Genomic DNA, 72,089 nt, shown 5'->3' with positions numbered 1-72,089 from the left:
TCTCATATAGGAGCAGGTCTGTGTCTCATATAGGAGCAGGTCTGTGTCTCATATAGGAGCATGTATGTGTCTCATAGGAGCAGGTCTGTGTCTCATAGGACACATTTGACCACCTTTCACTTGGACGTCAGGAACAACTCTGTTTCACCTATGAAAGCCTATTGGCCCATTTAGGAATGATTGAACGGCGACTGTGCCATATTTGTCTAGCGTGTTGACAACATTGGGCACATATATTGTGTGAGGTTTGGCATTGGCACTATATTGTAATAGATTTTGCATAAAGAATTGATTGATTGAAGTATTTATTAACAGTTGGCATAATTACAGTGCATTACAGTTCAAGCTTTGGTCCTGGGAGGACCTCCCGGCGCTCCCGCAAAATTCACTGTCAAAATATGGGGGTAAACAGCTTGGTGAATCGGGCCCATTGACTTTTCACTATAGTGATACATGTATACACACACACACACACACACACACACACACTCACACACACACACACACATGTGCGCACACACAGACACACTGATACTGACAGAAGCCTCTCCAATTAGACAGCTTTAATTACAGTGGTGACAGCATACAGCCAGCACTCACATTGGATCTGATCAAGACTCAGAGGAGTCTGGGACTCTGGCCAGTCAAACAGACGAGGGGGAAAAACAGTGAGGGGAGGGAGGCCGAGGGATGGGACTAACAGAGATTCGTTTAGAGTTAGTGTTATTTACAAAACCAAAATATTCCCCAATAAACACGAGCCCGATGTTTCTGTTTGGGTCTGCTGTTGATTAGCCGTCCTGGGATCCATGTGTTGTTGATGCGAGCTGACAGGCCCACAAAATGAAGCCAGAGTGAGACACGGAGTCGTCTCCAACATGGATCTCAGGATGCACAGCATGGGTCAGAGTGGCTCCAACATGGATCTCAGGATGCACACTGGGACAGAGTGGCTCCAACATGGATCCCAGGATGCACACTGGGACAGAGTGGCTCCAACATGGATCCCAGGATGCACACTGGGACAGAGTGGCTCCAACATGGATCCCAGGATGCACACTGGGTCAGAGTGGCTCCAACATGGATCCCAGGATGCCCACTGGGACACAGTGGCTCCAACATGGATCCCAGGATGCACACTGGGACAGAGTGGCTCCAACATGGATCTCAGGATGCACAGCATGGGACAGAGTGGCTCCAACATGGATCCCAGGATTCACACTGGGACACAGTGGCTCCAGCATGGATCCCAGGATGCACACTGGGACAGATTGGCTCCAACATGGATCTTAGAGTTCACGTAGGCTATACTCTAAGCAGCCTGCTGTGGCGTCAGTCGGCTATCTATGACATGTCAGTGATGACAGAATCCAACTTTGAGCATGGTTTCAGGATTATTAAATTCAAAAACAGCAAAAATAGAAGATCAGCAAGCTCAAGCAAGTTCCTGCATAACGTTCGGGTAGATGACGACAACGTTAAACTCACTTTGCCACCCGATTTGCCACTCACTTTGTGCATGTGTAAACCCTCTATTGGTCCCACAGTTTAGATTAGCTCCGGACACACAGACAGATACATGCTACACAGTACAGCTCCGGACACACAGTACAGACAGACTGATCCTCTTACAAACTCTCTCCTGCAGGAAGGAAGGACGGAATGGAGCTGGTAATAATAATAAAAGACAAGTGAACTTGTTCATCTCAAGGTAGTTAACTTCCACAGATGTCGATAAAATATTTGAATATTTAATTATACTATATATCTCGGCTGTCTGGCAGAAACCAGCCAACTCCAAAAAAGAATCCATCAAATTATTCATTTTTATATCCGGTTACAAGATCAATGCAAACAAATCAGCTCTTCTATCGTTAAACAAGGCAATGATAGATACCCAAATACACACTACAATCCAACCATAGTACATTATTTTAGATATTTAGGCATTGACATATATGCAAATTTAGAAACAATAATATCAAAAAACTACAAACGACTGCATAACGCAATCAAAGACGACTATTATAAATGGGGTAAATAAAATCTTTCAATAGCAAGCCGTATCTCAATTGTGCGGATGAATACACTACCTAAAGTAAATTTCTATGTGAGTATGTTACACTTAGAAATACCCCACGGGTTTTGGGACAAGATAAAAACATCAGTATCAAAATTAATTTGGAACAAAAAGAAACCAAGAATAAAAACATCCATATTAGAACATAGTAAGGAGTGTGGAGGACAAAATTTACCCAATTTTGAACTGTATTACATATATTTTACACTTCGTCCTTTGCAGCATTGGTTTTCAGACGAAGGCCAGACGCCTTGGGTTCAAATAGAAAAAGATATTGTGTCACCATTTTAGCTGAAAGATATCTTGCTCTGTAACCTGACTGAAGAATACTGTATAGAAAGTTTTGGTCCTATTATTGCTCATGCCGTCCGAACATGGAAACGTACAGAAAACATACTTAAATGGGAAAACCCATGGCACAAGAATACGCCAATATTTAGGAACAATCATTTACTCATAGGCCAAAGACCCATTATATTCCATCAATGGCAAAGGTGTGGCATTAACATACTTCCGGACATGATGAGCAATGATGGATTTATGTCATTCCAAGAACTCAAATCCAAGTATAATCTGCCTGGCTCCTCCTTTTTCTTTTATCTACAGTTACGCACTGCAATGCGTACATATGGAGTGCCTTGGAACAATAACTTTCCCAAACAATCAGTTATCGAAATGATTACCTCAGATATTAGCAAAGGTTTTGTTTCTCACGTATATGGAGAATTACAAAAAGTGTCAAATAACTTTATGGGAATTACCACAATATGGAATATAGACCTGAAAGATCATGGACATGTGGACTGGAGGAGAGTGTGGAACAACATTACTATAACCTCTGGTAATTATAACCATCAGATGATGCACTATAAACTAATACACAGATTCTATTTAACTCCAAGAAAACTCTGTCAACTCCAATTAGTACCAAACCCTGTATGCACTTTGTGCCCATTGAGAACTGTGGGCAAATATATATGCATATGTTCTGGGAGTGTCCCAGGGTCAAGACATTCTGGTCTCGGGTAGCTAGGACCTTATCTGAAATATTTGCAATCGAGGTACTTGTCTTCCTCAGATTTTGTTATTAAATGATGACTCCACACTCTCACTACCAGTCATTCAAAAAAAAGTATTATTTGCTGGAACTACTGCTGCAAAAAATCTCCTTGTGTCTAGATGGAAACCTCCTCATAGTCTTTTTGTAAAAAAAAAAAAGGAAAATACCATTTCTGAATGTATTAGGGTTGGAAATATCAATTGCGAGAGCCAATGGAGCAAAAAGGCAGTCTATTGAAGCACTTACAGAGGCTGTAGAAAAGGTCAAAGCACAACTATAATGCCATATTTTACATGTATGTATGTATGTATGTATGTATGTATGTATGTCTACTTTTCAATCTTATTTGTAAGTCTACCAGCCAAATTTGACATTGTAAAATGTCAAACTAACTGATGAAATGTCTTTTCTTGTTGCAATGATAATTGGAACCTTGGGGAGGGTGGGGCGATGGGGGATTTGTAATGAAAATGAAAAATGCTTAATAAAAACTATATATATATATATATATATATATTCATTTTTCAGGAAATGAATAAAATAGAAAACCTTATATTTTTAAAACAAAGCAATACTGCCTCATCAAAGTTGGTATTGTGACTTTATATATTGTCAGATACTTGTATGAGGGGGGTAAAGGGGGGAGATGTTGAACTCCAGGCAGTACTACTGGTCAACCACTAGTGGTCCTACCAGACCAGACCACAAGATCCAAAATGTCTCAAAACTAAAAGTTAACATATTGGACCTTTAGGCCCTCATTTATCAATCGAGTGTAAAATCTGCCACAAATTCGAGTGCAGGTTTCGTAGTACACCCACGTCTCCACGGCATTTATAAAGTGATCGCAAACAGCTGATCCTTCCTTAATTTCGTTCTCACGTTAATAAATGTCACGGCTGAATTTGATCTGGCACGCCCTAAGAAATCAAGCCTTGCCCTCGTTTTTGCGACCTGAACCACTGCTATACGATCTGGAAACCATGGTTACCGTGCCTTTCTGCCCGCCTCACCCCCCTCTCTCATACACACACACACACACACACACACACACACACACAGACGCACACAAGCTGCACGCACACGCAACTTGCAAGCCCAACTAACTGGTGTGTTGTTAAATAAATAAACAACGAACACCTGCATGAATTAAATAAAGTTGTAGGCCTACCCTGTCTGTTCCCTCTCACCTCGCTTGCCTTGCTGTCATGTCCACGCACGCACGCACCTACATGACACATTAAATAAAGCTGTCTGTTTCTCCTCTCGCTTCGTTTCCCTTGCTGCCCGCCTCACCCCCCGCACACATATCGCAATTTTTCACTGTGTGTTGTTAGTTGTATATTAAATCATTAAAGTATTTTTAATTTAATATACAACAAGATATATTAGTGAACGAAAACCTGAACCTGTGAACCATAATTAAATAACAAATAGGCACACACACGCTGCTGTTTTGCAGGTGCTCCTCCTGTCCAGTGTGTCTGTCTGTCTGTCTGTCTGTCTGTCTGTCTCTCTCTATCACAGTGGTCCGTCCGTGACCAACTGACCATGCACGTTCCGACGTTCGACAGTCTACAGTATTTAGATTGCCTCGCAGACGTTAGTCACTGCAGTGGCCGCCGGCCGGGCTGTCAACTGTCATATGAATGTGCAGCAAAAACCGTATATAGCCTCATGTGGCTGGTGGTTGCTTGGCTGGGTAATATACCGATATCTCCGATGCAGTTCCCACTTGCGCTGGGAGCCTGGCACGGTACATTTGGCATTGAGCGACGCGTCGGGTTTATTATATTGCACATACCGTAAGAAAGACATCGGCCTTCATGCTGTAGATTAGGCTACAGTAGGCTATACCACGTTGGGACTGCTGCACTATACTCTCCAACGTCCCGTCATGGAAATATTTCAGCACAGACAGCCCAAATCCTCGCATGTATGCGCTCATGCAAAACACTGTTTAAATGGCTTAAGCATCTCTTGCAACATTGTTTTTAATTGCGCGATTTTATCTCCTACTAATTTCATATGACACATGTATTCCTTAACATTTTTATTTATTTATTTTTTACATGTAGCCCATATACATTATACATACCTTTTATATAAACATTTTAGGAGTGAATACATATATGTTTAGATGCCTGTGACAGCCTCTCAGCAGTTCAGACAAGGCTGCTCCGCTTGTGTAAAACAGAAAAACAGCGTAGGCCAGCTGAAGAGTAGACGTGACTATTTGTCCTACTCAAGTTCAATTTCAAGCTTTGCCGGAAATGTTAAATGCCGAAAATGTCGGTAATTTCGGCGTGCGCCCATATTTTGGCGTACGCACGGTTGATAAATGAGGGCCTTAAATCCTATACGTTTCTGACCTCTAGCTGTCTATTCTAGGTCCTTTTTCCCTCTACACTAAGATAGCAGAGCTACAAGCTACAAGGGTAGGGGAGCGGGTCATCTTCTTTCAGTGTTACAGAGACAGGGGGGTAGGGGAGGGGGTCATCTTCTTTCAGTGTTACAGAGACAGGGGGGTAGGGGAGGGGGTCATCTTCTTTCAGTGTTACAGAGACAGGGGGGGTAGGGGAGGGGGTCATCTTCTTTCAGTGTTACAGAGACAGGGGGGTAGGGGAGGGGGTCATCTTCTTTCAGTGTTACAGAGACAGGGGGTTAGGGGAGGGGGTCATCTTCTTTCAGTGTTACAGAGACAGGGGGGGTAGAGTAGGGGGTCATCTTCTTTCAGTGTTACAGAGACAGGGGGGTAGGGGAGGGGGTCATCTTCTTTCAGTGTTACAGAGACAGGGGGGGTAGGGGAGGGGGTCATCTTCTTTCAGTGTTACAGAGACAGGGGGGTAGGGGAGGGGGTCATCTTCTTTCAGTGTTACAGAGACAGGGGGTTAGGGGAGGGGGTCATCTTCTTTCAGTGTGACAGAGACAGGGGGGGTAGAGTAGGGGGTCATCTTCTTTCAGTGTTACAGAGACAGGGGGGGTAGGGGAGGGGGTCATCTTCTTTCAGTGTTACAGAGACAGGGGGGTAGGGGAGGGGGTCATCTTCTTTCAGTGTTACAGAGACAGGGGGGGTAGGGGAGGGGGTCATCTTCTTTCAGTGTTACAGAGACAGAGGGGGTAGGGGAGGGGGTCATCTTCTTTCAGTGTTACAGAGACAGGGGGTTAGGGGAGGGGGTCATCTTCTTTCAGTGTTACAGAGACAGGGGGTAGGGGAGGGGGTCATCTTCTTTCAGTGTTACAGAGACAGGGGGGTAGGGGAGGGGGTCATCTTCTTTCAGTGTTACAGAGACAGGGGGGGGTAGAGTAGGGGGTCATCTTCTTTCAGTGTTACAGAGACAGGGGGGTTATAGGGGAGGGGGTCATCTTCTTTCAGTGTTACAGAGACAGGGGGGGTAGGGGAGGGGGTCATCTTCTTTCAGTGTTACAGAGACAGGGGGGGGGTAGAGTAGGGGGTCATCTTCTTTCAGTGTTACAGAGACAGGGGGGGTAGGGGAGGGGGTCATCTTCTTTCAGTGTTACAGAGACAGGGGGGGTAGGGGAGGGGGTCATCTTCTTTCAGTGTTACAGAGACAGGGGGGGTAGGGGAGGGGGTCATCTTCTTTCAGTGTTACAGAGACAGGGGGGGTAGGGGAGGGGGTCATCTTCTTTCAGTGTTACAGAGACAGGGGGTTAGGGGAGGGGGTCATCTTCTTTCAGTGTTACAGAGACAGGGGTTAGGGGAGGGGGTCATCTTCTTTCAGTGTTACAAAGACAGGGGAGTAGGGGAGGGGGTCATCTTCTTTCAGTGTTACAGAGACAGGGGGGGGTAGGGGAGGGGGTCATCTTCTTTCAGTGTTACAGAGACAGGGGGGGTAGGGGAGGGGGTCATCTTCTTTCAGTGTTACAGAGACAGGGGGGTAGGGGAGGGGGTCATCTTCTTTCAGTGTTACAAAGACAGGGGGGTAGGGGAGGGGGTCATCTTCTTTCAGTGTTACAAAGACAGGGGAGTAGGGGAGGGGGTCATCTTCTTTCAGTGTTACAGAGACAGGGGGGGGTAGGGGAGGGGGTCATCTTCTTTCAGTGTTACAGAGACAGGGGGGGTAGGGGAGGGGGTCATCTTCTTTCAGTGTTACAGAGACAGGGGGGGTAGGGGAGGGGGTCATCTTCTTTCAGTGTTACAGAGACAGGGGGGGTAGAGTAGGGGGTCATCTTCTTTCAGTGTTACAGAGACAGGGGGGGTAGGGGAGGGGGTCATCTTCTTTCAGTGTTACAGAGACAGGGGGGGTAGGGGAGGGGGTCATCTTCTTTCAGTGTTACAGAGACAGGGGGGGTAGGGGAGGGGGTCATCTTCTTTCAGTGTTACAGAGACAGGGGGGGTAGAGGAGGGGGTCATCTTCTTTCAGTGTTACAGAGACAGGGGGGGTAGGGGAGGGGGTCATCTTCTTTCAGTGTTACAGAGACAGGGGGGGTAGGGGAGGGGGTCATCTTCTTTCAGTGTTACAGAGACAGGGGGGGTAGAGTAGGGGGTCATCTTCTTTCAGTGTTACAGAGACAGGGGGTTAGGGGAGGGGGTCATCTTCTTTCAGTGTTACAGAGACAGGGGGGGTAGGGGAGGGGGTCATCTTCTTTCAGTGTTACAGAGACAGGGGGTTAGGGGAGGGGGTCATCTTCTTTCAGTGTTACAGAGACAGGGGGGGGTAGAGTAGGGGGTCATCTTCTTTCAGTGTTACAGAGACAGGGGGGTTAGGGGAGGGGGTCATCTTCTTTCAGTGTTACAGAGACAGGGGGGGTAGAGGAGGGGGTCATCTTCTTTCAGTGTTACAGAGACAGGGTGGTAGGGGAGGGGGTCATCTTCTTTCAGTGTTACAGAGACAGGGGGGTAGGGGAGGGGGTCATCTTCTTTCAGTGTTACAGAGACAGGGGGGTAGGGGAGGGGGTCATCTTCTTTCAGTGTTACAGAGACAGGGGGGGTAGGGGAGGGGGTCATCTTCTTTCAGTGTTACAGAGACAGGGGGGTTAGGGGAGGGGGTCATCTTCTTTCAGTGTTACAGAGACAGGGGGGTTAGGGGAGGGGGTCATCTTCTTTCAGTGTTACAGAGACAGGGGGGGTAGGGGAGGGGGTCATCTTCTTTCAGTGTTACAGAGACAGGGGGGGTAGGGGAGGGGGTCATCTTCTTTCAGTGTTACAGAGACAGGGGGTTAGGGGAGGGGGTCATCTTCTTTCAGTGTTACAGAGACAGGGGGGGTAGGGGAGGGGGTCATCTTCTTTCAGTGTTACAGAGACAGGGGGGGTAGGGGAGGGGGTCATCTTCTTTCAGTGTTACAGAGACAGGGGGGGTAGGGGAGGGGGTCATCTTCTTTCAGTGTTACAGAGACAGGGGGGGCAGGGGAGGGGGTCATCTTCTTTCAGTGTTACAGAGACAGGGGGGTAGGGGAGGGGGTCATCTTCTTTCAGTGTTACAGAGACAGGGGGGGTAGGGGAGGGGGTCATCTTCTTTCAGTGTTACAGAGACAGGGGGGTAGGGGAGGGGGTCATCTTCTTTCAGTGTTACAGAGACAGGGGGGTAGGGGAGGGGGTCATCTTCTTTCAGTGTTACAGAGACAGGGGGGGTAGAGGAGGGGGTCATCTTCTTTCTTCCATGTTTTTTTACAGGCTCCATGTGTCCCAGAATAAATCCCACAAGCCTTCCCTAAAGAGCCACACCGTGATTAATGAGCCAGCGCTTCTACACACACCTGCACCGAACGAAGGCAGAGAGGATACTGGACTGTTCGTATGCATGTGTGTGTGTGTGTGTGTGTGTGTGTGTGTGTGTGTGTGTGTGTGTGTGTGTGTGTGTGTGTGTGTGTGTGTGTGTGTGTGTGTGTGCGTGCATAGGGGGGAAAGAAAGAAAGAAAGAAAGGCAGTGGTGTGGATATAGCAGAGAGTGACAGGTCCATTTGGTGGTTCTGGTTGGATGGGCATGGGGCCTGGCAGGCAGCGATATCCGTCCCGGAGCGCTCGTGTACGAACTAAGCAGCCAGTAAAGTGCTTCGCTTTGCTCTGCAGTACCTCTCCCAGAACCTCCAGAGGATGGGAGCTGCTGCAGGCTCCATTTCACACCCGCGCACGCACACGCACACACACAGTGTTCATTTAACTCAGAGAGTCTATACAAATGGAGCCAAATTAACCCTTTGATACAGGTTTGCAACATTGAGAGTGAGACTGTACAAAAATCTTGCAAAGGGAAATTAGGTAAAAGAATGGACGAATCAAAAATGAGGATTTTGCTGTGAACACAGACATGCATATATACTGTATGTGTGCATATATACTGTATACGTGGTATAGCAGAGTGTCTCAGAGCCTCTGTCAGAAGAGAAGCCAAATATCTTCCTGCAGCCAAGGGAGAATTCCCCTCTAGGCTAGCGGATGCCGGATATGATGTTGGCTTTCCACACGTGCACACAAATATGTATGTGAAGTATATGCTGCCACATTTCTTCTAATCATGCACCCGTACTCTACTCTATCAGCACTGTCTGGAATATCTGGAAATGTTTGTTCATGTTTTTCACTGTAGGCCTATACTGTTTCCCTTGTTCTTTCCATCTATCTCTAGTTCTCTACTCATCTTCCCTTTCCTGAAAAACACACAGATGATGATGACGCTTTGGATACAAAGAAAAGCCATTTCTCCCACTTCTACACCCTGTAAACATGTGATCATGTGTCATGTGACAATACAGTTGAAGTCAATTAAAGACAAAGTCGAAGCATCAACACAGCCCTGTGCCAGACGGAACACACCACAGCCAAGAGAAAGCAGGGAAAGGGAAAATGGGGTTTGTCCAAGTTGGCATACACGTGTGTGTGCGCGTGTGTGTGTGTGTGTGTGTGTGTGTGTGTGTGTGTGTGTGTGTGTGTGTGTGTGTGTGTGTGTGTGCGTGTGTTGCGCTGACCTTCCCAGCGTTCACATGGAAATAAAAACTCTTAAATGGCCATTTAACTCATAGGAAAATACCACAGTATATTCCTGTAATCACAGGTATTTCCTTCTCACTAAATCATTCGCTCAATGATGGAAATACAACTGCTTGACATCAAATCCACCTCTAGTGCATGCGTGTGTGTGTGTGTGTGTGTGTGTGTGTGTGTGTGTGTGTGTGTGTGTGTGTATTCTATGTACTCATAGATACAGAAAGAAGTGCTCTCCATTATGTTTCCTGCACCGAGCACAGAGAAAGAAAATCAGCGCGCAGTATTTTTTCATTTCGAACGCAGACAATGGTGGCTCACGCTCAGTCACCATGAGTAAAGTAAGAACTTATAAGACTGAATAAATAAATCATATAGCCCAGAAATCAGTCACGGGCAGGGCAAGGGTATAGGTGTGACAGGAAAAGAAGACATTTTGATAGAAAACAGCCAACATTCTGAGCGAGTGCTCGGCTGGCGCAGAGGTGAAGGACCTGCTGCCCACCACCAGTCTATAGGCCTAGGGTTCCAATCCACTGTGGTGCATGTGGCTTGGTTCTGGCGTAGCATTTACACCCCTGGTTCTCAAAGTGGAACCACTGGTTCCATCATAACACAATAGGCTCTGTGCACACAGAATAACTCTTCCTACTTCCTTCACAACAGGTGTTACCGATGATATAATTCCCAGAAGTCTTTTTTTTTCCCGCCACTACCGATGATACTAACACTGTGCTACACCAGTGGGTCTCAAAATGTCCTTGAGTGGGGTTCAAAATGGCCCCATATAGCCTAGGGGTGTGTAACTCTGAGTGTACAAATGGTACACTCTCAAAGACCTAGCAAGTGATTTTCACCCCCTTGCGGGTCCATTTGATTCATTTGTGAGTTTGTAGATCGCCTATTTTTTTATATTTTTGAATAGCACTGCATGGATGAAGATGATGGCACATATATTTAATGCCTGAGAAAAGAAGAGTGACGGATGAGGAATGTTTTTGATCTCTGTCCGAGATGGGGCCAAACACATCAGGGGACCCCCCCCCCCCCCCCCCCCAAACACCCCCCCCCCGCACGCCCCCTCCACCATCCTCCCCTCCCCTTCCTCTCTCCATCCTGTGACCGCTCGCTGGGACGTCCCCTGGGCACGGAGCTACCGGGAGAGGTCAGTTTACACACACACACACACACAATCTACAGACATCTACTTATCATACATCTGTGTGTGTGTGTGTGTGTGTGTGTGTGTGTGTGTGTGTGTGTGTGTCCAACTCCTTTCTACTGTGACAAGGTCTGCCAGAGTTCAGCACTGAGGCCGGCTGCCAGAGACAACACGCACGCACGCACGTGCGCACACACGCACGCACGCACGCACGCATGCATGCACGCACGCACGCACGCACGCATGCACGCATGCACGCACGCTAAATAAAGTTGTAGGACAGGTGGACCTTGGAGGAGAAACAGACAGAATGTGTAGCAGTTTGTTGCTACTAGGGAATGTTCACATCCACATCCATCCTATCTAGGGAATGTTCACATCCACATCCATCCTATCTAGGGAATGTTCACATCCACATCCATCCTAGAATTCTGGCCGTTGTGTCACTATTAGAAAGAGAATGTGACGTCACGCCATTGAAAGTTAACAGCTATAAAAGAATATATTAATCTGAAGACGGTGCCACCTGCCCATTGAACTCCATCCAATGGTTCCTCAAGCTATAATATGGAAGAAATATTTAAACTATTGCAAAAGTTTCAAAAATGTTCACAAATAGATAAACCAGGACCTTTTCATAGAGCTGGTATGATAAGAAGGCTTGGCTGACAGCATGCAGTCACTCCAAATAATTATTTTGCTATCAGACAGCAGGGTCAGAGCCAGCATGGATCAAGACTGGAGTGAATGATTTAAGGCACTTTCCCAAAAGAAAAAGCAGAAAAACACAGCCTCAATCCACATGGAAAATGCAGTGAAATTACCCATGTTTGGCAATGCCATGTTTATTTTTTTTATTTTTTGTAAAGCCTTCAATTGAATGTGATGATACCTATAGTGCATGTTTTCATTTTTATTTATATTATATTTTGATATTTTTAACCATTGAATGGTTCCTCAAGCTATAATATGGAAGACATATTGGGGAGTAAAACAACAAAACAGGACATTGTTTTGCCCAGAGATGGCCTGAGATGGTTTACTACTACACAACAGCTAGTGTCCCTACAGTGTCCCTACTGTCCAACAGCAGACAGACCAGTCCAGTCCAGTCAAGTCCAGTGCCCACATCATCTCTTTAATTCCAAAAGAAGATTTGGACTTGAACTTGAACTTAAAGACAGTATAGCAAACTCACACATATAGGCTAATTGAAATGACCAAGAGCCACATACAGTTACTATACTGGTCTTATCACAACTCACTACTTTCAACAACCACACACTGTAGATTCATGAATCATATCAGCCTTCAATTCCAAAGCAGTGCCACCCAGTCATTGGGTCCCAAAACGACAGCAATAGAGAAACAGTCTGAATCACAATGCAATACAAGCCGCAGTAGCAAAGAAAAACAAACAAGGTTCCTACCTTAAGCTGTCTTCTATACTTGACTTCCTGCGTCGTGCAAGACTGTAAGCGATGGCCCCATGGAACCCATGATGGAGCGATAGAGCCCCCGACCGACAACCCGTCCGCAGTAGTGTCTTCGGTCCTCCATCCATACATCTGGCGACGGCTAAACCAGTACATTCCTCCGCTGCTGGGAGCTCCCTCCCTCCCGGTGTCAATGGCAGTGACCAACCAGCATTGATGTTCTCACTCACCCTTGGTAGCCCACCATAGTACCGATGCTTGTTGGCAACATGTTCATCTTGGTTGATGTTTAGTACTGCACCAGGCAGCATTCAGGTGTACTACAGTGGCCTTGGACTTCTTTAGAGCAGGCATTAATAATAATAATATAGGCTGTGCTCTACAGCTTTGCTGCACTGTATATTTGCATATACAGTTCATTGTGATATCTGCATTTGATGCATCCTAAGTATCGGGAGCAGTGGGCCATACGGGGGCAGTTGGAGGTTGACCGGAGCCGGGCTGAGAACCAGGGAGGGCCCTTTTCTGTTTCCCAGCCAGGTGGCCTCCGCTATGGTCGCCACGCAGCAGTATATAGGAGAACGGACTTGAGTTGATATGGTGGGGGAGGTTGGACTTCCACACGCTGGTCATGCCATTCAGAGCCCTCCATGCAGGTGAATAAGGGCTCATTTCAAGGTTGTTTTAACCCATGGTGACCTGCCGCCTATAAGGACTATGATGAGAGGATGGGGTCGAGGCTTTCCCACTGCAAGGAAGGAAGAAAGAAAGTAAAAAAAAAAGGAAGCTGCATGGTCACTATGAGCTTGGTTGTTTCTAAACACTGGTCGGTCACTGCACACTTTGAGCTACTTGAAGGGGAAACAAATACATATAATAGTATGTTTCTCATCTCTATAGGCTGGCTACATCTGAGTAGACTATGAACATGTATTTTGTCCTCTTACTGGTGAATTTTTAACACTTTTATTAAAAAAACACATTTAAAGTAAACCACAACAGTCTTCACAGGCGCAGCCACGCGCATAAACACACAGCAACACGCGCGCGCGCGCGCACACACACACACACACAGTACACACACACAGCTCAATACGAGTTCACACAAAATAAAATAATGCTTCACAAAGTAAAATAATAAAACAACTCAGTCTCAGCTCTAAACTAAATGTTAGTGCTAAAGCAGCTAACTTATTTTAGGTTGCTAATCAATGCTAACTCGAACTCACCGGGGGAATAAACTCAGAAAATGCATTTTCTCTTTCACTTAATTGCTGCCACACGTCTTCATTTTTTGCCGTTTTCACTGGCCAGTGCGCACCCAACTTCCACGTGGTTTAACGTTGTAAATATTGTAAATTTCACTCTTTTACGTTCAAATATAGACCGTCACCACCGGAGGAATATGTATCAATCACCTCACCTGTCTGTTTATCTCGCGCAGTGCCAGCTGCCTGACTGTAGCCTCTGCAGGGCCGTGCAGAGAGCACTGAGGGGGAAGGGGCTCAAAGTAAACCCCAGAAAGGGGCACATGTGCGCGCACGCACGCACGCACACACACTCTCTCTCTCTCACACACACACACACACACACACACACACACACACACAGTGTGAAGGGTTTTTGCACGTGCCTGCCTTCACGTTTGGGTTTGGGTCATGATGTGAATCAGCCATGTATGTAATTGTGAACGCTCTCTGGTGGATTCTGGAGCAGAGGGGTAGGCCTACACAGAGGAGCAGCCTATATAGGCCTAGGCTACGGCAGTGGTTCTCAAACATTTTCATGTCATGTACCCCCAAATTGATATCATTACTGTCAGAAACCTCTTATCTCCATAGTTAACCTTATTTGTATGTTTTGTAAATGAATGAATGATCCCCTAGGCCTATACTTGATCATACAGTGTCACACAAGTATCAAACATTGCAGATCGGCAAGCTTGTTCTGAGCTTGTCGACAGTTTTGGATATGAGGTTTCCATCCTACAGAAACAACAAGATAGGCCTATTTGGCTGCATTTGTCAGGTTTTTTGAAAATGTTTCAATAATGATTTAGCTGTTTTTGTCCAAATCCTTTAACAGTTTTAAAGTGAATAGCCTACATTGCTCCGCATATTATTGCCAGGGAGATCCCCTGGGCCCCCAGAGAGTCCCCGGACCTCACGTGGAGAACCACTGAACTACACAGGCTGTGAGTCACATGTGAAGAGCTCTGGTTGGTTCTGGAGCTGAGAGGGAACACAGAGAGAACTGAACTATACATCACCAAGCATCAACACGCTGCCCTGTGCCAGACTGCACGCACCACAGCCAAGAGAAAGCAGGAAAAAGGAAAAGGAAAATGGGGTTTGTCCAAGTTGGCAAAATAAGCGTGTGTGTGTGTGTGTGTGTGTGTGTGTGTGTGTGTGTGTGTGTGTGTGTGTGTGTGTGTGCTGGGTCGCTGCATGGCGTGGAAAAATATTGAATAAAATACATAAACTTAACACACACACATTATAGGCTAAATTGTAAATATTGTAGTGGCTTGCTATGGCTTCAGCCAATAGGAGTGACTGTGGGGTGGGACTTCCGGGGCTGGGAAGGGAAGTGACGTGTTGTTATTTGCATAGACATATAAAGGTACAGAAGCCTCTTCCGGCTCTGGGGCGTCTGTAGTATCTGAACAGATGGCAACTACGAGCAACATAAGGAAAAAACAGCCCGGCGGTCCACCGAGAGGCGGGATGGAAGATGGACCAAACAGGACGGATAACACGGAAACGACTGACATGACAATCACGAATGATATGAAGATCCTCAGAGAATGTGGCTGTGGGTGGGCCAAAGTAACAACCTACCGGGGCCTGCGAACTCATCAGGGGAAGATGAAATGCGGCGGCGGCCGCAACCAGATGCAAGCTTGCACTGCAGAAGCAGATCAGACAAGGAGGAATCATAGCCAGGTTGAGCACCACAGTGCTATTGATCCAACCATTGCAACTGGTGAGAGAGAGGAGGTCCAGCCTTCCCAGCATGAGGTGCAGCAACAACCGCACAGCCCACAGCACAACGAAACGCCAAGCAGCGAACCCACAAGAGTCGCACCAGAGAAGCTAATCCGGAAAGCCAAAGTCAAGTGGCCAAAAGCCAATGACAAAGAATCCTGGAGCAGCTTCGATGATAATCTATGCACCACCCTCCAAAGTACGCTAAGAGGCAGCGTAACCTCCAAACTGAACATCATGGGACACATCATCTACGAGGAAGGCAAAGAGCGATTTGGAGAAATGCCCCAGAGGAGGATTATTCCCAAACAGATCGGGAGACGGGAGAGGGAAATCCTCCAGCTCGTAAAGGAACGACGCCTCCTACGGAAACAATGGAGAAAAGCCAATGACCAGGATAAAGACGGCTTGAAGAACCTGTGGAACCAGATCAAAGTAAAACTCGCACACCTGAGGAGAGCTGAAAGGATCAGGAAACGCAGAAGCCGCAAGGAGAAAGCAAGGGCTAGCTTCTCCCGGGACCCCTTCAAGTATGCCCGAGGCCTGCTGGAGGAAAAGAAGAATGGGACACTGCAGACCAGTGAACAGGAGTTGGAGGAATACATCACAGTTCAGCTCAGCGACAGCCAAAAGAACAACCCCCTCGGATCACCAGGCCATGTACCTCAGCCACCTGAGCCTTCCTTGCAGTTTGACACCACTCCCCCGAAATGGGCTGAGGTCAAGCAGGTGGTTGAGCGAGCGAGAGCTGCATCAGCACCCGGCCCGAATGGAGTACCATACAGGGTGTTCAAAAGCTGTCCTGGACTCCTGAAACTGTTATGGAAGCTGATGGGTGTTGCCTGGAAAACCCAAGCCATGCCATCAGCGTGGAGCAGGGCAATCACGACCTTTATCCCAAAGGAGAAAGACTCTCATAACATCAGCCAGTTCAGAGGCATAGCCCTGCTCAACGTGGAAGGGAAGATTTTCTTCACTGTGGTGGCAAAGCGCATGACCAACTACCTTCTGGCAAACAATTACATCGACACTAGTTGTCAGAAGGCAGGCGTCCCAGGTTTCCCTGGCTGCGTGGAGCACTCTGCTATGATCTGGGAGCAAATCCAGACAGCCAAGCGCAACAAAGCAGACCTACACGTGGTTTGGTTGGATCTTGCAAACGCCTATGGGTCGGTTCCCCACCAACTCATCAGCTTTGCACTGAACTTCTTCCATGTTCCACCCTGCATCCAGAGCCTCGTAGTGAACTACTTTAACAACTTCCAAGTCTGCTACACAACTCAGGAGGTCTCAACTGGTTGGCACCAGCTAGAGAAGGGGATAGCTATGGGTTGCTCCATTTCTCCAATCCTTTTCACAATAGCCTTTGAGATCATCCTGATTGGTGGAAGACAGATGGTCCGAGGAGTCCGTTCCCAATCAGGTCAGCGACTCCCGGCCCTACGGAGCTACATGGATGACGTCACCACTCTCCTCCAGACAGCAGTGTGCACCTCCAGACTCCTGAAAAGACTCGGGGAGCTTCTAGCATGGGCCCGGATGAAAATAAAACCTACCAAGTCACGCAGCCTCTCCATCCGGAAAGGAGTCAGGAATGACAACATCACATTCTCAGTGGATGGTGAGGAAATCCCACGTGTGGTTGATGAACCTGTGCGGAGCCTTGGAAGGCTTTACACTGCAGACCTGTCTGACAAGCACATGGCTGCCTCAGTCACATCTCAGCTCTTGGACGGCCTGAACAAAATTGACCAAAGCTTTCTCCCAGGGAAACTCAAGGTCTGGTGTTACCAGTTCACCCTATTCCATCGTTTGATGTGGCCCCTGAAGTTGTGTGATATCACCTCCACAACTGTCCTCACGCTGGATTCAAAAGCCAACAATTACATCCGTAAGTGGCTGGGCCTTCCCAGATGCCTTTCCAACACAGCTCTGTTTGGAAGAACCACCCTGAAGCTGCCACTGAAATCCATCAGCCTGGGCTACAAACAGGAGAAGGTGAGGCTTGTGTTCGAGCTGAGAGACTCACCTGATCCAACTGTCCGCAATGCCCAGGTCCAAGTCCGCACTGGACGTAAATGGAATGCTATGCAGACAGTAGACCAGGCCATTGGCCGACTGAAACATCAGGAAATGGTAGGACAAGTGCAGTCTGGCAGGGCTGGTTTTGGCTGGGGAACAGCACCCACAAAGTGGTCCAAAGCCTCAAAGAAGGAAAGGAAAGACCTTGTGGTTTCAGAAGTGGTGAAAATGGAAGAGGAGAGCTATATGATCAAGGCTGTGGGCCAACAGCAACAAGGGAGATGGACCAATTGGGAGGCCGTAGTCAACAGGGTCATTACATGGGCAGACATGTGGAGAATACCCCAAGCGAGGCTGAGTTTCCTCATCAGGGCCACATACGACACCCTTCCCAGTCCCTGGAATCTGCATGTGTGGTACGGGACAGAGGTGACCTGCAAGCTCTGTGACACCCAGAACGCAAGCTTGCATCACATCCTTTCTGGCTGTAAGGTGGCTTTGACGCAGGGCCGATATGGATGGCGCCACGATCGTGTTCTGCGGAAGCTAGCTGAAATCCTGGAAGTACGCAGAATAGAAGCAAATGGCGCCAGTTCACGAACAGCAGAGCGGTCGATCCAGTTTGTCCAGCAAGGCGGCAAGCCGCGGAGCATCACCAAGAGCCCACAGTCCCTCCTGTCAGCTGGAAGCGAGTGGAACATGAGGGCTGACCTAGACCGGCAGTTGAAGTTCCCGCAAGAGATCACCACAACCGCTCTACGACCAGACATCGTGTTGTGGTCCACCTCTACTAAGACAGTCATCATGGTAGAGCTGACAGTTCCTTGGGAGGAGGGAATGGAGGCTGCCTTTGAAAGAAAAAGGGACAAATATTCAGAGCTGGCAAGTGAGTGCTCACAAGCAGGGTGGAGAGCCTTCACATACCCAGTGGAAGTCGGGTGTAGAGGCTACACTGGAGCATCCACCCAGAGGCTACTAAAGTCCCTTGGGATCAAAGGCTCCAAGCTGAAGAATGCCCTGAAAGTCCTGGCAGAGGAGGCAGAACAAGGAAGTTTCTGGTTATGGCTCAGGAGAAACGACAAATCGTGGGGAAAACAAGGAGCGTAGACAGGGGGCAGTAGGGAACCTTTCCTGCTGCTATATTCCACCACCTTGAGATGCTGTGGTATGCGGTCAGCCCACGCCTGACTCAGGGAGATGGACGTCCCTGCCATGCATAGTCCCTTGGGTCTCATTCCACAACCACAAAAGCAATAACACTGGGACAGAGTGTGGGGAGAACAAGGATCCTTCCGCTGGCTGCAGGGGGCGGCAGGGAGACGTCCCTGTCGCTGCTCCACCACCCAGAGATGTTCCGGGATTAATGGAGCGAAACATCTGTGAAGGGTGGCTCCCGGCTGATGACCCTGCAGCCAGCACCATGGCACCGTCGGAGGTGCGTCAGGCAGAAATGCCCAGCAAGTCTAATCACTTGTGCTTACATCTGGGGCGTCTTATAGTATCTGAACAGAAGGCTCTGGGGCGTCTGTAGTATCTGGCTGATGTATGATGGCGTTTTGGTTGGTTTTCTCCAACAGGCTGGCATTTGATATTTTATCAGGCCACCTGATGTTCAGAATGCGCCTTAGGCACCTGTTGACAACTAGAGTAAATTATGATGTGATGAGTTTTACGATTCTCTGATTAATGGTATGCAATTCGTCTGTCAGGTGTCATACGTCCAAAACGTACTTTTCAGGATTAAAATTCCAAAACATCAACATCAGTAGCAGATCTACAAGCTCAAAGCGCGTTGCTTCTCGTCATGTTTCAAGCTTGAAGTTCTGCTACTTTTGATGCTTTTGTGTGACGCTGTAGTATGATCAAGTAGTAGGGTATTAATAACAGAACAAAAGTTAGAATATGGAGATAGGCGCTTTCTTCCCGGCCACAGCGAATTGTGCTAAGGCCTCACTCGGGGCTCAAGTCTACTTGTGCAGTGTTCTGACAGTGTGCAGTGTTCTGACAGTGTGCAGTGTTCTAGTGTGCAGTGTTCTGACAGTGTGCAGTGTTCTGACAGTGTGCAGTGTGCAGTGTTCTGACAGTGTGCAGTGTTCTGACAGTGTGCAGTGTTCTGACAGTGTGCAGTGTTCTAGTGTGCAGTGTTCTGACAGTGTGCAGTGTTCTGACAGTGTGCAGTGTGCAGTGTTCTGACAGTGTGCAGTGTTCTGACAGTGTGCAGTGTTCTGACAGTGTGCAGTGTGCAGTGTTCTGACAGTGTGCAGTGTTCTGACAGTGTGCAGTGTTCTGACAGTGTGCAGTGTGCAGTGTTCTGACAGTGTGCAGTGTTCTGACAGTGTGCAGTGTTCTGACAGTGTGCAGTGTTCTGACAGTGTGCATTGTTCTGACAGTGCAGTGTTCTAGTGTGCAGTGTTCTGACAGTGTGCAGTGTTCTGACAGTGTGCAGTGTTCTGACAGTGTGCAGTGTGCAGTGTTCTGACAGTGTGCAGTGTTCTGACAGTGTGCAGTGTTCTGACAGTGTGCAGTGTTCTGACAGTGTGCATTGTTCTGACAGTGCAGTGTTCTAGTGTGCAGTGTTCTGACAGTGTGCAGTGTTCTGACAGTGTGCAGTGTTCTGACAGTGTGCAGTGTGCAGTGTTCTGACAGTGTGCAGTGTTCTGACAGTGTGCAGTGTTCTGACAGTGTGCAGTGTGCAGTGTTCTGACAGTGTGCAGTGTTCTAGTGTGCAGTGTTCTGACAGTGTGCAGTGTTCTGACAGTGTGCAGTGTTCTGACAGTGTGCAGTGTTCTGACAGTGTGCAGTGTTCTAGTGTGCTGTGTTCTGACAGTGTGCAGTGTTCTGACAGTGTGCAGTGTTCTGACAGTGTGCAGTGTGCAGTGTTCTGACAGTGTGCAGTGTTCTAGTGTGCAGTGTTCTGACAGTGTGCAGTGTTCTGACAGTGTGCAGTGTTCTGACAGTGTGCAGTGTTCTAGTGTGCAGTGTTCTGACAGTGTGCAGTGTTCTGACAGTGTGCAGTGTGCAGTGTTCTGACAGTGTGCAGTGTTCTGACAGTGTGCAGTGTTCTGACAGTGTGCAGTGTGCAGTGTTCTGACAGTGTGCAGTGTTCTAGTGTGCAGTGTTCTGACAGTGTGCAGTGTTCTGACAGTGTGCAGTGTTCTGACAGTGTGCAGTGTTCTAGTGTGCAGTGTTCTGACAGTGTGCAGTGTTCTAGTGTGCAGTGTTCTGACAGTGTGCAGTGTTCTGACAGTGTGCAGTGTTCTGACAGTGTGCAGTGTTCTAGTGTGCAGTGTTCTGACAGTGTGCAGTGTTCTGACAATGTGCAGTGTGCACCTGTCTTGTTGTAAATGTTTTCAATGGACGCGTCAACCTATTACGAGTTGGGAGTGAGAACAGAACTTCTGCATTCCAGTGTGGGTGGGACTGGGAGGGAGCTTTGAAAAATGATGTGTCAGGGAATCACATCACATCAAAAGGGTGAAGCATGGTCAGATTCTAGCCCCAACTCATCACTATAGATTGACTTGAGAGTTAGAATGTTGCCTTTATCCAAAGAGCTTTATAATGTGCAATACCATCATTCACATACAGTATACACTACAGATGGTGGAGGGAAGCATGCAACCAACCTGCTTATCGGTTAAAAGAAGCTGGACAACCAACCATGTCTCTCTGAAACTCATACCAACATTATAATCACACTGACATGGTCAATTACCCAAAAGCACCCTTTCATTTTAATGATGCATCTTACTTTACTATAAAGTGGCAACAGATGGGAACAGATGTGCATTCAATCAACTCTGAGAGGGTGCAAATGTAACCACTTTTTTGGTGTAGGCTACTGTACATCTGTACACTCTCAGAGTTAGAAATGGATAACATGTACATTGAAGACAAAGGGGAAGAAAGTAGCTGATAAAAAAAGACTTCATAGAGCACTCTAAAGCTGTGTTTTCGCTACAGTGCCAGTATTTTACTTGCTGTATTTCACATGCCCTCCTTTGCAGAAAAAGTGCTGATAAGCGGCCGTGTTTTTTAGATGTTTGTTGAAGTCTGGGACTTCTACTCAGTGTATAAAACGATATACAATACAATTATATTCTATTTCTTGCAGTCCAGAAGAGTGCACACAGGGCTGCTGACCGGCACACTTCTTCTCTTTGGGCGCGGAGCAAAACGTTAAATGCACATTTTCCACTGGAGTGGACAATAAAGTCGATGCACTCTTCTCTTCCTTATTATCCAATAATATTCACTCATTCAGCTCTCACGGCCGGCAGGCAGGCTGGCTCATCATCGAGAAAACAAATTAAATCGATGAATAATTGAAGAATGGACTCTTGTACCGCATAGTGGAACATCTGACTTCTCCAATCAATAAAGATAATTCACATTAACAACCAAGTCAGTGCTCGGTCAGGGGAGTCTCCTCTCCACACGTGTAAGCACACGCACATGCACGCACATGCACGCACAGTCGCACACACACGCACACACACACACACACACACACACACACACACACACACACACACACACACAGGCGGTGGGAGTGAGTCAGTTTTGGAGACAGAGGGGCCTTGTGTTTACACTGGCTGGTGTGTGAGCAGCGTGTGTGTGTGTGTGTGTGTGTGTGTGTGTGTGTGTGTGTGTGTGTGTGTGTGTGTGCGCGTGTGTGTGTGTGGTTTAAACGTATCGTGGCTCCACAAAATAGCCGATCTACAAGTTCCCGATCTAAAAGTACGGGGGGAGGGGGTCATTTATTTTGGCAAGCCATAGAATAAGTCCATTTGCACATTTTTGCTCTTTTGTGGCAGTTTTGAAGGAGGGTAGGGAGTCACATGTTTGATGGCTGCTGGTAGGGCAATCCACATTTTGGTGGCATACCTAATAGTAATGGATGCATCCCGAATCAGGGGGGGAATGAGCATAATGAACATGGCACAAGCCCCAGTGTGACTGACAGGAGGGGCCTGGCTTGGCCTTTGAGGAGGGGGCGACGCTCGGCAACGCACAATCAGTGTTTCCCAACAACGCCGGCCTCTCAAAGCCCCTAGGATGGACACACCAAAGCAAACAAATCATGGTGAGATGAAAAGGAAATGGTTGCCATACCGTAACCAATGCCCAGGAGGATTTCTTTTTAACAAGATTGGTGTGGTGTGTCAGTGTGCGTGTGTGCGTGGCTGCATGCTGCATAAAAGTAGTAAGTAAAGTGTTGATTTAAAGGCCCACTGTGTAACATCCATTTTTGTAGTCTTTGTGGTAGCTCTGTTTACTATTAAAATGGTGATAAAGTTATATTATGGTGACATAAATAACTTTAATACATAAACAACAATATTTCCTGGTACATTTCTGGTGCTTGCGTCATTTTGGCCACGAGAGTTTCGGAGGCAGACATTCACAAAACATTGTGAGTTGTTTAAACACAAAATTACATTGTCTCTGTCGGGTGGAAATGTCATTTGTCCAAAACTTACATTTCAGGATTAAAATTCAAAAACAGCAAAAGTAGCAGAACTAAGCTCAAAACGTGTCGCTTCAGGCTTCTGGATCTGCTATTCTTGATGCTTTTGTGTGACGGTGTCAAGTAAGGCGTTATTTTATGAAAAAACTGTATGGAGATAGGAGGTTTGTGCCTGACAGAAACTATATAAAAATTGCTTTTGTTTAATAGAACCTGTTAGGCTATTTACTTAAAAAGACACAGATGGACCCGTTAAACTCTCTCCGAATTAAATCAAATACCGAGTCCACTCACTGTGTGCCAGTGAGCGGACATGATATTTACCACAGTTCCTGCACTAATGGAACATCTCAGGATGCGGAGGAAATCCCAGCGGTGTCATTTGGGGAAACTCTCCTCATTGACAGTGTACCATATTTCAGCTCCATGGAGAGAGTTAAATTAATCTACAAATAATCACTAGCTCTCTCTTTCCATGCCGCGCGGCAGTATGTTTCCACTGTGTGCAGTCCAAGTCATTTGTTTCAATCTGTGGGGGCAGTGTGTGTGTGTGTGTGTGTGTGTGTGTGTGTGTGTGTTGTGGTGCATGCATTCATTCAGAAGAATGATATCAACCCCTACAGTCTAGCCATGGTCCTGCAGATGACAGAATCCAGCTTGTTTTAAGATGTGTGCAAGAATTAATTGAACGGTGGAACTGGAATAACTTCTCGATATACTGTTGTCTCCCAGTGCTCTGTACTTTCCCTGAGTCTACACCAAGGGTTCCAAAATGTAATCATATTTGGACTGATGGGGATCCCCCCACCCTGACAAGCACTTGGAATTGTTGTGAGCTTGTAGATAGACAATTTTCACAAAGTTTGCCTCTTTCCTACGTAATATTTGGTCCTAAAGAGGCCTTAAAAGTCATTACATTTTAACTTTATAATTGTGCAGATAATCTGTATACACTTGAACGGTATGTTGCTTTGTTTACTGTTGAGTGAGAAAACAATGTTGCACATTAGGCTAATCATCTGGGGACCCCCCCAAAATAATTTGGGGAACCCCAGTTTGGGAACCATCTAGTATACACCAAATCTTTAAGCTAAATATGTTTGCCTCCAGAATACGGACACTAGTAAGGTCTAGTAAGGTTAAAACTTGTTCCACTCTGCAACGCCATCTTTTTCCAGGAAACAGAAAGAACTCTCTCTCTCTGTGTCTGTGTTTGGCATTTGAATGTCCATTTAAAAGGTCCAGACAGACTCTATTGATTCAGATCATTAGACATGAGGTGGCTTTAGGCCCTTTCACAGCAGCTTCAGGCCTTTAGAGCTGGTTTCATGGCGCTTGGACTTATCAAAGAAGAACTCAAAAAGAGGGAGGGGCAGCTGGGGAAGACGTAATGGAAGTGGAGACCGGATGAAAGGGTGAATGGGTGGGTGGATGGACGGATGGATGGGTGGACCAACAGGCAAACACAAGATCTGTCCCCATCCATCAATCAAGACGAGAGGGACAAGCCAACTATGTTTCTTTGAAACGCACACACAAGCACACACACATACACACACAGCTAATGAATGGCCATGTAATTAGGTTATCCAGTTAGCCCGACCACTGCACTTTTGTGTGACTCTCCAGTCTCCACAAATCTAGTTAATATACTGGGACCAGCTGTATTGCGACTTGTCTGCTACACTCACAATAGCATTTCACAAATAGATCCGTCTCGCTTTTCAACTCGGTGGAGTGATGCCAGAGAGCACCTATCTTTGCACACTTTGACACTCAGGACACACATAGTTTTAAAACCAATGGTTCTAAAACATGTTCATGTAAAGGAGCCATCAAAATGTATTTGGCTGTTATGTAGGCTATTCCGAAAATATTTTGTTCCAGGGACGCCCGTATGGGAAGATTTTTTGGTATGGGAAGATTTGTTGTTCAAACGTGTTCTACATTTTTCAAAAATAGCAGATCTACAAGCTCACGGGTGCAGTACTTAGTTTAGACAGTATTTGGTTTAGACTAGTCATTGGTTAGTCATTAGTCCTACAACTACAATCAAACCCTCACCCTAACCTCCCACAGGGCAGCACACCTAAACCTAACCTAAACCCATGTCTAACCAATGACTAGTCGAAACTAAGTATGCACCCCCAAGCTCACAATGTTCTGTGATGCTGTGTGTGAGCTTGTAAATTGGATATTTTCGATTAGCTTGACTCTTAAATAAATAAAAAACCCTTGAACCAGTGGCTGTGTGCAGGTCTCCCTCCTTCAAACAAATAGCCAAAGTATAAAATAGGGTTAAAGTAGTTAAACTGATGTTTGATGTTATATTAAATAATTGTGCTGGGGACCCCCTGGAATCCTCTCAAGGACCCCTCTCGAGGGTCCCCGGACCTCACTTTGAAAACCACCATTTCAAAATAACCACTGAATGTTCTCATCTTCATCTGATAACTTCCCAGCATTGAGAGGGTAGCGAGCGAGCGCACACACACACACACACACACACACACACACACACACAGTAGTACGCTTAAGTACATGGGTAGAGGAGTTTTATAATGTATTACATGAGGAAATGGCCTCATTGCCTGAATAATTATCAGTTGACATTATTTGAGTCACTGAGAAACATAAAGTCATCACTTCAGTACAACAAACCCGTGGTTGCCATCTAGTGGTTGAATAAAGGTAAATAAAAGAAAGAAAGAAAATAACTAAAAATACAGAACACTAAACCCATCATACTGTATTATTCTTTGAAAGGTTTTTATTAAAGGGAATGTTTGGGTTCACGCCATCACATCTACAGCGACGTATGAAACAAGGGCTTAACCCATTTAGACCTGGGGACGATTCTACAAATGCCTTCTAAATCCTGACAGTTTTCTAAAAAAGAATCATGTTTCTATGTCAGTCGGTCTCAAACATTTTCATGTCAACTAAGGACCCCCAGAATGATCTCTATTGGGCCACGGACCCCCATCTCAAAATATGTAGTTCCAGGGACCCCCCAGAAGCCAATATTTTAGTTAAGAATGTTCGCTCTGAAATATATATTCAAAGATTTGCGGCCCCTTTTTCACGACTTTTCAAAAATAGCAACAATACAAGTGCCACTCGGTGGCGCGCTATGAGCTTGTAGATCTGCTATTTTTCAATAGCTATAGCATAACATAATGCTTAGTTAAAACACCAAAAAGGGGTCCCCGCCCAGAATGGGTTAAGTAGTTTAATAGCAGCTGTGCTGACGATGATGCATGGCCTTACCGTTATTTATTTTTATGTTTGCCTGTAACGACATACCCAGAAGTGGGACAACCAGGGTTCAAGTGTTAACATCTGTGTTGACAACGTTGCATGATGATTGCATATTGTGTTAACAGCTGCGTTGATGAGGCCTGTCTTAACAGCTGTTCACTTAACTGATATTAAAAAAAGAGGAGTGTAAGAGATTTGTTTTTGTTAGAATAAGTGTTAGATAGCTGTATATTCCACGGTCTCCCCAGTCTCTCCAGTTCTTTAGCAAACAGAAGATACATTTTCCAGCTTTCGGGGATACCAATTTGATCTACTCAGAAGGAGAAAGAACTTCATAGGATACACAGGCTAAATTATTTGGAATTGGAACACAACAAAATTGAAGATAAATGTCCTGTCCTGTTTGGATGAAATTGGTGAAGGTAACCACCCTGAACATGTATTTTCTGTGGTGGAGAGACCCCCGTTACTAAACAAACACTAGGGCGATCATAGCCCTAGCATGGCTGTGACATTACACATACATTTCATGTATTCCATCATATACACAGCCCTAGATCACCCCTATGAACCTCCTGTGTCGGTGAGTCACCGCTACGGCATTACAGTAGTAGCACTGCGTGTGTAGTACTGTACTCACCTAATAATTCATTGCTGCGACCTGGGGGTAATCTACTGTCCTCTAGTTTCATGTCCATTTGAAGGTTCTGGCCAGAAATGTGGCGTTTGGTAAAACATCTCACAACGCACCTGCATTCTCCTACCCAACAGGGACCAAATTGATTCATAAATATTCTATTCTTGGGGGTCACTTTCACAAAACATTTTCAGATGGGGGTCTGTGGCCAAATTAATATCAGTTTGGGGGGCCTTGTTAGGAAAATGTTTACCAACTACTGACCTGGAGGACGATAGATCAGAGGAATTAATTATTGAGTACACACACACACACACACAGCACTACTACTGTACTGTCATTGTGATGACTCGTGAAGTTCAGACACATGAAAGAGACTCGGAGTAGAACCGCTGCTCCTTCGCCTGGAAAGGAGCCAGCTGAGGTGGTTCGGGCATCTGGTTAGGATGCCTCTCGGGCGCCTCCCTAGGGAGGTCCTCGAAGCACGTTCCACTGGGAGGAGACCCCGGGGCAGACCAAGGCGCAGTTGGAGGAAATACATCGACTCACTGGCCTTGGAACGTCTCAGAATCCCCCAGGAGGAAGTCACTAATGAGAGGGAAGTCTGGAGCACTCTGGTGGAGCTGTTGCCCCCGCGACCCGACGGATGGATGGTGACGACTCACCGACACAGAAGGGCATAGGGGTAATCTATGGCTGTGTATATGGAATACATAAAATGTATGCAATATCACAGCCATTCTAAGGCTATTAGCAATCATTACTATAAGAATATAGCACTTTTTAACAAAACATATTTTATATAATTAAAAACAATGTCTTACATCTCATCAAGGATGTAAAAAAGATATAATAATCCAGTGAAAGTAGTAGATCTTCAATGAAGCCATACATTTTAGGTCATTTGGGGAGCTTGCAAAGAACTACCACCAGAGGGCGTCATTGACACACACACACACACACACACACACACACACACACACACACAGACAGACACTGAGGTGCAATGACTTGTTCCTGGGTTCTAATGAACAGAACATGGAAGAATATTGAACCATAATGTTTACACCGTCCAAACAGAGTGCTGGAGAAGAGCTTGTCATGTCTCTGAATGATGAAAGGCCGCTCGTTCATTAGAGGAGTTTTGCACCGCAATACAGATGGTTTTCCACATTTCCTTAAGCCTGGCAACTTGGCAAGGAAGGTAATGGACACTGGCGTCATTTTCTCTATCGAGCAATTCCAACTGGCAGATTCGTCGCACTGGGTGGCAAACGGCAGCTGGGAGTTTGATGGAATGCATTGCAGTCAGTGACGGTCAGGTGGGCCAGCTTATAAAGAATCATTGTTTCTGAATGATTAAGAGACCATTGTAATGTAAAATATGACATATCACAGTCACACATCATTTTCTACTGTATTGCTTTTCGATGTCTGCACCATAATTGTATAGAGGTAACTAAAGAGCACAAAATATCGCGAGACTGTACATCAGTCAGTCTGACAACCTTCAGCTGTTTAGATCGACACGATCACAAAACAAGATGTGATATGTCTTCTCTTATATTCCTGAACCAATTCAATGACAACGGTTGCAATTGTTCAGAAATAAGTGTTTGTTCATAAGCTGGTCCAGCGGGCTCTCATTCACTGCAATGTATAGTTTGATAGAACTTCCAGAGCGCGTATCACGCATCCCTTTCCGTTTCCTTCTTACCGACCGTCGCATGTAAAGGGGTTAGGTGATGGACGAGGACCCCAGGCAGGCGGTTTCCTGTCCCTTGGCACGTGGTGACAGAGCCACCGTGATGGGTTCAGTCACGGTGGCCTTGGCACGTGGTGACAGAGCCACCGTGATGGGGGCTCATTCCAGCATGACTCCTTCGGGTAGTTCCACCACAACGGGAGCACAGTCCTCTAGGTCCGCCTCAAAGTCCCAGTGGAACTTCTTGGTCAGGTGGACTTTGAACTTCTCCGCTCTCTTGCGGAGCATGCCGTCCATCCCGGGCCCACTGGCAAACTGAAAGAAGTCCTGTCAGGGAATAAAAAGAAGCATCGTAAACCTCTTAAGCCCCATATATAATTTTGCATTTGATTGGCAAACATAGCCGATATTATGCATTGCAGAGATTTATGTCATTTATAAATTATAGTGTAATTTATGTGTGTGCATCTCTCTCCCACATAACTCGAGAACCGTTCTGACCGGTCGACTTAAACCTTTGCTTATGAATCACAGGCTTATCAAGGCCTTTGACCTTCTCTGGCAAAACCTGTACATACCGACAGGAATTGATGACACACAAGACTGAAATGAGACTAGCTACAGAATAACTTGCTGATTCCTTATCAACAGCTGTGTACCTGTGTGGTCTTCTGTATCAGATGTAGGACTAACTATGGAATAACTTGGTGATGCCTCATAATCAGCTGTGTATCTGACTGTGTGGTCTTCTTCATCAGATTAAGAACCTCATGTACACACTTGCTGACTTGTGATTCAGATCCTGGACTTGATGACGCGATGGAACAACTTGGCCATGAACCTATACTGCACTCTTCTGTAACAACTTGATACTGTCAATGGGATGCGGCTGTGCTTCAGTATAGATGCATGAGCACAAGCATCATCCATCTGTCTATTCGTCTATAAATGTGCCACAGACAGAGAGTGTGTGCGTGTGTGTGTGTCTGTAATCCACGTAACTCGAGAACCGTTCGCCCCACCAACTTCTAATTCAACACAGGTGTTCCACACCACCACAGGGAGTGCTGTGCTCGGTGTTGAGTCGGTCGGATACACCGTTGTCCAGAACAAGGCCAAAATATATATATATATTCAAAGATTTGCGCCACATTTTCACGAATTTTCAAAAATAGCAGACCTACAAGCTTGTAGTACGGCACTCGGTGGCACGCTAAGAGCTTGTAGATTTGCTATTTTTCAATAGCTAAAGTATAACATAATGAAACACCAAAAGGGGTTCCCGCCCAAAAGGGGTTAAGGCATATTGCTCAGAGCCTGACAATAGTCACATTTTCTAATGTTATCGTCACTAGCCAGCGCCTCACCTGCAGTGTGGATGTGAGGAAGTTGTTCTGGGACACGATGTCCACGAAGTAGTCGGGTGGGATTTCTCCCAGCTGGTGGAAGAGCACACTGATGAGGCCCAGGTAGAGGTCCTTTCGGCTGCGCATGGCCTCCTCGGAGCGGCACAGCAGAGCCAGCAGGCTCTTCCAGTGCTCGAAAGCCTCGTACGCGTTTCCCACCACGAAGCACACAAAGGCAAACTGGAGCTCTCCTGGACAGAGAACACATACAGTTGGATGGATTAGAGCACCGTTACCCAAAAACAGTGGCTCAGTCAGTCAGGAGCCATTTGTGGGCCGGAGAACCCGTTTGTGTTTTTAATTAGAAATTCCCGAAAGAAATTCACACATTTTTCAATGAATTCAAAAAACGAATTCAAACCGTTTCAAGAGAATTTCATAACAAATTCCAATTAACTAAGAAAAACAAGAAAAAGATTAGTGAAAATAACAGATCCATAAGCTCACAAAAGTGTCACTTTGTGACGTTTTGTGAGCTTGAAGATGGCTATTTTCAATAGTTTGGGTGACTTGCTGGGTCCCAGGGAGACAAATTTCTCTTTTGGGCCTCGAGCTAAAACGTTTGGGAACCACTAGCTTAGTGACGAGGAGTGTACAGAGGAGAGATTAAATCTGGGGAGAGCGTGAAACAGACTGCGTTGTCTGCTCGGATGGCCGTTTTCAGACGTGGTGTGCAGAGAAAATAGCTACATATTGATTTTTAATGACTACTAAAACTAAAGCCCAAACCACACCAAAGGGCAAGTCATTGCAACTCAATGAGTTTCATTGGTTTGGTTTACCTTAAGAACCGTTTTGTCCCAACTCCCAACCCAACATTTGGTATGGTTTGTGCTCAAGACTAAATTGAAATATTGAATATTTCAACAAATAAAACCTATACTAAAACATTAGGGAGGGACTAGTAGAGAAGAGATCCAGTAGAACTAAAAGACAAGTAATTTAAGATTTTTAAAATAGCAGATCTACAAGCTCGCAATGCTTTGATGACTAAAATATGACTAAAACTAAATTAAATGTTATTCAAAACTATCACTATGACTAAATCAAAAATTGCTGTCAAAATCAACACTCAACTCACCCAACACGTTGAGCGGCTGCGTCTTGTAGTGTTTGTCCAGCAGCGTCTCCAGGGCGTAGCTGGTGTCCATGCTGCACTGAGTGATCTGGGCCGGCGTGGCGCCCTCGGGGTACGTCTGCTTGGGGATGTGGGAGAAGCGCAGCTCCGTGCCCTCCCTCGGTTTCATCCGGGGCAGCCTCTCCAGGCCCTCCTTCATGCTCTGGCACTCCGTGTCGTTCCGGGGCAGGTTCTGCTCCGCTCTGTCCTTCGTGTGCTTGAGCTGGAGCTCGGGAATGACGTCGCAGAAGGCACACACTCTCCCCGACAGCGGCTGCAGGCCGTCGGCCACCTCCTGGGTCAGCCGGTCGGTCAGGGAGACCCACTTCCGCATCACCTCGTACGGGTAGGGGCCCAGGAAAGGGTCCAAGTCGTGGAGCTTGGCCCGCACCCGGCCCACCTCCTCCTCGTTGCGGGAGGCTGAGAAGTCCAGGTCTTCCTCTTTGGGGTCCCAGTTGGCCAGCAGGATTTCTCTGGGTTTGAGTACGAGGAAGAGGCCCGTCTTCGGGCCGATCTCGCCCCCACAGTGAGGCGGGTTGGCGGAGGAGAAGTGGAGGAAGTGTAAACCCGGAGGGATCATCTTCACACCGCGGAAGCGCGGACCGACCTGCAGTTGGTGGAAGAAGTAGTTGCATGTTTGTTTTTTTTACTTCGGTAAAAGTAGCAATACCACATTGTAGAAAAACATGGTTGCTTTAAAGTAAAGTAAGTTCCTGCATTAAAAATGTTACTTGAGTAAAAGACAGAAAAAAGTATTGGCATTAAAATATACTTCAAGTACTAAAAGTAAAAGTACACAATTATATAGAATTGTCCCATTATAAAACATTTTCTAAATGTGTCAAATACAGGAGTGGCAAATTGAGTGGCAAAGTGAGTTTAACGTCGTTTAATGCAATCAGATAGGACTTTTCTGTTTGGATGTATGGGCTGTCAACTTCCGGGTAATGATGATGATGTCACATCATACCCTCTATCGTACAGTAGTTGAGTATATATTATGTACTTAAGTTTGTTTGTTCCACCACCACCAACCTGCCAGCTCTTGTAGTCGATGCCCAGCTCTGTGCCCTCAGGGACCCCCAGCAGCACCAGGGTGGCCCCCTCCTCAAACAGCCTACGGGCCACGTCGGGGTCCATGTCCACCACACTGCTGCTGGCCATGTCTGCAAGGACTGCTACGTGGCCGTCACTTAATTCTAAAGCATTGGATTAGGAATGGGATGATAATCGCTATCGTTTAGCGTGATGATAAAAAAAAAACATTCACAATAATTGTATCGCAGTGCGCGCACACACACACACACACACACACACACACACACACACACACACACACACACACAGATACATTTTCTGATTCCTCCAGCTTCGTTATCGGTAAAACTATCTATATTCTAGATTTTAGAAATGTGTGTTTAGCATTATTAGCCATTAGGAGAACAACCAGCCCTGAGAAAATTAACGAACTGAAGTGATCTGATGGCATCTTGTATTGACACCGCTAGTGTGAAAAATAAAGTAATATATACGTCAATAAAACACACACAGCTTAACAAAGGCGACAGTAGCATGATTAAAATCGCGATTCAAAGTATTGTTTCGTAGATACAAGGTAGTAATAGTAATGTTTACCTGAATGTGTTGATATAATTCAACTCAATACAAGTCGATTGCAAAACGGTGTGTGCACCATCATTATTGTTCCGTACGGGAACACTACTCTGTAAGACAGTTCCGGAACATGCACCGCAATGAACACACGCTTTAAAAGCTTAAACATGGATTTAATACAATTAAATGAATAACATGTGAATTGCAGACTTGAAAAGAAAAGAATCCAAGGCACAACGTCTTTAGGTGAAAAATTTAATAGTTTATTTGATGATGAGCAAGGCAAATAAATAACAGGACCTACGCGTTTCGACCAAAAGGTCTTCGCCAGGGTCTATCAGGGCCTAGCCCTCCAAGCAGAACCCAATGCAGGGTCCCGAAAGGGGCTAATCAGGGCCTTGCTCATCATCAAATAAACTATTTAAATGTTCACCTAAAGAATGAAACAAGAATTGATAATTACCAGCTGCTTTATATTTGCGGCGGTTGTGGAAGATTTAGCCTTGATCACAATACTTTTTTTTTTACTTAAAAATATTGTTTCCTAGAACTGTAGGTCTGAAAAAATCATTAACATTGTCAATCACATTCACAATGTTATTCCCCCCTGTACCACACCCTCTACTTGTAAAGTAGCATGTGGCGTCAATCGCTCAATTAACCTGGTAATCAGACCCATTACCTCTCACATGAACTGGAAATGTTCATATTGACAGCAAAAGGAAAACTATCTGACACATTGGAAAGTACAATGTGCAAACACAGCAGGAAGATGTGTGAGCTGCTGTGATAGGATATCACCCGGCCTAGTGGGAATGTGCGTGCACAATTTCACGGAAATCACACGATGTGTTCATGATTTGCAGCATTTTGTTTGAAACTGAGCACTCCTGCAAACTTTAATTGGAAGCCAATCTTAGCCAATCAGGATGGAGTTAGAGAAATCTGAAAGACCCGTTTCGTTGTATGGCTCTAGAGAGACTGTGTACCAATTTGCGTGATGTTTGGACAATCTGTAGGTGTACTGGCCAAAAAATTGTTTTGCACAAAGCGGCCTCCTGGTGGCGCTATAACATACACATTTTGGGGCAGATGTTCATCGTTGGCATCCAGGGAGTGTGTGTGCAAAATGTGGCATCGACGGGTTAACGGTGCCGGAGATTAGCTGTTCACAGACGGAAGGACGGATGGACACACGGACGGACGGACTGACGGAGTGCAAAACATACTCTCTCCCCATGCCTTTGGCCTGGTGGAGACAACAAAACATACTCTCTCCCCATGCCTTCGGCCTGGTGGAGACAACAAAACATACTCTCTCCCCATGCCTTCGGCCTGGTGGAGACAAAAAGAAAGAAAAGGGCTCAAGCAGGAATCCTTTAGTTTATTGGGTATACCATCACAGATGTTTTGATACAACACCAAATCAAAGCCGGTTAGAAAAAGCTTCACATCACTAGAATCATCACATAAGAATAAAGAACAGTTCTGACAGACTGTCTATATACAACACCGCCAAGACTTTGCTGCAAAGACGTAATGGCTAAAAACAACTGTTTGACATTCCATTTCCAGGTGAAGAAAACGAACAGCAATAATTCTATTAAAAAAAAAAGGGAAAAAAAATAGAAAAAATAAAACATACTCAATTGTTTTTGCCATATTTTCTACAGCACAAATCTTAATTAAATGCCTGGATCACACAATTAGAGTAGTTCACCCAAAAATGACTATTCTCAATTACACACCCCATGAAGCCTTGAATTTCATGGAGATTCTTTCGTTTTTGTCATAACAGAGGAGACTCGGACGGTCATCAAATTTTGATGACCGTCCGAGTCTCCTCTGGTACATTGTTATAATTTGATGACCGTCCAAGTCTCCTCTGGTACATTGTTGAGTGAACTAATCAAAGGAAACATTGACAGGGGGTTTGCATCAGTGTATAAAATGAGTTTACTGTACATCAACACAAACAGGGGTTGTGCGGAGGAAGAAAAAAAAAGGAAGAGAGGGTGATAACTGTTACAGAATGCAGGATTTGACCTATCAGCGCAACGTGTCTTCACTCTTCACTTTGATCACCTATTGCCTAAATTATACTTTGCAGTACGACGATGTGGCCCGGGCGGAAACCAGATCAGTTCTGGGGCATATCAAACTCTCATCAGGCCCTTGTTTATCAGAACGTGTTCCTTATCTTGCTGGCCACTTGTGTGAGGATCTCTCCGATCTTCTTCTGCCAGTAGAGGACGTGTTTGGACTCGGCACACCAAAGCTCTCCATGGCGCGGCTCGGCATTCTCACAGCGCTTACGCACCTCCTCCTGCTGCTCCTGAAGGTGAACAAGAACAAAGGATGGACTGTTAAAACACAGTGAAGCTGTCAGGTCACTCAGAAGTGATCCACGCGTCCCAGACTCCTCAACCTCCTGGCCCCCCAAGCTGTGGAACAAATGCCCCATTGCAGTTAGAACTGCAGACTCACTCCCGATCTTCCGCAGTAATCGGAAGACTCACCTCTTCAGACCTTAGCCCGTAGCAGTTAACCTAGCTTTGACGACAGGAGGGCATCCCCGGCTTGGCGTCATTTAAATGAACACTCAGTACACCGACACGTAGATGGCAAGATACATTTGATGCCACCACGCGATGCCAACCCCATAATAACAGTTCCATCCTTGCATACCTCTGTGCCATGCTGCAGTTCAAACTTAACCCCATAATAACAGTTCCATAACTTCCATCCTTGCATACCTCTGTGCCATGCTGCAGTTCAAACTTGTAGAAGAGAGCCCATGCGTCTCCCAGGTCTGGCTCGATCTTCACCGTCCTCAGAAACCACTCCCTTGCTTTGGTGATCTTACGTTCGCTCCAGAACAACCTGACGACAGCAAAAAAATAATAATAATAAGAGGGGCACAATTTAAACGCTGCAAGCTACAGTATGCTCCCACCAGAGGATGTTTAACACTGCACAGAGTGACTAATCACAGATAATGAGTCGACAGTTATGGATGCGAGGCATCTAATCGGGTATTTGTTTTGTAGAAGCACTTTGGTATTCTTTCGACAGGGGTGGGACTCAGTATGAAGCTGTAATTTTACGTAGAGCTGAAAACGAATTACTCTCAAATAAATAATAACAGGGCTGTCATTGAAAATGAAGAGAAATCAAGGTTGATTTGGCGTTCTTTTTTTTGGCATTGGCTTCTTTGTGCAGTTTACAAAGCAAAGCGGCTTGCAATGCATTCCGTCTGATGTTGCCAGGCAACCAGATAATAATATGCACCCGTCACTCACTTTCTGGCCAACCCGCCCCGATCATACAACAGTTTGTCTGAAGAGCAATGACTTTGCCTGATCACCGTCATTGGCTCAGCTATTGTACCAAAATCATACACCTGGCTCTGGTAACAAAGCCACAACCAACCTTTCCACCATGTTCAATACCAATTTGAATCTCTGTTTTATTTGTATTTATTTATTTCTCATCCGACTCATCCGATTAATCAAATGGGAAAAAGCAGCAACGGTCTTGAGCATTTATCTGCTTTGAGTTGATTTTCTCTACTGGAGGCACCCTGGTGCAGAGCACATGATCGCAAGGCATAACACAAGGCATTCCCATTGAAAACAATTGTAAAGACCCCCTCACATAGTCAGAAACATAGTCCAGTGTGATCATAGCCGAATATAACAGGCTCAAATATCCATACATATATGAAATAATAGGACTTATAAGATCAAGATGTAGAAACCTTTTCGTAAATGTATTATACTATATACTATATATTTTCAAAATGTTGCCCCTATTCCGGATTTTCTAAATATATATCGTCTCTGTCGGGTGGAAACCTCATGTGCAAAACTGTTCATTTTCAGGATTCGAATTAAAAAATAGCAAAAGAGCAGATCTACAAGCTCAAATTGTGTGACCAAACAAAAAGTTAGAATATGGAGATAGGAGGGTTTCTGCCTGACAGCAACGATATACCATATATACGTAAACTTTTTTTTCTTCTTTTTTTTACATTTTGTCTATAGTCTACATGCCCAAAATATTATTAACACAGCTGCCAACAAAAGAGAGGGGAGTGAGGGAAGGGAGGAAGGGTTAGGAGAAGAGCAGAGAATAGGAAGTAAGGGAGGGGTCAGTACTTGGCCACTGCCAGCAGGACATGGGGGTCATGTTCACACTTCTTCAGAGCGTCCACACTCTTGGTCTTCCTCTGAGGCCTGGCCTCCAGAAACACTGCCTCGGCCCACAGGATGCCTTCAGGAGGAAAACAAACACAAACACATTCCAGGGATACTTTCTAGCCATTTGTTCCTTATTTCCCTGAGTCACTTGAGTGAACAAATGCGACCAAATGAACCCATAAGGGTCCATTTGGTTGCATTTGTAAACTCAGAGTTAAAAGGTAATATGATGTGTTCGGTTAAAAAAAATTAAAAAAAAATTAAAAGGGTTACAATTATTATAATAATTAATGCCTTCTAAATCAGCAGTTTTCACATGTTCAAGATTTTTCAAACACTAAAATAGAAGATACTACTTTTGAATAGCCAACGCAAAAATCCATAATGAGACAGATGCTATCAGCTTCAATTTTATAGTGTTCCAAATTCCCAATTCTGTCTGTTCATTTCTTTGGTCACTAAAGTAGTGAAAAGAGCAGATCCACAAGCTCTGCATCGGTTATTCTCACTATTTAAAAATAAATCACACCCGTGTGAAGTGAGGGGCGCTAAAAAAAAGGGACCGTTTTGGACATGCAAGGTTTCATTAACCCTTTTACTGCTGCCATTTATTGAGAAATTAGGACCTAATTCATGCCAGCATTTTTTTAATTTGAGCTCTTATTTTGAAAAGCCACATTTTGCCTCAACCGGAAGTGAGCTTATCCCTGCCAGCTTTACGTTGCCAAGACAACCTTTGTTTACATGATCGAATCATGCCGGTACATTTTAGCACTCCACAACGTCGGCTCGTGCCGTCAAAGAAACGCTGTTTTGACCAAAAATGCCATCTGGGACAAGGAATAGGAGATACAGGCGATTGAAAGAAACGGATAGAATGGATTCTTATGGCGACGGTGAATTAATATGAACGATCCACTGCAGTGCTAACAACACTGCTAGCTAACCGGCTAACGTGAGTAGCATTATGGCTTGATCAATCATAAGCACTATAAAAGAGCAATTGCCGAAGGGCTTCGGCAATGGCAGCAAGCGTTAATATCAAATTAATGCTTCAATTGCCGAAGGGCTTCGGCAATGGCAGGAAGACGGTTAAGTAATAATAATCCAGTAATAATGTCACTCTTTTATAACCTGTAGGTGTGTCGTGATCATTGTGATTCTGACCTGAGTTGGAGCACTCCTGGAGGGCTTTGGCCATCAACGTACTAGCAATGTTCTTCAGTCCTGCACGGAACTCCAGTCTGACTGACTCCAACCTGGAATACACACATTTATCCAACCTGCTCGTGAGTGCCTCCATGTGCATCTCCATATCATTGACAGTACTTATTGGGACATTAGATCCAGTTATATACATAATTCACGTGAACCCCAGTGCCCCTGTTCTGTGGCGAACGTCCAGCTACAATTGCAGATCTCTAGGCTCAAAGCACCATTAACGGTGACAGATGGGTCGACTGACACGAGGACGGGATGGTCTGGTTGCCTATGAGTTCAAGAATTCTATTTAACCACATAACACCCTAGGATCCCTACTCTGGGGTGAACATTCAGTGTAAATAACAGATCTAAATACAAGCTCACAACAAGTCGCAATGTGACGTGTTGTTAGCTTGTAGATATTTATTTTTGACTACCAAGACATTTTATGTTGACTCTTGTTGAGGGACAAAAGGAGGTATAGAGCCTTGGGGGACGGCTCTGCTTGCTTGTCTTTTACAGAGAGAGTTTTCCTCACCATAGCTCTGGACTCTGGGGGTTCTTGAGCCGGGACTTCTCCAGGATGGCCCTGGCTCTGGTCAGCTGGCCAATCCTCTCCTCCAGGCGCGACAGCAGCAACCACAGCGACATGGAGTGGGGACACTTCTTCAGCTACAACACAACACAACACAAGATGAGACAATGCTTCTTTTTGACATTCTCTACACCAGTGATTCCCAAACATATTGGCTCGAGACCCAGTAGCGATGTGCTACTTGGAATATCGTCATGGTTCACATGAATCACTGTTTTATCACTGATTTAGTTCACACCAAAGAGTATTCTACCAGCTCAGTGGCCTTGTGGTTAGAGTGTCTGCCCTGAGACTGGGAGGTCGGGGTTCAATCCCCTGGCGGGTCATACCAAAGACGGGACATACCAAAAATGGGACCCAGATTGGGGGTCCCTGCGACATACTAGCGTCATGTCCAGGGGGTGTACTTGTACATTAAGCTGCCTCACGCTACAGAAACAGGAGATAGGGCCTCATGGCTCGGCAAGGCTACTTATTCTGATTAGGGTTGGGATTCTGAACTGTGGGATTCGGATCCAACATTGGGCTGAACCATCACATTTGGAACAGTTTATCACACTGTCAGAGCTGGATATGTGGAACCGATAAGGAATCAGACCGTTAAGAGGGAATCGTTAAGCAAACGGAATCGTGATTGCTTTACAAACACATGTCGAGCGGGCGTGTAAGCACCACCCGGCTCATACGACTGTGAATGTGCGGCTCCAGGCAGCCCCGTAAAGACATCAAGCGCTATTCTCGCGTCACATAGGCTACTTGCCTAGCAAAACAAGGAAGTGATGTGGCTCACTCTAGTGGAGCAAAGCGTAGCTACTTTTGTGAATTTAATAGTTTTATTAGGTTAATATTGCTATATGTTTGTAACCGTTTTAGAAAAGCAATAAGCCACTCGAGGCCCCAGCTTACCGGGTATTTTACACTGGCTGGGGGGTAGCCATTGTAAAAATACCCGGTAACCTGAGACCTCTCGTGGCTTATTGCTTAATTTTATCAGCTCCCTCCCTGAGACCTTTCCACATCCTGCTCACCCCCTGGTTGTAGGCCTCCCTGGCCTTGTCCATGTGCTCACACTGCTCCTCAATCTGTCCCCTCATCATCCACAGCTTCGGGAAGTCCTCGTAATGTTCCAGAGCCTCGGTGCACAGCGCATGGGCCGCCTCGATGTTCCCCAGAACCCACTCCAGCTTCACAGACTTCATGAACACCTGCACAACACAACGTAGGGAGGTCAACATCACAACACATGTAGGGAGGTCACCATCACGTGATCTTGGAATTAATCTCTCAAGACAGATTCAGATTAGAGGGTAGCACAGGTCCAAAAAACTTGGAACCGAACAAGAAACGGACCTGTGGCTTTTATGGTCCAGGCGTCAAAGCTTTGAAACAACCTGCCTGTGGATCTTAAGGCTAGCAATGCCCATGTCATCTTTTAAATCCCCTATGAAAGGGCCTTGATATAAATGTATGTTTTCAGATTTGTATCTTCTCATTCATGCCTCTTGTGTCCTTGCTTATCTTCTTGAAACAGGCCATATCGATCCTGGTAAACCTTTCCATGTGTTGTTATGCTAGCAGCACGATAGCAGCAACGTTGACCTTATGAGAAATCTCAAGTACCAGTTTGAACTGCGGAATGTTGTCCTGCACAGACACACATACTGACACACACACACACACACACACACACACACACACACACACACACAGGAAGCCCTCACTGACCCTGGCAGTGGGCGCGCTGCTCCGGGCTTTGGCCAGCAACCTACGAGCTCTCTCGTATTCGTTGTTCTCAGACTCCAGCTTCACAGCGGCCAGCCAGATCTCCTCACTGTTTGGGTTAGCCTGGGAGAGAGAGAGAGAGAGACAGAAAGGGACTAACAAATGAAAAACTATATAAACACTGAAAATAAAGAAGCACGACCCCCAAGTACATTCACTTGAAACTTGAAGAGGTCCTAAGTGCAAAAGTTGAAACTTGAAGAGGTTCCTAAGTGCATAAGTGGAATCATTTAGCGATCCTTCTTCGTTTAACAAGCTGGACCTGCAGTACCGCACAGCAATAAATCAGGTAGGAAACAGTGGACGGTCAAACCTGGAAGGCCAGAGCGAGGATGCTCCTGGCTGCAGGCACGTCCTCGGCCAGCCACTTGGACTTGGCCCCCATCAGCCACAGGACCTCTGCCTTGGGACAGTGAGCCACGGCCCTCTGGAGCAGAGCCTCCAGGGACTCCCTGGAGAGCAAAGGGGACATGGAAGAGAGAGAGGACATGAGACGCAGGTCTTATAACCACTGAGTGTTAAACCTGAGTGACCCGACGTCACATTACCTGGTGCCGTGATTCTTCTCAAAGTAGGCAGCTCTCAACCACACACTCTTCTTACTGGGGAACACCTGCAGGGCATGGGCGTAGATGGCCCTGGCACACTCTAACGCACCATGTGACACACACTAGCACACACCACACACACACACACACACACACACACACACACACACACACACACACACACACACACACACAGACAGTTACATCCTTCATGCCAAACTAAATGTTTCTTAGTGGTCGTTGTAGAATTCACTAGAGCCTAAACGATACATCAGTTTGGCTGATATATATCGGTCATTATTTAAATTATTTTTAGGAAGTTGGTATCAGCAATTATGCAGGCGATGTGTCCCGATTGATTTAAATGGTTGGGCCCGGGGGCGGGGCTCTGGCAATCAAAACTGCTACTTTTCAGGAGTACATTTATTGCAAAAGTAACAAATCTACAAGGAAAGCTCTAAACACATCGCTGAGCTTTTGTGTAGTACGATCAAGTGGGCCTTCACAAAAAACAAAAGGTTAAAATAGGGAGATAAGAGGTTTCTCCTCGACAGCAACGACAAGATGGGGAGGGTTGGATGCAATAACGTTGTACAATCCATCCATTGGCTGGATGTAATAGCTTTTCATTGTAGAGGACTCCCGAGTTCACTTGTTTTGTGGGTTGTGCATGTGAGTTTGGTTTCTACTCCCTTCTGTCATGACTGAATGTGTGACTGAGTTCTTGTCTTGGTCTAGTCTTCTTTGTCTAGTCCTATGTTTTCCTCTAGTCTTTCTCTTCAGAAGCCAGTTACGTGTACTAACTGGATGGTGAGCACACTACTCACACTCTCTGCATCCTCCATCCAGGTGTGTTTGCAGTCCTCCTCCTCTATGCCGATCCCGATGACCGCCCTGATGACCGCCTGGCAGGTGGCCACGCTGCCCGCCTTGTCACACTCCTCTGCATCCTGTCACCACAGCCAGGAAGTAACACACTACTGTCAGCTAGGGCCGGCACAACCGGGACATTTTAGTTGACCATTAATTGTCATAATTAACAGCCATTAATGATTGTTGGCGTTGGACATTGTAACTCAATGTAAATCATTTCAGTTTGCGTTTTATTTTTGCTATGTAATCAGACATTGCAAATGGCAGATATGACAAATAACTTCAAGCTGCACAATGTAACTACTCTTCTACTCCAGATTTTAACCCTGTTTCCTACGTTAGTGCTGCCATCTTTACCATTGAGCTAATAGAGCCTGCTTGCTCTGGGGAACATTTTAATCTTGACCATCAGGTCGAAATTCGTGTTGCCTAGTTGAGACATGACCTTTGACATGATCTAAACCCCTCAATGGAACCCCCCACCCCATTGTATAGGTTATATTGTATTTACATACCATTGTATTAATTAAAAAAAGTTAGATAGTGTCACTTTAAATACGGTATACAAAGATGTGGACCCCAATCCTTGGCTAGCAAACCTAGAGGAATGCTGCCTGGCTGGAGCCACTTAAAAATGCATATATCTAAATGACGGAGCGGTTGCGCAAAGACCCGCCCGAGAGCACTGTTAAATGCAATTTATTTGTGAGAGTATTACTTTCTAATGTTTTGATAATTCGCGCGACCGATATGCATATGACGGTATAGAGTTGCATGTGACAAGCTTAAACTAGTGTATTTAAGAAGAAGATGATCTGGTAATATAATTGTGAAAATAATAATAACATGATTGAAACAAAGAACGAGTGAAGTGTTTGCTAGCGTTCTGCTTGTTTGTGTTTTGGATATACATACTCTACAACTTTGTCATGAATAATGCAACAAAAAATACTTATAGCACACACAAATAAATTGCATTAAACAGTGCTGCCGGTCGAGTCTTTGCACAACCACTCCGTCATTTAGATATATGCCTTAAAAATACATCTCCACAGCAATTTGTGTGGGGAAAAAGGTTCTTCCCTGTCTCTCTATGGCTATACATCCCAAATAAACCTTATTTATAGATGGATATTGAGGTTCCCCTGGTGGAAATGTAACCTTGTAATAATTGAGACGGAGCAGCCAGCACAGCCTTTTTGGTCGTCACATCAAAGGACATCTTTTTTTGGCACTACAAAAATATCTGCCGTTAGCCCTTTGATTAACCTACCCCACCGTGGCCAATCGCATTACCCGTGCCAAAAAAGCACTGGAGAGAAGAGGAACAACAGAGCGAACAACAATAGCAGCGGCTGCAGTGAGAGGTTCCAATTACACAGCACTATGTAAGTGGAAGAAAGAAGTGCACCAATGCTAAACGCACAACCAATTGGCAGCGCTTGGCGTGCTGCGCTCAGTGCGTTGTGCCCAAATGAAACATGACACTTTGCCAGACAATGCTGGCACCCAAATCAAGGATGGAAACTGATACAGTCCCTCCCCCTCCCTCTTTAAACATGAATAGCAGCTCTTTCACAAGTGATGTTGAAGGTGAAAGTCCCACATTTATTCATCATTATGTACAAATGTATCTAATGTCCATTATTTTTGTTTTAACGATTATTCTATCTTTTTCAATCAAATAATCGAGAAGCAGGCTTTAAATTAACCCATTTAGACCTGAGACCGAGAAAAACACCTTCTAAATCCTAACCTAACCTATAGTCCTGGTTCAGGACACTCCAAATTCAACGGCGTGTGGATGAGTTTGTACCTGAATCCACTGCTCCCTGTTGATCTCCACGCCGTTGGGTTAGTGTGGATGAGTTTGTACCTGAATCCACTGCTCCCTGTTGATCTCCATGCCGTTGGGTTAGTGTGGATGAGTTTGTACCTGAATCCACTGCTCCCTGTTGATCTCCACGCCGTTGGGTTAGTGTGGATGAGTTTGTACCTGAATCCACTGCTCCCTGTTGATCTCCACGCCGTTGGGTTAGTGTGGATGAGTTTGTACCTGAATCCACTGCTCCCTGTTGATCTCCACGCCGTTGGCGCGCAGCGAGGAGATGGCTCTGTCGATGATCTTCTCCACCATCTGCGTGTTGCCGTTGGCCTCCTCCAGCTTGGCGGCGGTGATCCAGATGTGGCGGTCCGTGGGGATGTTCTCCCGGGCTTTGTTCAGCACGCGCCGGGCATTCTCGTACGTCTCCAACCGGGCCAGGGCCAGCCAAAGCTTTGGATTGATTGATTGATTGATTGAAACATTTATTAACAGGTTGCAGAATTACAGTACATTTCAAGCACAAGCTCAATACAAAGACTGTTAACTGTGAGTGGACGACCCAATTAAGCATTACACTTGTTTACAACAGGGTCCACCATGTTCAATTCATCAAAACATTTAGAGACGTACAAATATATATGTGAATAATTGCTTTGAAATTACTATGTTGTAAAGAAAAATCAAAAATGTCTGGGATTAAAAATGTACTTGAGTAAGAGTACTGGTATCAAAACTATCCCATTTTACAAGTTTTCAAATGTATACAAATATTTTGAAAATAGATCTACATTGATCGGCTATTTTATGTCATGTTATAATATACAAATGTACAAAGTAAATAGTAACTAAGTTTTAAAATAAGTACTCCAGTAAATTGTACTTAAGTACAGTATAAAGTACAGTATAGTACCGCCCCAGCTCGTAAGGCATCATCATATTGTGTGTGTATGGGGTCTATACTATTACGACCGCGCCACCCGAGCACCTCAAAGTTCCATAACCCATTCAGGCCTGACTAAAAAAAGTTTTCTAAATCATGACAATTTTCGGAAAGATTTGAGGCACATTTTAACGATTTTTCAAAAATAGCAGACCTACAAGCTCGTAGCGCGTCACTCGGGTGGCGCGCTATGAGCTTGTAGATCTGCTATTTTCCAATAGCTAAATTATAACATAATGTTTGAAACACCAAAATGGGTGTGTGTTACTGTACGTGCACGTACCTCCACACTGGTGGGACAGCACTCCACTGCTCTGCTCAGCATGATCCTGGCATCCTCCGGCTCCTCCAGTTCCACCGCGGTCTTCCACAGACGCACAGACTTGGACACGTTCTCCAGGGCTAGGGGTGAGATCTCCAGATGATTAGCTTAACCCATTCTGACCTGAGATCAGATTCTAAAAATGTCTTCTACATCCTGATAGTTTTCTGAAAACGCTATGTTTCTATGTCAGTCGTTCTTCGATTTTTCAAAAATAGCAGACCTACTAGCTTGTAGATCTGCTATTTTTCAATAGCTAAAGCATAACATAATGCTAACACCAAAAGGGGTTCCCGCCCAGAATGGGTTCATGTGCAACATTGTAAACAAACCAACATACAGTATAAAAAGGTCCTTGCACTTGACCGATGCGTTTCTCTGCAATTGTCCTGATGTTTATCCGGGAAAAAAACGCATGAAAGGACCTTTAGTGTCTGCAGGGTTATCTGCACATTTCTAATTCTAGTTACAATTTAAGGACTTTTAACATCTTTTTAATTCCAAATTGGCCAAATAGTCAAATATGACGTAAGAAAGAGATGAACATTTTGTGATCTTAAAACATAAAAATATTGGAGGAAAAAAAAAAAGAAATTCCAATACATTATTTTACAATATGCCCAAAATAATAATGGTAGTGTGTGTGCTGGCAAGGGGCATACTGTAGCAGACAGAATTTGAGAACGCTATCTCGGCCGGCGGGTGCAGACCTTAGTTTAGACTGAGAGTTTTTGGTTTAGACTAGTCATTGGTTAGACCAGTCATTACTTGCGCAAGCAGAGCGCGCAAGTAATGTTTTCGCCCGGTCTCTTCCGCCGTGACAGCTGTCCCGCCATTCGATGTTTATGCAGAAAAACATCAAATCTGTGCCTGTTTTGCTGGGACCAAATGACCACAAATGACCATATTTCTTACGTCATCATTTAGAGCTAGTCATACGTATACTATATACATAATCAGTAAAAAATAAAATAGCAAATTGTGCCTGATCTGCTGGGACCAGAGTACGTGGTGTGTATATGTATGACTAGCTCTTAATGATGACGTAAGAAATATGGTCATTTGTGGTCATTTGGTCCCAGCAAACCAGGCACAGATTTGCTGTTTTCTTGCATAAACATCAAATGGCGGGACAGCTGTCACGGTTTTTGGCGCAAAGTAACCACAGTATACCGCTAATCAACTTACAACTACACACTTTATACAGTATAGAGTATAGAGTATATATGTATACGTATATAGTATATGCCTATATACTATATATATACTATATATATTTCTTACGTCATCATTTAGAGCTAGTCATACGTATACTATATACATAATCAGTAAAAAATAAAATAGCAAATTGTGCCTGATCTGCTGGGACCAGAGTACGTGGTGTGTGTATATGTATGACTAGCTCTTAATGATGACGTAAGAAATATGGTCATTTGTGGTCGTTTGGTCCCAGCAAACCAGGCACAGATTAGCTGTTTTCTTGCATAAACATCAAATGGCGGGACAGCTGTCACGGTTTTTGGCGCAAAGTAACCACAGTATACCGCTAATCAACTTACAACTATGTATATGTATACGTATATAGTATATGCCTATATACTATATATAGTATATGCCTATATAGTATATGCCTGCTTTGCTGGGACAAAACGACCACAAATGACCATATCTCTTACGTCATCATTTAGAGCTAGTCATACGTATACTATATGTACTGTCCAATTATGAATGGACGAGATTATGATCAAGATTGGGGATGTATTAGGTGATCTGGACATGTGCTCTCATCAGGGGAGAGAGAAGAACTGTCCACATTCCGTGGGGCAATAAATAGGCTGCCAGCAACTCTTGGGGGGTTGGGTGGTAAGCTACCTTCCTGTAGAGTGTGGGGTGTTTTACAATTCTACAGAGGAAGGGGGGCTGACTCACTGATTACACACATGTTGATAGCAGGGGAGCAATGTATGAAGTAGCCTACCATTTCAATTCCTGTAATGTGTATCGATACGTGTTCTAGGGTCCACACTTAGATATTGGGTTAGCAAAACACCTGTATAATATCTAAGAGTCGACCAGTTTATGCTAGTCTGAAATAGCAGCTAGCCTTACACGACAGGAAGTGTGGTGGAAACATAACCACCTCTCTCAGGCAGATAAGGAGCAGTCTGGGCTTTCGATTGGCTGAAAACTTTGCCAGGGAGGTGGAACCTGCAGTCAGGGCCATGTGTGTAAACCAGTAGTGGGTTAGATTCAAGGAGAAGATCGTGAGGGCAACAGGCGAGAGGCCAATGATTTAAAACCATAGAGGTAAACATAGGTTACATAGAGAAAACATAGGTAAACATGAGCATAGGTGATGCAAAGGTGGTAGTGTTGAACTAATCTAATACCAACAGCTAAGTTGTACCAGATCGAGAGAGCGAAGAATGGCTCTCAAGTGGCCGGTCTGGGCCAGCTTAGAATGTTTCAATGAGAGCTGAACTCCCAGCGACAGATAGGTTAGGGGCAGACTATTAGCCAAAGTTCCGGAGTACTGTATCCATCCTGTGTCGGGGGAGGGGGAAGCAAACAGTGTGTATGTGTGTGTGTTTATGTGTAATAACGAGTGAATAAAACCATATAAAAAGCATGCGTTTGTAAAGAGAAGCGATTATTGGAACATTTTAGTTCAGTCTATGCGTGTTGAATCTTAGTTAAAGTCTTGCCGGTTGCTGAGTCCGTTGGCTTATGTATTAAAATCAGTTGCAGCTAATCACACTTATGTGTCTAATGGTGTGATGCTGGGAGCGACACCAGAGCCCCTTTTTATGACACCTCCACTCCTGGTGGAGGTGCTCCATGTCATGTCAGCCAGGATTGAACCCTGGACGACATGCTCTGTCCACCTATGTCCGTTTGTTTTATGGCCTTTTGCCCGGACAAAGGTTTGCTTTAATATGTCTTAAACATCCACCTCCTAGATTGAGGAATAAGACACAGACCCCCCAGAGTGGCAGTTTTACTCCTTATCTTAAAAAACATACCCTTCCTGTTCACCCCCTCTGCACCCACTTTTTATGTTACTGTGTTTAAAACTCTGCACGTCTGTGTAAACGGTCGGTTTGTCCGGCCACGTCCGTCCACACAGAACTCTGTTCTAAACTAGGCACTTTAGTGCACCAACGATTTAAGACTGCACGTCTGTTTGAACGGTCGGTTTTTTCAACCGGCCACGTCCGTTCAAACAGAACTCTATTTTAAACTATAGGCACTTTAGTGCTCTATGATTTAAAACCGTTCGGATTTCAGGAGATTAACCGAGTATCCGACGGACTCAGCAACCGGCAAGACTTTAACTAAGATTCAACACGCATAGACTGAACTAAAATGTTCCAATAATCGCTTCTCATATAAAAAGCATGCGTTTGTAAAGAGAAGCGATTATTGGAACATTTTAGTTCAGTCTATGCGTGTTGAATCTTAGTTAAAGTCTTGCCGGTTGCTGAGTCCGTCGGATACTCGGTTAATCTCCCGAAATCCGAACACAATATAAATAATCAGTAAAAATAAAATAGCAAGTTTTGCCTGATCTGCTGGGACCAGAGTACGTGGTGTGTGTATATGTATGACTAGCTCTTCACCCAAACTTATATAGATAGAAACTTGAATCATACTTAATAATACTAGGTGTTTATATGCATAAAGTAGGTAGGGTGCAAATAGTTACATCTAAAAAATTATACATTTCAAACGTTCCTTCACAGAGATACTGAGATTTGACAGTTTACAGCGGTCGAAAGGACTTGCGCGCTCTGCTTGCTCACTAGTTGGCCATTTATGGCCTACTAGTGTGCAACAAGCAAGTATGCACTCGACAGAGTGCAGTTATAGTTAGTCCTACAATTACAACCTATCTCAAACCCTCACCCTAAACCTAACCTCCCACGGGGCAGCACACCTAAACCTAACCTTAACCCATGTCTAATCAATGACTGTAGTCTAAACTAAGTATGCACCCCCCGGAAATTGGGGACAACAGTGTCATCTCATGGAATCTTCATGAAACATTTTGGATTTGTTTTGAGTCAGTCGGTGCCGTACGGTACGACCCATACACACGTACCTTTCCTCAGGACCCGTTTCTTGGCCCGGATGTCGGTCTCCAGCTCGGCGGCTCTGATGTAGATGCGGACGGAGCCGGGCAGGTGGCGTACGGCCTGGGCCACCACCGCCTTGGCCGTGTCCCCGGGCTGGAGCCGCGCCGCCTCCAGCCACACGTCTTCACTCTGAAACCATTCAATATCACAAACATCAATATCCATATTGTGACAATATGACGTTCAATACAAAAAGTGTTTGTATTCATATCATTGATTAACCGATTTTGACCTGAGATCAGATTCTAAAAATGTCTTCTACATCCTGACAGTTTTCTGAAAAAGCAGTCGTTAAAAAAAATAGCAGACCTAAATGGTAAATGGTGCATTTATATAGCGCCTTTATCCAAGGCGCTTTACAGAGATTGTGCATTACATTCACCCATTCATACACCGATGGCAGCGGAAACCATGCAAGGCACCAACTAGCACATCGGGAGCAATTAGGGGTTCAGTGTCTTGCTCAAGGACACTTCGACAGTAACTCTGGGGGAGACCGGGTTCGAACTGGCAACCTTACGGTTACCATCCAGGCACTCTACCCCTGAGCCACAGCCGCCCCCCACAAGCTTGTAGATCTGCTATTTTTCAATAGCTAAAGCATAACATAATGCTAACACCAAAAAGGGTTCCTGCCCAAAACGGGTTAACCTGTGAAGTTTCGTGGACATTTTAAGATTTTGCCCTATTCACCCCCAATTATATCTAATGGGGGCTAATTTTGTGGCGGCCATATTGGGTTTCCAGCAAAATATTAGGTTATATAGGTTGTGATCCTACTGGCTCATTATATTATTTCTGGTGGACAACCTTATATGTTATGGCAAATGCAGGTATCCAAAAAGGGGTGTTTTTCTCCCTGGGTATAATGCACGAAATATGGTTTCACCAGGTTGAAAGTGGCCAAGTTATTGACTTATTCCTAAGCATTCACCTTGAGAACAGGTTGCCCACCCCCCTGCCTTCTAGGCATTCACCTTGACAACAGGTTGCCCACCCCCTGCCTCCTAAGCATTCATCTTGACAACAGGTTGCCCACCCCCTGCCTTCTAGGCATTCACCATGGGAACAGGTTGCCCACCCCCCTGCCTCCTAAGCATTCACCTTGGGAACAGGTTGCCCACCCCCCTGCCTCCTAAGCATTCACCTTGGTTACAGGTTGCCCACCCCCTGCCTCCTAAGCATTCACCTTGGTTACAGGTTGCCCACCCCCCTGCCTCCTAAGCATTCACCTTGGGAACAGGTTGCCCACCCCCCTGCCTCCTAAGCATTCACCTTGGGAACAGGTTGCCCACCCCCCTGCCTCCTAAGCATTCACCTTGACAACAGGTTGCCCACCCCCCTGCCTCCTAAGCATTCACCTTGACAACAGGTTGCCCACCCCCCTGCCTTCTAAGCATTCACCTTGATAACAGGTTGCCCACCCCCTGCCTCCTAAGCATTCATCTTGGGAACAGGTTGCCCACCCCCTGCCTCCTAAGCATTCATCTTGGGAACAGGTTGCCCACCCCCCTGCCTTCTAAGCATTCACCATGGGAACAGGTTGCCCACCCCCCTGCCTTCTAAGCATTCACCTTGGTTACAGGTTGCCCACCCCCCTGCCTCCTAAGCATTCACCTTGGGACACATTTCCGTGCCCTTCATGATGAGGTTCCTGGCCACCTGGAGCTTGCCAGTGACCTCCTCCAGCCTGGCGGAGGCGATCCAGGCCGGGGGGTGATGGGGGTTGGTCTCCCTCACTGACTTCAGCAGCAAGCGAGCCTTCTTGATGTCACTGTGCTCGAAAATTCACAGAGAGAGACTCGTTTAGAGACATGCCGATGTAAATTACATTTTAAAAGTGGCACTATGGGCCTGGGCCATGGCTCCGATACCGACAGCCTTTACTATACAGTATATACTATAGTATATATATAGTAATATAATTATATACTATACTATAAATAAAGGCAAAAGACATAAAAAAGTGGCACTATGTAAATTATATATTTTTTGTGTGTTAATACAATTCTTGGGGTAGTTGTATTATGTACTGAACATATTGCTAGTTGTTTGACCACTTCAAATGCTCGAATCTTAAAAACATCACACTCGTGTGAATTGAGGGGCACTCTTATCATCATACATCACATTTCGTGATCAGCCAATCAAATCATCACAAATGTCATTCCGGGCCAATCACTTTTGGTGTCTTCACTTTTCTGCCCTCACTTCACACAAATCTTCAATATGTAGTACTTTGCTTAATCAAATCATCTCTATGGGGTGATCAGCCAATCATCAGCCAATGTTGGTGTTCACACAAAAACCTCAAAGCTGGGCATAGGAGGGGCTAGTGCAACTAAAAAAATAACACAAAGTAACTGAAAAGTAGCCGATCTACAAGCTTGTGCAACATGCTTCTATAGAAGACTTGTTAGCCTCATATGGTTGCGCCGACTGAGAACTTTAATCTGTGTGCGTGTGTGTGTGTGTCCGGTCGTGCGTGTGCGTGCGTGTTTGTGTGTGCGCGCGTCCGTCCGTGTGTGTGTGCGCGCGTCCGTCCGTCCGTGTGTGTGTGTGTGTGTGTGTGTGTGTGTGTGTGTGTGTGTGTGGGGGTCAACACCTGATGTCTCCACCATGGGTAGGGATCATGGAGTTGAGGTCAGTCAGATAGCCCTTAGGGTCCACCACTGTCTGGCCACTCACCGAGTCAGACACCTGGAGGGAGGGACAAAGCATTTTCGCTGTTCAATGACCTTCCCATAGATCTAGTCAAGTCTATCCCATTCTGACCTGAGATCAGATTCATACGAGGTTTCCGCCGGACACACACTGGTCTGATGAACCCATTCTGACCTGAGATCAGATTCTAGAAATGTCAGTCGTTCTTCGATTTTTCAAAAATGGCAGACCTACAAGCTCGTATCGCGCCACTCGGTGGCGCGATATGAGCTTGTAGATCTGCTATTTTTCAATAGATAAAGCATAACATGATGCTAACACCAAAATGGGTGCCCGGTCAGAATGGGCTATAGATCAAATCTAACAAGTTAGGATTATCACTTAAAAGTCATACACTGCATAACATTAGTAGTCGTTTCAATTAACTTAATAGAATAAGTTACACAGTGTCACTTTAATTCACACTAATTCTAATTCACACTGACTGAATGTGCAGTGTGACTTTCTTTAAAACAGGTGGCATAAATTGGGGTGAACCATGGCGTTACCTGACTCAGTCTCATGTCCATCAGAGTGTTCCTGGCCTGGCCGATCTTCCTCATGTCCAGGTCTCCTGCCCCTGGGGTGGACAGGCCAGGGGTCATGCCTCCTGGGAAGGGTGTGTTCAAACCACCCAGCTAGAAAGATGGAATCAAAACAAATACCTGCTTAGACCATTGGTTCTTGACTCAAAACATTTTAATTTCAAGGGCCTCCATAACTCTGAGAGCTTCTAAACGGAATCAAACGGAACCTAGCCTGGCATGGCCAGACTAAGAACACTGCGTAGATGTTAGTCTGGAACAAAGTCTCACTTCTGATTGGTCACCCACAACTCTGGGGTGAGGGATATGTAATTCAAATTAGGGATGCACCGATCCGGCTTTTTGGCATTCGATACCGATTTCGATACATGGGGGTCCAGTATCTGCCGATACAGAGTACCGATCCGATACCCCCCACAAAGAAACGTAATAACCTATTAAGCTGTATGCCTCACTGTGTGGAGTCTGGAATCATTATTTTGTGTAAGGCAACATCAAGGCTTGACTTAAACATTACTTTCCAAACTTTGTAAAACAAAATGTAACAAACACAGATATAAATGCACTGAATTATTTATTAAATAACTGTGCAACAATTAGACCAGGTTAATGTGTGCGCAGGCTAGCCTGGCTGCATTCCACATGTTATACTGTCAATACTACACTGCTGTGTCACAGAGGAGGTAGAGTTGTTTTCATACTGTAATTACACATAATTATCGGATCGGATCGGATAATGGATCGGCCACCGATCCGATACCCAATCTAGAATTTTAGCCTGGATCGGCGCCGATCTCCGATACGAGTATCGGATCGGTGCATCCCTAATTCAAATAGAGGAGTTCCAGACAAATCTCCCCAGAGATCTTTTTTTTCCTGTAACAGATTGGTCTGGATTCCAGAACCTGGCAGCAGCAAGGGTCCATTTGGTCCCCCCTCAAGGAACCCCGAGGGTCTCTGGACCACTGAGATCCCTTAACCCTGTAACACCCAGCGTTGCAATAATACAACATATTTTTATTAATTAATTAATTAATATTATTTTATGATCTTCTTCACCTAAACGTCATCATTGATGTTCATTGCAATGCCATTGGTCATGATATTTGCATATAAATACCCCCCACAGAAGCTGACATTTTGAACCTATGACCTTTAACCCTGATAAAAGTAAGTAAAATAACTGTAATATATGTTTTCTTGTGATCATTAGAATGTCTAGAACATGTTTTATTTATTATTGAGAAAGATATCCCCCAAATGTAAATTATTAATTTATTTTAATTATTTTAATAATTATTATAAATGTGCATAACATTTTTACATCATTTCCTCTGTTAAGTGCTAGTAGTAAAAAGTAGTAGTAAGGTTGAAATCTCTTTTTTGCAAGTAGAAATTCATCCGGGTTTTACATGGTTAAGCCCTAAGCACAACAGAGGGTCGCCATGCAACTCCTTGCAACATGCAACCCTTGCAACATAACATGCAACTCTTTGCAACATGCAAGTCCTTGCAACCATTATTTCCAATGGCAGTTGCAAGGAGTTGCATTGGTTGACTGACAACGGATAGGGGAACTAAAAGTGTATTAAACTGCTAGGAACAAAAAACTGTGACATTTCCATTCAAACACTCAGAGCAGACAGCAGAGGCACCATCCGTTGTCCTATAGAAACATGGATCAGTGCAAAAGCGTCCTGGTTAGCATTGCTGCTAATAAACAGATAAATCTTGTATTCGTTGCAGTGTTTACTGCAGGAGGAGAGCAAATATTCTCATGGGCAGTGTTCAGGTGTCCCTGCAATGACTGGAACATTCTCTACGGTATGGTGTTTCTTCTCGTGCCTGCACTGGCACTGTTCGTGTTAGGCTTCATCTTAAGCAAAGATACATGGAAACTGTTTACGGGGCTATGTATTCGCAAATCTAAATGCAGCCTGAAATCCGTTCTCATGTTCTTGGAGATAAGCACAACCGCAGTTGTGGCACCTTGGATTTGGATTGCTGTGGCCCTACTCGATGGTCATTACGTTACGTGTGCTTTAACTGGTGTTAATTTATCAGTCTATAAAGATCACCTTTGTGGCAGTACGATCAACAATACACAATCAACGTGCCAGGAAGAGCTATACAAGTTTCCATGCCCTGGAAAAAGCACTGCGCCGGACAAAGATGACGTCCTCACAACACTTCGTGCAGAATCCCAGGTGAGCAAGTGAAGTGGCATTGTTTCGACTGTAAACATAAAGGTGGTTTTGTTTATAGTCTCTGTCAGTGGCTTTTGCCCATGATGTTGTTTATTTAATGAATATGTTATGCATGAGTTAAGAGTTATCATCTAAAATATCTCAACCTTCCTTGGTGGACGGTGGTAATTACAGATCATGGGTTGGCTGGTGATTGCATCCATCATCGTGTCCTACCTGTTCCTGACCTGTGTGGCAAGGTGCAAATCCCCCATCAACTACCTGCAGGTGACGTTCTGGAGGGCCTATGCCCAGGAAGAGAGCGTCATGCTGGAGTCTTGCATTGAAAAACAGGCCAAGGAACTTGCCGAAAGGAACCTTACGAGCTTATTCCAGAAGATGCCACCTGCGACAATCACCTCCCTTTCTAACGAAGACTGGCAGAACATCTCAGAATTCTACAGGTTCAACCCCAACGACAACTACTATAGCATAATACACCAGCATGTGGAGTCAGATTGTCATAGTACTGACCATGGCAATGGTCCCACCAACCTTTAAATCTTGGGTTAATGATGTTTTACATCATCTGACATTGGAGAAGATTCGCTACTCCACAAGAGGGTACGCTGGTGCTTTAAAATTTTACACCATTTGGCAACCTTTTTTAACACATATTGAGAGGATGAACGCGGCTGACATCAACAATCCTTAACTCATTACACTGACCCTACTGTAATTGTTTTTATTTTACTTTATTTTTTATTATTATTATTATTAGTTTGCATATTGTGTCCAATATTTGATTAATTTATTCTATTATGTATATTTGTATGTGCCTTTTATTTCATTGTGAATGGTACAAGATACCGGGCTTGTGGTTCTTTCAGAGCGGGAACTCTGGGGGGAGGGATAAAATAAAAATAGTTCAAAAGATGTTGTATGCTATTTTCATATGTGACTTGAAAAATTAATAAAGAAACTTTGATAAAAAAAAGCTCTATATTAGTTATGCATTTATTTAAAGCAGTGGCTCTCAAAAGGTGTGATCCAGGGACCCTCATGGTTCCTTGAGGGGGTTCCAAATGTAACTCTGAGAGTGTACAAATGGAACCAAATGGACCCTTACAGGTCTGTAACTCTGAGAGTGTACAAATGGAACCAAATGGACCCTTACATGTCTGTAACTCTGAGAGTGTACAAATGGAACCAAATGGACCCTTACAGGTCTGTAACTCTGAGAGTGTACAAATGGAACCAAATGGACCCTTACAGGTCTGTAACTCTGAGAGTGTACAAATGGAACCAAATGGACCCTTTTGTAACTTTTAACTCTGATACTGTACAAATGGAATCAAATGGGACTCTTATGGGTCCATTTGGTTTTACTCTCAGAGTTATGGGGGTCCTTGGAATTAAAAGGTTTGAGAACCTGTATGCAATGGCTTATAAAAAGAGAGACCAGCTTATTCTCCAAACCATCATATCTTATGCTTTGCTTGGTTGTACAAAATACTATTCGGTCAATTTAATTTGCAAGACTCACCTCGCGCACAACTGCCTTGTCTGTGTTGTTGACATGACATGGGCTTGCAGAACTTTTATTTGTGACAGACACATAGTTCCTTTGCAGACAATACAATCTGCTTCTCATTGGTCAGCTAAGAAAACAGTAGCCTACTTTTGAGAACAAGAGGAGTCAGCAGTGAAGTCTATCTGCAAACAGCGGAGCGACTGCTGTCGGGACCAGTGCTGTCAGCTGAGCGCATGCAGAGTTATGAATAATACATATTCCGGCGTTCGGGCTGAAAGTACGCCTCTCACAGTGTTTTTCCACTACGAACCATTGAACGTGCATTGTAATACACATTTGTCTGAATGGTCTGTGAGCGTACAGATACGTGTAAAACCCCGGACATTTGAAGGAATTTATAACCCCCCCCCCCCCCCCCCCCCGGACTGCCCGGACAGCCCCCCAAAAGAGGACGTATGGTAAGCCTAGGTCAATAATACTGCACTCCATCCAGCACAATCCAGCTGTACTTTCTCTTTTGGATGAGGCTAAAATGCTGTTGATGCAGCTGCCTAATTTATACTTAGCATGGCAGTGTCTTGCACAGTAAATAACACGCTCACAACTCACAACGTATCGCAAGTGACTGCAAGGCGTTGTGAGCTTGTATATATATATATATATATATATACATACTCTAAGGTTGTGAGCTTGTAGACTTGCTATTATTTGGAGCGAGACTACGTCACTGTTTCTGTATCTGTTGTAGAAGCAGTGGTTCTCAAATGCTTTATTGTCATTGCCATCTGAAAATAACTTGTTCCAAGGACCCCCGTACAAGAAAATGTTTGAATTGCTTCAAATGTAGGACTGGCTACTTAATTAATTTCCACCAAGTCTTAAAAATTAAAAGACAAACAACAAGGCTATGTTTCAAAACATTTACATTACTAGGCTATTTTCTAACTTGCTTTGGGGGCTTTTAGGCCATCTGTACAATTCATCGCATTATCATCTTATGAGAAATGTCAAGATACAAGTGTCTTACTAAATTAAATTATAATAATTCCATCAACCATATGTATTAAAATTTCTTAGGGCCGGCCGGCCTAGTCTTTGACCTTTTACAAACACAGGTGGGATGTGTGTGCACAGGGCCGAGCTGCAACGAATAATCGAAAAGCATTTTTCTGTTTTGAGAAAAAGGAGTACCAAGGGAGAGGAAATGATCACTTCTCCCTTAGCCTCGGTACCCAGCGACCTGCCCCTCTAGACCAGGAACCTAATACGTTAGCTCAGGCTACTTCTCCCTTAAACTGATCAACCCCTTCCTTTTTTCAAAACTCTGTACACAGTTGTTACAAAAAAACAATTCTCTCTCTCTCTCTCTCTCTCTCCCCCCTCTCTCTCCCCTCTCTCTCGTCTCTCTATCGCTCTCTCGTCTCTCTATAGCGACCACAAACTGTCAATCATCATTAAAAACAATCACAGAACAATAAATGTCACAGAACCCATTATGTCCACAGACCTCACACTACTATCAATTCAAGAAAATAGAAAATGTAGATGAATCACAACAGTTTTTAAATATTTTAGCTTGTAGCACTTTGAGATTAGTTTCAAATTTGTAAAGTGTGTTATAAATGAAATGTATTATTATTATTACTTGCGCAAGCAGAGCGTGCAAGTAATGTATTTCGTCAGGTGCTACGATGCGTATGTCCCGTATCAGCATATGACGTGATATGTACCAATGCCAGCGTTATGCCAGGGTATAATTGGTTTTCAATGGTGACGTAATGATATGTGTCAGTGTCGGGTGGATTAAAGTTAATGCCCCTATGTATACATGTATGTAATACGACACCACTGCCCTATCAAGCACAAGTAATCATTACGTCATACGCTGCCACGAGACATACGCGAGCAGACCGTGCAAGTAATGTTTTTCATCATGCTACGATGCCTATCAGCATTCGGCCGAAACCGAATACCGAAAACAGTTGGCCGAAAACCAAATATCTGAATATGATTAATATTATATATCTTTTTCTTACCATTGCTGTCATGGCCGTACCTTACAGCTACCTGATTTATGCTTTTTTAGACATTTTCTGCCGAATATTTTCTGAGGCCGAATATTCGGTGCATCACTAGTGTATATCCATATATGAGGTTTCTACACTAGTCTGATGTCAGGACTGGATATCGCTGTTGTCTCCATACATGGAGCTATAGGTTGTCTCCATATATGGAGCTCTAGGTGAAATAACGAAGGCCTTCACCTTGAGCTCCATATATGGAGACAACCTATAGCTATAGCCCATGCCAAAGCGCCAGCCCAGCAGTCTGCCGTCAACAAGGCGGATGCCTACACGCCCCCCTGGCGTCTTCTTGGTTATGTCTAATAAACTATTCAATCAATCAAAGTCCCGACGTCACCCGCTCACACTCAGGGGGGGATGGGGGTACAGATAACGCATCCATAGACTGTCACGCACAAAAAACAGACGTTGCGCCCCTAAAAGGTCTATGGGAGACCGGTTTGATTCCCCCTTGTGTGAACTGAGCGGTGCAGGCTGCTCAACAACACAGCTGGCTGGTGGTCAGTGGTATTGCAGCTGTTTGTACTTCAAACAGACAGACAGACCTCCAAAATGCGACCCAGGTAGGATGTGTCGTGGATGTGACTTCGGTGCTCTATTGACTAAATCAATTTGTTTGATTAAGTGATGCACCCCCTAGTATCTTTATCCATTTGTCGTAACAATGACAGGAAGGTGTATCCAATTCTGAATAAGCTACTGGACAGTTCACTTTGTGAACGGCAGGGCTTTCTGAGCATTGAGGACCTGGATGTCAGAGTTGCAGTCATATCAGAGCACTTGATGAGGACGATGATGACACAGCTGGAGGAGGGAGGCTCGCAGCTGTGTCATTCTCTCGATTCATTCTCTGCCTGGCCGTGCACCAATGAGGAAAGCCCGTCAGGCCATCTCTGGGCTCAGAGGTTTGCTGAAAAGCAGGGGAAGACGGTCAAAGACAGAGCTGCTACTGTTGTTGTCGTCCGGTGGGTAAGCAGTAACATCTTCGTCCGCCTGTACAGCCAACAGCAGGCCGAGCACAGCGAGCAGTATGGTAAGGATGATGACGTTCCGGGTGGCCGACGACAGCACGGCTACGAAGTGCATTATCGTTCACTGTCTGTGCGTTGTTCCTGTCAACACCGTGCGTGCACATACATTTATAACTCCAAAAGCTATTGGACACGGTATTAGTATGATGCGACGCACGGTTGCCATGGTAGCAGTGTCTGTGCTTGCCGTGACATCAAATGCAATGTCCAAATATGGAGTTACCGTATTCGACTTTCAGGATAATATTAAAGTTATCAGCAAAAAAATGCAAATCACTTTACATCTTTTAAAACAGGCCTGAATAAACACCTTTCAGCCGGCCCAAGGGAGAGGAAATGATCAATTCTCCCTTAAACAGATGATCACCCCCCCCCTCTTCCTTTTTTCAAATTCTTTATTTTTATTTTTTTCACCTTAGAAATATTGCACGAATCAGAGCCTATTTGTCCTTGGAGATGCAAAAACTCTAATCCACGCCTTTGTTTTTTCTTGGCTTGATTACTGCAATGCACTTTTTTCAGGACTGCCTAAGAAAACAACTGACAGATTACAACTTGTCCAAAATGCAGCAGTCAGAGTTTTAACTAGAACTAAGATGAGAGAACATATTACTCCAGTTTTGGCATCACTGCACTGGCTTCCGGTTGTTTTTAGGATTGATTTAAAAATTATTTTACTTGTCTATAAAGCTCTCAATGGTCTCGCACCTTCCTACCTACATGACTGCCTGCCTAAATATGTCCCAAACCGCCCGCTAAGGTCTTCCACTGCTGGCCTGCTCGCTTTGCCTAAAAAAATGGCAACTAAAAAATACGAGGAAGCAGCTTTTTGCTTTTACGGGCCATCGGCATGGAACAAGCTCCCACTGTACCTTCGTCAGGCAGCCTCTGTAGACATTTTTAAAGCTCAGCTCAAGACCCACTTCTACAACATTGCTTTTAATTGATCTTTTATTTTTTTGTTATTCATGTCCTCACTGTATTGCATTACTGCTTGTTTTTTAATGTCGTTGCCTTGCTTTTCTTTTATTCTCCATTGTTCTGTAAAGCACTTTGAGCTGTATTTCATGTCATGAAAGGTGCTATACAAAAAAGTTTTATTATTATTTGATGTGATATTGATTTTGTTGTTTTTTCCTGTGATATTGAATTGTCTTATTATTCTTCATGTAATTTCTGTCTAACTACTGAATCAATCAAGAAAGGTTAAAGCGGCACCATGTAACTTTTATTATGAATAAAATGTAACTTTGTCCAATCCTTAACCGCACCCCAGAAATATTAATTACATTCATTTTAACTTGTATAATATATTTGTGTTATTTTATGAATAAAAACAGTACTATAACATGAGCCACACACACACGTGCGTTGCGAAAGTAGCTACACACACACACGTGCGTTGCGAAAGTACACACACACACACACACACACACACACACACGTGCGTTGAGAAAGTACACACACACACACACACACACACACACACACACACGTGCGTTGCGAAAGTACACACACACACACACGCCAAATTGCATAGGGCACTCTTTGTTGTGTTGCGGCGGTAGCTAGAGGAAGCATGCCAGTGGGGTAACAGTGAGAACGGTGACCTGTGATGCAGGTGTCGCTAAGGGTCGGAGGTGTGTGAGGGTGCGAGGTTGCTTGTTTTAAGTCGACGTTTTAATTCACTAATAAAGTAATTATTAATTTGTAATTTGTTAAATGGGAAAAGGGCTTCGTTAAGACCACCATATTATTATGGTCAATTAGGTGTGAAAAGTGGGAGTGATTTGGTGCAGGCAGGCAGTGTGGAGCTATGAGAGTGTTTCTGACACTCAGACACACATTCAGACATTGGCTTAATTATAGTTTGATGATGATAGAATATAACTTAGCGGTATACAATTGGGGTGTTTGTATTTTGTCTCCCAAGCTTCTGAGCAAGCAGGCATGAAGGCACTGGCCGCTGTTCCTCCTCAGCTTTGCCTTCTCCACCTCAAAACAATGATATGACCTCCCTGAGAGGCCAAGGTGGCCTTGATGCCCATCCACATTTACCCAGCAGATATCACAGTTTCCTCCATAGTCCAAACAAGTTGCTTCCAGTGGTGGAGGCTGCCTCCTGCTGGTGCATACTAAAACGACACCCTGTGTGTGTGTGTGTGTGTGTGTGTGTGTGTGTGTGTGTGTGTGTGTGTGTGTGTCATGTCAGGGTTGACGCCACGACTACCTAGTCGTTACGTCACCTCCTCCTTTTATAAGGCATCGTGCCAGAATCATTCTTTGTCGGATTATAAACTAGTCAAGTCCGTATAAGAATATAAACCTAAGCCTTAAAACTAAGCTTATCTTTTAACTTGTCCATCTTTAAACCCGAAATCTGATCTACTCGGCAAGCCTTTAGTCAAGACTATACTCCTCCTGAAGCTAGGAGTTACACCTGGTCAGCACTTCCGTTCTTGTGACCGCGTAACATTCTCAACCCTTACAGTGTGTGTGTGTGTGTGTGTGTGCACATGCGTACTAACCCCCTGCAGTGGGTCCACGTTGGTGTCCTGCTTCCCAGCCTGGAGGTGTTTGGAGAAGAAGCTGTCCGGTACGGGGGTCAGCTTCTCGTAACGGGGGTTCCTCTGACGCTTGTTCCTGGCGTCTCCCACCTCGGGGATGCTCAGCCACTCCTCCTCCGACACCTCCGACAGCTTCCTCTGGACACATTATAAACATAGACAATGAATGTCATGCCGGAAAACATTGTCCTATTCTGTGATTTGTGAAACGAAGCGAATTGTGATTTTTTTTTAGGTATTTTGATTCTAATTCTAAAACCTATGTTCTTGCTGTTGGCTGGTAACCAAGTTGAAGAAATGACAGATTGAGACTTTATCCTTTTTGCACCGTATGAATAAAAAATAAATTGCATCACAATTTCTTACATTGTCCAATAGAGGGTATGCGCATGCATAAAGTGAATGGCAGATCGTTAAAAACATTCACTTTGAAATAATATATATTCAAAGATTTGCGCCACATTTATACGATCTTTCTAAAATAGCAGACCTGCAAACTCGTAGTGCGCCACTCGGTGACGCACTATGAGCTTGTAGATCTGCTATTTTTCAATAGCAAAATTATAACATAATGTTTAAAACACCAAAAGGGGTTCCGGCCCCAAAATGGGTTAAAGTCATTTAATGCAAACAAATAGGACTTTTCTTCATAGTCTTAATATGACATCACTAAATTGCATGGATCATATGGATGAAAATGTTTGTATGACCAAATCCAATGTGTGATTTGTGAAACAGTGTGAAAGGACACCGGCACACTATCGCTCACTGCTAAACAATTTAACAAAATATGTAACATTATGATGTTTTAGTACTGTTCCTGCTGTTATACATACCACCAACCAGATGAGGAAATCACAGATTGAGGCTTTATAACCTTCGCTTTTATATGAAATATCTGAGACTAGTTTGACCACTTCAAATGCTGATCTAATCTTAAAATAATCACAGAAAATGTGTTTGTGACGCATTGAGAGCCTGTACATGCGCTATTATTTTCGCTGTGCATAGAATCCTTCTATAGAATCCAAATGGTTGTGGACTTGAGAACTCCATGAGATTGTTTGTGTAGAATGTAGAGAACTCCATGAGATTGTTTGTGTAGAATGTTGTGGCGACTGAGAACTCCATGAGATTGTTTGTGTAGAATGTAGCAGTTTTACCTTCAGATCGGAGAACTGCTGCTGGATCTTTGGCCGCTCCATACGGTATTTCTCAATCTCATCCTTCTCTCTCAGCTCCCTGGAAACACACCACACACCAGATTAGGCATGTAACGATATAATCGTATATAAATATATATCGATATTAATCCAGACGATATGAATCGATTCATTGAAATTTAAAAATCGATAAAAAAAAATTAAAAATTAAAAAACAGCTTTAGTCATATTCCATCATATTCAAGTGCTTTTGGAGAGAAATTATAGTCACTTTCAGTAGTAGAGCACTGTAGAGGGGAGCTGTGTGTGTCTGTGACTGTGCCCAGGTGATGATGGTCGTTGATGCTCATCAAGGAAGGCAATTATGTTTCTGCACTGTCAAAAGTGATGCTACTTCTTTTGCAATGTCGTTAAATAAAAAAATCTCAGGGGGGGAAGATCAAATTATCTATATAAAATAAAAAAACAGAAAATTTTCTTTAAAATATCGTGAAAAATCGTATCGTGATACGAATCGTATCGTGAGTTGAGTGAATCGTTACATGCCTAGTAATGAGACAAACACTATGATCACAATGATCACTGTAAATAAAGTTGTCTGCAACACCCTGTAGGCAGCTAGAACACATTACATTTAATGTTGTTTATTTAGCAGGGACCAGGTTACGATAAACCACTTTCAACCTGGTGTCCCTATTTTGGGCATGACATTATTATTTATTTATTTTTTTTTTAAGATATTTTTTTGCGGCTTACGCCTTTTATTGATTTTTGAAGGGACAGACAGTAGGCTGACAGGAAACGGGAGAGAGATGGGGGGATGACATGCAGTAAAGGCCGTGTCGGGTCCGGGAGTCGAACCCGCGGCACACTGCGACTGGATCACCAGTCCGGTGCCCAGACCGTTACGCTACGGCCTGGGCCGGGCATGACATTATTGGTTAAAAATTAACCAGCATTTTTTGAGGGGCGTGCCCAGCTTTTGGTGTGTAAACACAAACATTGAAGCCAAAAGTGAGGACAAAAGAAGTGAAGACACAAATTGTGATTGGCCGGGAAAAACATTTGTGACGATTTGATTGGTTGAGCACAGAATGTGATGTATGATGATGTATGATGTGATGATGTGTGAGCGTCCCTCACTTCACACAGGTGTGATTTTTTTTAAATAGCCTCAAGTACTGAACTTATTAAACCCTGTACTTCATTGAGCGCGGTCCCCCAGGGGTCTATCCTTGGGTTCAAGCCGTTACAGAAATGTAACCAGAGTTAGCTACAAGCACACGGCTGGTCTGCAGTCCCTGAGCGCGTGCAATCACACAGAACATTCTTCAGTGCAACAGGTTTCTCTTAAGTTTCACCTCCTCTCCTTGCGCCTCTCGTCCATCCTCTTGTCCAGGGCAGCGTATATAGCATCTGCCTCTTCATCGTCTTTCTCATAGGGCCCGCTGGAGAACAAGCTCCCCGCGTAGCCGTTGAACTAGAAGAAAAGACGGAACATCAAGTCATGTGGAAGATGCTGAGTCTACCATACATAAGGGCTGGGTGATGTGGACAAAAAACAAATGAGCCATTTAATTTTGACCGTACAATATAAGTCGAGGCGGACAGACACTATGTTTTGGATCATCAATTCCTTTGGCCTAGTTACATCACGACAAGGTAACTACACAACCCAAACCTCTATTTCTAAGTTTTAAGTGCTCCAAACACTTATGCCATAATCACGATATTACTATATTATTATCCAGGCGGCCCCAAGCGTAATAAGTTAATATAGCATCACAATCATTTTAAACACTTTACCCATATGTTATACTTTGGCACGCTGTGAGGTTGTTGATCATCTGAATCTTGAACTTAACATTTTAACACAAATCCTCACTTCTTGCTGTCCCTGGCTTGATATATGTTGAGATGTGGCAAAATGCATATGATCAATGTGGGGGTTTTGACTTGGAAAAAGGTCTTAAGAAGAAACACACCTCGTCATAGTTGGTGTCGTTCAGATCTTCCTCGTCTTCCTCGTTCTTCTTCATCTGGTCTCCGACCGTCCTCTTCCCTGGGGGCGCGTGGCGGTCGTCCACCGGGTCGTTGGCATCGCGGGCGGGACCGATATCTGACCGCGTGGTGAAACCGGTGGCACTGCAGAGGACCAGGCAAAGACACGGTGGTGATCAGATCACTACTTATTAGGCGTGCAACATTTAATAAAACTAATCTATTTAATTGAATATCGTTGCTGTTGGGCTGTCTCCATATTCTATTCTGTTTTTTCATAAATTGACGCCACCACTTGATCATACTACAGTGTGAGTGTCACACAAAAGTATCCAAAATAGCAGATCCACAAGCTCAAACGCAGTGTGAAGCTGTATTTAAAACCCATTTTTGGCGGGAACCACTTTTGGTGTTAGCATTATGTTATGATTTAGCTATTGAAAAATAGCAGATCTACAAGTTCATAGCAGGTCTGCTATTTTTGAAAAATCGAAGAACGACTGACATAGAAACATAGCTTTTTCAGAAAACTGTCAGGATGTAGAAGACATTTTTAGAATCTGATCTCAGGTCAAAATGGGTTAACTATTTAACTGTAAATACAGACAGACAGATCACAGCACCTTGTTCTAGTACAAAATGTAAATAAAGTTTGTTCTCATTTAGTCAACTACTTCAGCTAAACTAGTAAGCAATTTATTATGATGCTTTTACAATTTACATTATAATTACAATATGTGTATATACAATTGTTATTATTATAGGATTCAATAATATAGCACATCACAGACATGCCATTTGTTGTTGTTGTTGGAAATTCTTGGAAAAAGCTTTCATTCATTCAAATACAGCAGCAGCTAAGAGGTTAGCATGCTGCTGAGCAGTGAGCACATTATACATTAAGAGGGGTATTTATTTTTTACTTTGTTGTACGTCTACGGAGCACCGAAAATAGCCGATCTACAAGCTCACGACGCCTCGTGATCTTGCAGATCTGCCATTTTCGGTTCACGCAATAGCTAGCCTTGGATCACAATTTTTAAGACGATCATCTGCCATGGCCGTCTTGGATGATCTTCAAGTTCAAAATATTTTTGGTCCGTACATATATACACGTTCAGATTTCAAATATAGTGTTTACCCCATGGCCACAGATGGTATAATTATGTACGAGCCATCAGAGGTACCCGTATATTTCGTATTAGGCCTACTCACTAAAAGGCAATTTAATCCGATCGGTGACCATTTTCAACTCATATTTATAATGTATCAGATTGCAATACACCTCTCAACCGATAGGGTCACGTAGTTGAAAGCATAATATTATGAAGAAAATTGCCACCGATCGGATTTAAATGCTTTTTGTTTAACAATACGACATATAGGGGTACATTCTGAGGGACCGTACATAAGTGGAACATCCGTGACCATGGGGTAAGCACTTTATATTTGAAAACTGAACGTTCGTGTGGATTTACGGAGCATAAAGGGAGAAAGCGCGAACACTATTCTGAAGGTCATCCATGACCGTCAGTCATGTATGAGGGCTAGTAAATAGCATGTTCGTAAAGCGATCGTTACCCTCGGCCGAGACCAGGCACGTAACCCAGCGGGGCGGGCATGCCCAGAAACGGCTTCTTCTTCTTCCCCATGAGCGGCGAGGCCAGCGGCAGCACCGGGGGGCCCGGAGCGGCCGCTGCGGGCCCCGGGTGCCCCGCGGCCGACCTGGAAACGATCTTGGAGCCCCTATTTTGCGGAGCGTTGTTCATATTTACTCCAACCATGGCGAGGTTTTTTCAATTCCGGAAGAACAACAGTCGCGCTTCCGTTCCGGCCGAATAATATGACCCCTTTCTTTCCTTTCAAGGGGGAAAAGCAATAGCGACACCAGAGGCTGGTCATTGTACTACACGTTATCTGTTTTTATCCCTTAAAATAAGAGTTTAATAGCTCTATATTCTGAATTTCTGATAGTAGCCTAATCATTACTTCATTAGGCTTTAGGCTTGTTTCCCTCCCAGTAACAGAGGTCTCTTTTCTCTGTCTCTCTAACTCGTTAATAAACAGAAAATGGATTTATACAAATGTCACCTTTCAACAAAACACCTTTTATTTTATAAACATAATAGGATATATATATATATATATATATATATATATATATATATATATATATATATATATATATATATATATATATATATATACAGTATACACACACACACACACGCCACACAATTATAATTTCTTAACCACGCGAGGGCGCCAGATTACAATAGATTATTGCTCGAAGACACATGGAAATATAGAAGCGTTGGCAAATTAGCATTCAATGACATAATTAACCAGAATCGGGCATTTCAGTGCATCTAATTATCTAATTTAAGGAAATGACACCTAATTCAAAGGGTTTGCATTTTCATAAAGTGATAATCATATTTCATTGCCATTGCATTTTATATGAACGTTCGTCCTTTTCATAATTCAGGTCATTGAAATTCCTCACATTAATTTTGTAAGGGGTAGCTATAAACCCCTTGTATACCGGATACATATCAGTCACATTACACTATTTGCAAAACAACCAAGTAGGCTATAGGCCTACCCAGTTTAGGCATTTTATAGGACTCATTAAAGAGTCGCTAAAGTTAATCTTAGGCTATTCTCTAAATTCCTTTGACAGACAGACATAGCCACACATAATTTCAAAGTGTTCTCTGTTAAACTTGCATGAGCTCTCAGCTCTGTGTCTGGTTTATATGTAAGCTGTTCGTTAAGAGCAATAGCCGTCCAGATTTAACGAGTTCATTTCGGACATTTCACATTCAAACACGAGACAGGAGACTAGTGTGGCTAATGAATGTAATTACATTCTAATATGACATTTCTGGGTTTCATCTCGTGAGATGAAGAGTGCGCCCATACATCAATTCGTTTCAATCATGTTTAACCTCACCCCGGCGTGCACCGACGCCATGTAGGGCTATATAGATGGGGCGGACAGGCTTTTTCTTTCTCTTCATTTCTCCTAATTTACCATGCCCGTAGGGAACAGACATTTCACTTCTGGGATAGAAGATGCTGTGATGAAAATGATCTGTCAGACACATTAGAGAATGTATAGCAGCCAATGTGATATTTGACTATTTCACAAATCTCTCTCTCTCTCTCTCTCTCTCTCTCTCTCTCTCTCTCTGTGTGTGTGATCATTTCAATGATAATTTCCTCATTTCAGCCAAATGTTTTTTTTTTTTTTTTAATAGCCATGATATTCGATGCTTGCCAAAGTGAGCAACTCATTAGTGGCAGTGCCATAATCATAATTACACTGGCAGCAAAGATTAAAAGAATGGATGAAAGTAGCCTAGATATTTGTAATATTTTTATGATTTAATATTATTCATGTGCAGTGCTGGACCATGGACCAGGGGCTCAAGGTCAACCACATTATTCACAAAAGAATCATTATCAATGCATGTTAATGTTAATGACCATGAAAATATTCAGTTCCTATTTCAAGTAGCCCCTCTCTCTCTCTCTCTCTCTCTCTCTCTCTCTCTCTCTCTCTCTCTCTCTCTCTCTCTCTCTCTCACACACACACACACACACACACACACACACACACACACACACACACACACACACACACACACACACACACACACACACACACACACGTTTTTTCCCATGCTTTGCTTTGTGTGGCAGTAGCTCATTTATGTGGCGTCTCCAGGAGAGATGGTGAAGGAATGAATGACTCTCTCTGTGTTCTGGGGAAGGGAAGGAAGGAAGGAAGGAAGGAAGGAAGGGTACACATGATATTCTTTCAAAAAAAACATTGACCATTTGGTACCATCTGTACACTCTTCTGTCATGGTTTCCAAATGTGCATGCACAGGTCTATACACAAATCTAGATTTATATTTTTTACATAAATCCTGTAGGGGTCCCTGGCACAAAACATTTTCAGATGGGGGTCTGGGGCCAAATATATATACATTTTGGGGTCCTTTGAGGCCTACGTATGTATGCTCCATCAGGCGAATGCACAAGTCTGGGTGCCCCGTTTCCGTAGCAGCAGCAGAGAGTATAGGCATTGTCTGTATAGGCTTGGGGGGGGGGGGGGGCTGACTGACTGAAGCACACAGCAGCTATAGCCCCTGCATCCCACTACCATTATTCCCTTTGATGAAACCGTTGGCGTGCAATGCAGCCTCTCCAAAAGCCACATCCAAACATGAAGCATATAGAGGACATGAAAAGAAAACAAACTATCTTTGTTGTTGTCCTCTTCCAAACTAGCCACTAGAATTCTGCATCCAACAACAGAGGTGTGGAACCGGATTAGTTGTCCTTTCTTTTTTTAAACTTAAAAAAAAAAACTTTTGGTTGTGTTGAAATGCAGTTCCAGAGTAGAGGGGATTTAAGTATGGAATGTATTTATAACATTTTAATAACCCATTAAGAACTGAGGCCGATTCTACAAATGCCTTCTAAATCAATAGTTCTAACACAAGCTCACAGCGCGGCACAAAGTGACACGCATGTGAGCTTATAGGCCTATATCTACTATTTTTGAATAGCCAAAAATCTAAAATGATGCAGGTGGTTTCCCGGTTTTAACGGAATAAGTGAGTGCAGAAGACGTGAATACTGCAGCTCGTGAGACTTTGAAAGTACTGTATGTTGGAGGCCATTCGAAATGAGATAATAATTCTCCCCGCATTAGAGTATAAGCCAGTGACTGTAATTTGTCTATTACAGTAGAGCTCAAAGACAATCATTTAATTGCTTCGCTTACTTTAATAAAATGGTAATATAGTCTCATTTGGAATTGTATTTAGGATGAAAATGGTTCATTTCCATGAATGATATATCTCTCTGGGGTGTGTTGTTGTCAATCAGCATGGCAGAGCGTGAGTGCAGGTTCACACATTTGGACCTGTTTCTGCAACCCGTTTTTATTTGTATGGTATGTCTTGTCTACAATCTTACAATAAATGCACCAAATCTAGTGTGTACGTCTGTATTCCACATAACTCGAGAACCGTTCACCCCACCGACTTCACATATACGACACACCCGTTCCACACCACCACCGCCGGGCACTGCACGGCTTTGAGTCGGTCGGATACACGGTTGTCTTTTTAAGCGCTAAAAAGACAAAGAGTGGCCACACACACTGATAGCCAAAGTGCAGATTATTTATTAGGATGCAAAGTAGGAATCTGTGTGTGTTCATGTGTGTCACAGCTTGTATAGATGCTTGACCGCCTTTAATCTGCCGGGCCTGCCGGCCCATACACATGGCATCATATAGACCGATTCCGTAGCGGTTTCATTGTCGCATCCTACGTATTTCCTGTAGGCGGACTCGACGTAGCTGCGGGGATAAAACCCTCACCAGGCGCACCTCTTCCACTACAGTGAACGGCAGAGTGACTGATGTTAGTTTGCCTCAAACTTTACTCCTTTACCTGCTTTTTTACTAACACTAACATTACAAAGATGCCCAGAACATCGAGATGAACCTGTGTAGTTTATGGCTGCTCCAACAGTAGTGGCAACATAAAAAATAAAATAAAACGGAATGTCTAATATCCACCGCGGTGGCTGAGACCGGAGCCATTGAGTAATGGTTGAGACGAAGCAGGGAAAGATACATATCGCCAGTCTTACCCAATACCAAATCTTTCTGTTTTATGAACACAAGGCTGCTGTATTTTATACCTCATACTAAGCATTTAAAGTATGAGGTATAAAGTACACTGGCGTTATGTATCTTTCACTGCTTCGTCTCAACCATTACTCAATGTCTCTGGTCTCAGCCACCGCGGTGGATATTAGACATTCCGTTTTATTTTATTTTTTATGTTGCCACTACTGTTGGAGCAGCCATAAACTACACAGGTTCATCTCGATGTTCTGGGCATCTTTGTAATGTTAGTGTTAGTAAAAAAGCAGGTAAAGGAGTAAAGTTTGAGGCAAACTAACATCAGTCACTCTGCCGTTCACTGTAGTGGAAGAGGTGCGCCTGGTGAGGGTTTTATCCCCGCAGCTACGTCGAGTCCGCCTACAGGAAATACGTACAGTAGGCTGCGACCATGAGACCAGCTACGGAATCGGTCTATAGGATGTATTGTGCGAGTCGCCTCGGTCCCAGCAGACCTCCAGTGAGAGATGATACGCATACGCATGATACGCGACTGTGTCTCAGGAGGTAGATCAGGTCGTCCAATGAGGTGATCCATGGGTCGGTGGTTCGAATCCCGGCTCCTCCTGTCTACATGTCAAAGTATACTTGGGCAAGACACTGAACCCCAAATTGCTCCTGATGTGCTGGTTGGTACCTTGAATAGCTTCCGCCGCAATCGGTGTATGAATGGGTGAATGTAATGCACAATCTATTTAAAGCGCCTTGTATACAGGCGCTATATAAATGCACCATTTACATTTGGAATGTTAGTGCAGAGAGATGGAGAGAATCAATAGCAACAGCAAATGTAGGGCTTTCGGGGTAAAGCATTCAAAATTCCCAACTCTCTTTGGGGGGGAGGGGGGGGGGAGATGAGATGTTGGCGACACTAGGAGGCTCCAGGCGCTGTGGGTTGCCTGTCCGGGCCCGGCTCCATCTTCGTCTGACCAGAAGTGCTGAATCCTTCTGTGCATTGCGTCATCGTTGCCGCTTAACAGCACACATCTCAGCCTCTGTGCAACTCGTTATAGGCTCTCGAGTTCCACCGAGGCTGATTTTAAACCCTATAGCTCCTTGCAGGTTTTACCGTATAGTTTGTAGCTTTTTGGGTTCCTCCTCACGGAAGAAGTGTTTTGGGCTGCCAGCCCTCTCCACCCTAAGGTTGGAGAGACAGCTTTTTCTGTCAATGGCCCAACTTCATGGAATGAACTCCAAAACTCCTTCAAACTGAGCTCCCTGCCATCCTTCGGTCAG

The 72,089-nt window shown here is 44.5% G+C and overlaps 3 protein-coding genes across 3 annotated transcripts; 1 reads left to right on the top strand and 2 right to left on the bottom strand.

The window, feature by feature from the left end:
• Positions 1–27,836: 27,836 nt before the first annotated feature.
• aar2 (AAR2 splicing factor) lies at positions 27,837–32,977 on the bottom strand. The gene is made up of 5 exons (XM_083768834.1): positions 32,922–32,977; positions 32,322–32,485; positions 31,251–31,893; positions 30,131–30,360; positions 27,837–29,090 (listed from the first exon to the last, which is right to left on the bottom strand). Exons 2-5 carry the CDS (start codon positions 32,448–32,450, stop codon positions 28,923–28,925), a joined length of 1,170 nt encoding a protein of 389 aa, XP_083624960.1. The 5' UTR covers positions 32,451–32,485; positions 32,922–32,977; the 3' UTR covers positions 27,837–28,922.
• Positions 32,978–34,761: 1,784 nt separating this feature from the next.
• On the bottom strand, positions 34,762–66,933 carry prpf6 (PRP6 pre-mRNA processing factor 6 homolog). Its single transcript, XM_083769083.1, has 21 exons — positions 66,722–66,933; positions 65,125–65,284; positions 64,501–64,619; positions 63,140–63,218; positions 61,938–62,114; positions 52,539–52,667; positions 51,932–52,026; positions 50,944–51,100; positions 49,293–49,455; positions 45,152–45,270; positions 44,160–44,378; positions 42,058–42,180; positions 41,231–41,352; positions 40,996–41,134; positions 40,626–40,745; positions 39,929–40,105; positions 38,844–38,977; positions 38,270–38,361; positions 37,061–37,175; positions 35,657–35,783; positions 34,762–35,235 (listed from the first exon to the last, which is right to left on the bottom strand). Exons 1-21 carry the CDS (start codon positions 66,922–66,924, stop codon positions 35,083–35,085), a joined length of 2,922 nt encoding a protein of 973 aa, XP_083625209.1. The 5' UTR covers positions 66,925–66,933; the 3' UTR covers positions 34,762–35,082.
• Positions 54,251–55,321, top strand: LOC310861288 (calcium homeostasis modulator protein 6-like; the record flags this gene model as incomplete). The annotated part of the gene is made up of 2 exons (XM_083768687.1): positions 54,251–54,781; positions 54,956–55,321. 2 exons carry the CDS (start codon positions 54,251–54,253, stop codon positions 55,319–55,321), a joined length of 897 nt encoding a protein of 298 aa, XP_083624813.1.
• Positions 66,934–72,089: the final 5,156 nt, after the last annotated feature.

The sequence above is a fragment of the Protomyctophum parallelum genome, assembly GCF_964188405.1.
Source record: "Protomyctophum parallelum genome assembly, chromosome: 7".
Taxonomy (NCBI): Eukaryota; Metazoa; Chordata; class Actinopteri; order Myctophiformes; family Myctophidae; genus Protomyctophum; species Protomyctophum parallelum.
This window is presented reverse-complemented; position numbering and strand designations above follow the sequence as displayed.

What these genes read in the sequence shown, in the direction of transcription:
- aar2 (XM_083768834.1), bottom strand. Translation starts at nt 32,450, where the DNA reads ATGGCCAGCAGCAGTGTGGTGGACATGGACCCCGACGTGGCCCGTAGG. An exon ending in TCGACTACAAGAGCTGGCAG is followed by an intron (nt 31,894 to 32,321) that starts GTTGGTGGTGGT and finishes CACCAACTGCAG; the next exon opens with GTCGGTCCGCGCTTCCGCGG. An exon ending in TCCTCACATCCACACTGCAG is followed by an intron (nt 29,091 to 30,130) that starts GTGAGGCGCTGG and finishes ATTCCCTGACAG; the next exon opens with GACTTCTTTCAGTTTGCCAG.
- prpf6 (XM_083769083.1), bottom strand. Translation starts at nt 66,924, where the DNA reads ATGGTTGGAGTAAATATGAACAACGCTCCGCAAAATAGGGGCTCCAAG. An exon ending in ACGTGGACCCACTGCAGGGG is followed by an intron (nt 52,668 to 61,937) that starts GTTAGTACGCAT and finishes CCATCTTTCTAG; the next exon opens with CTGGGTGGTTTGAACACACC. An exon ending in GAAACGGGTCCTGAGGAAAG is followed by an intron (nt 45,271 to 49,292) that starts GTACGTGTGTAT and finishes TCTCACCCCTAG; the next exon opens with CCCTGGAGAACGTGTCCAAG.